The following is a 72,089-nucleotide window of genomic DNA, read 5'->3' as shown; positions in this document are numbered from 1 at the left end:
CGAGTGTTGCTACTGTCTTGTTCATGTTTCAGTTACCAAGACCCGTCACCACCAAACCCCATCTGCAACACCATCAAAAACCATGCGAAAACTATCTGTTTCTCCTTCGGTTTAAGGCCAAAACAATCACCACAAACCATTATTAAACCCCACGATATCACAACTACTGCTACTTAATATTGTTGTTGTTATTCGCTATAAAATCAACAAGGAAAACAACCAGGCTACTCGATATCTTACTCACCACAGCTCTAAGGTTCGATTCATCAAACCCATTTAAAACACCATCTCTCTCTCTTTCTTTTGTTTCTCTCGTTATTACTGTTACTATTCAAACCACCACCCATCACAACCTTAACCGGCTGCTACCTCACCACAAACACCAATCCAAATCACTATCAAACTACTATCGCTTATATTTCTGTTTATATGTTTCCTGTGTAAAACGAAAATCGGCACCCATCACCTCGAACCAACACCTTTAAACACCAAACATGATCAAACCACCACCATAACTAATCTCATCAAACTTGAACTTTTCTGTGGTTGTTTGATAGAAACCCCAAGAACGATACTGTTACTAGCCGTTGCCTTGATTCTATTTTGTTAAAACAGCAAGGAGGACGATTATGAATGAATCAGGATAACACGATGAAACATTGAACAAATTCACAGTTTATTGTTTTGGTAATATTAGATGTATTGAATATTAATATACATCACCTTATTAAAGCATATGTGGGACAATGATAAATTTTTATGGCAGACAAGATTAGGTAGTGAATTGGATTATATTAGTGGGATGACTTGATTGGTAGGGTCTGTATATGAGAAATTGTAATGTGCAACTGTACGTTGATATAATTCGATTAAGCTGAAAACCGAACAGACTAAAATTTATCATGGGCCGCATGAATTAATTAATTTGGGCTCCTTTCTGAATTAATAAATTAATTCTCTTGCTTTGGGCTGAGATCCAAGTGTTCTTTGGGTTTTTAAATTAGGCCGACTATTTGATCTAAATGATGAGTATAGATCATGATGAGTAAAGAATGGGATGGATGAAGATAAAGAAGGATGATTATGATAATGATAATACTCATGATGATAATAATATAAACAATCATGATGTTGTGAAGCAATATGATAATCATAATGGTAATGATTATGAAACAATAGGAAGTACGATATTCGGGTTTAATATAATTCGTATCCAATATAAATCAGGAAATCACATATGGAGTAATGGTTAAAGATATTATTGGGTTAGCGGGACGTCGCGGGTTCAAACCCGGACTTGGACATTTTTTTAAAGGGCTACTTATTTAAGGTAGTTTACTTACTACTCATTATTATTATTATTATTATTATTATTATTATTATTATTATTATTATTATTATTATTATTATTATTATTATTATTATTATTATTATTATTATTATTATCATTAACATTATTTTATCAAATAAATATTAGATACATAAAAATATATATTTGACACATAATATAATTATATTAGTATTACATAAGATTATAGAATGAAAATAATGACATTGATTATATAAATATTACCTATAACAAATTACTGATTTTTGATATAATACTAACTACTTGTATACGTATATTAATATAACTATATGTATAAATATTAATTATTTTACAAAATAAATATATGTAACACATAATTGAAGATATAATATATATCTTAAATAGAATTAAGTATGATTATTATATAATTAAAATACTTAAATAAATAGCACATAATTAATAAATGGAATTAGGTGATTATATATTTTAATATATATTACTGATATAGGTTCGTGAATCCGAGGCCAACCCTGTATTGTTCAGTTGTTCAATGTCGTCATATGTATTTTTACTACAAAATACATTATGGTGAGTTTCATTTGCTCCCTTTTTAATTGCTTTTGCAATATATATTTTTGGGCTGAGAATACATGCGCTGCTTTTATAAATGTTTACGAGATAGACACAAGTACTTAAAATATATTCTACGTTGAGTTGTACCACTGGCATATTTCCCTGTAGCTTGGTAACTACTATTTACATATGTATTGTAAACGCGAATCCTGTTGATAGATCTATCGGGCCTGACAACCCCAACCGGACTGGACGACCAGTATTCAACGGTTGAACAGTACTTCGTTTCAGTGACTACACTTGGTACAGTGTAGTGAGATTTCATAATAAAGGGAATATGCGACGTTGATTAAATGTTAAGTATGGTTACCAAGTGCTCAACCACTTAGAATATTTTTATTAAAACGTTTGTGTATATGAAATTTTGTGGTCTATTAAGATATTGAAATGATTGTTATGATAAACCTATGAACTCACCAACCTTTTGGTTGACACTTTAAAGCATGTTTATTCTCAGGTATGAAAGAAATCTTCCGCTGTGCATTTGCTCATATTACATGGAGTCGTTCATGGCATATAGAGGTCAGAACCTCGCAATGGGACCAACTGTTGAAGACTTCGTCCAGATGGATTAGGACGGGTCACTACAGGTGGTATCAGAGCGGTGGTCTTAGCGAACCAGGTCTTGCATTAGTGTGTCTAACTGATAGTTGTTTAGATGCATTAGTGAGTCTGGACTTCGACCGTGTCTGCATGTCAAAACTTTTGCTTATCATTTAGTGTCGAAAATTATTTGCTTACCATCCTTAAAGTCTAGACATGTCATACTGCCTCTATTGCATAGACAATGTATAGATAAATTCATATCTTAGCGTATCTGTTATTGTTACCTTTACCTGACAGCTTCCATAGATTCCTCCGTAACTTATGGGATTTTAGTATTATATATGCATATGTAAATTATGTATTGCAGGGTACTAATCTACATCCTATAATCTATTTCTTATCGAAAATCCTTCACCTGATTGTACGAGATGAATCCCTCAACCAGTTCGAATTCCTCGGATTCCGACAGCTATTCCGATATGGAGTTTCACCTAAGCTCCGAAAGCAGTGTCACCAGAATAAATCAACCAATCATCTATCCCTAATTCATCTAATGGGTTCGTAGCCTTCTCAATCATTGGAGACAAGAAGAAGGTGATCCTTTCCATCCACCACATTGCCCTCTTGGCGAAGAACCTGAAGCACTTACCGGAGAACCTGTCTGAAACACCATTTTCTCTCTCATTTCCAGAGTATCTCGTCACGACTATATACTATACCAAATTCTAGATCTTATTTATCCACTCGTCCGAACCAACAATCACTCCGGAGTAATAGAAGAAGTTAACGAAATTCGTGCTTGAGTTGTAGCCTTGAAAAATATGGTGCAAAACGTACCAGCTTTAGCAACATCTCATTCTATACCTCGAGTATAATTATCGTTATACAAATCGTTCTACATCAATTATCTTCATTCTACGTGACAATTATATAATTTCTAATATTTTAGAGATTATGTATTCTAATTTTAACGGTAAATCAAATGAGTTTAATATCATATTAACTCATTAAATCCATGATTACATCTGAAGAAAATATATGTATATATATATATATATATATATTTTTATAAAGATTGTAATTAAAAATTATGTCGTACAAACATTTAATGATGAAAATATTTTAACGGGTAGGTAATACCCGAGGAATATTTAGACTTCACATTAATAAGTTACACTGTACATTCTTCGAATCTGATTCAACGGTCATTTACTATCCTATTTACATCCACCGATATACGTATCCGTTCACCACAGAGTAACCATTCTCATTCAATTTCATAATTGGATTTTGACTTATCAGAATTCAACAAGTGGCATAATGAAGAAAATATTGGACAAAATAAAATTTGTTAGAAACCAACAATTTAACTATGAGAAGAATTTTGTTAAGAATTCACGCTAACTGTTCATAGCTAACTGTTCCTAGTTAACTGACTACATTTTATTTATTGCAATTTATATTCTCGCAATTTTAATTATCGTCATTTAATTTCTGTTATTTATTTTACGCACTTTAAATATCGGGACACGTATACAAGGTTTTGACATATCATATCGACGCATATGTATATTATTTGGAATAACCATAGACACTCTATATGCAGTAATACTGGAGTTAGCTATATAAGGTTGAGGTTGATTCTACAATAATATATATACTTTGAGTTGTGATCGAGTCTGAGACATGTACACGGGTCACGATACATATTAATTAATTCGAATATTATATATTAAACTATATATGAATTATTGTACTACTAATTGTGGACTATCAACTGAGGACTACCAATATTGGACAATTAAAATGAATTAAAATATTGATTATAACATATGAAACTAAACAATTCTTCAAGTTTGCCACTTGATTTCATCTTAAACCTCATTTGTATCTTGATAATTACATTATGCGTTCAAATCCTTCGAAATTCTTGAAACACCTCGGATTGATAACCAACGATTCAGTTATGATAACTTTGAATGCTGATGAAGCAACAAAACTGTAGATGTTCTTAATGGCCATAGGTTTGATGATAAAGAATAGAGTATTGGAAACGCTCAATAGAAAATTTAGTACCGAAAAGAGGATTATGCAAAACTATGAAGAAGGCTGTGGACAAATCACCAGAACTAAAACCTGTACTTAATGAATCCAGATGATTCTGTATCTGATGAACTCTTTAGCGAATACCTTGCTCCTACTTATTCTAAATCCTTGCGGACAAATTTCTTCATCATCTTCTGATCTTAAATATATTAAATCCTAATATATCATCATATCTTCCGTTATAAATATCTTCAATATTCTTGAGGATACCTTCACAGCTATTCTTATCCGAAATTATCTATCTCCTCGTGCTATCTATGTTACATCGTAAAAGAAACTGTTTTAGTTTCTTTCCTTCTATAAAATTTGAGATTAAATTATGAATAATTTCTGGAGAAGTGTTGGGAGTTGAAGCATGAGTTAGTATAATATAATGACGCCCGGCCAACGTGATTATATTACAGTAAGTCATGCTGAATTTATAATGGAACGTGATGATGGTTCACAGATCATACCCTCATCATGTGCCATGTTACATAACTCTTTCATTCTAATTAATCTCTATGTATATCACGGAAATATTTCCTTGATATTTCTGTTCTTCCGTAATTCCAACAGTTTGCTAATAAATCGTGCTATTACATTTTCTTCTGATTAGAAGATTTCTTTAAATCCCTTGAATTCCGAAAATCAACCATGTCTACATCAAAATTTAAGACGAATCTTTATTTTCTCATTTCACTCATTTGTGATAGCTTCATTCGTTCTTCGAGTAATCGAATCGTTTTATCAATATTAATCAAAAAATGATAAAACTCTATTTATCAACTCATATTCGTCATGAAAACATTTTTATTGTTAGCCATGATGACCTCACTCAAATTTCGGGACGAAATTTCTTTAACGGGTAGGTACTGTCATGACCCGGAAAATTTTGACTAATTTTGAACCAAACTCACGATACGATTTCATAATTCTGACATGATAAGCAAAGTTCGCTATGTTGCGTCTCAAAATTTTTGAACTGTTTCCTTACATTCATTTAACCTCGACCATTTCTCACGATTCACGAACCATTAATTGTAAATAAATGTGCATATATATATAAATATAAAAATCTGATAAAGGTGCAATCGGTTATATATCTATTTCAGTATCTTTATTTTTTTTCTCTGCTTGTGATCTTCTGTCTTCCACCATCTTACTACAAAACACACCAATCTTTTCTTTTCTCATATTATTAGCTGTAAATGAATTAGATGATTGATAATTAATTACTGTATTTGTATGTTTATATATGGAATGAATCTATCCATCTCTCATTAATATATTATATATACATACATAAGCATTTGATTCAACACCACCACATGTAACATCCCGCGTTTTTTCCGTTAAATTTATTTTTAACACCGTCTTTTTCTTTTAAATAATACCTTTCGTTATTTAAATTCGTAGTTTCCGTTGACTAACGTTCATAATAATTCCGTCATTTAATTATAACATCTCTCGTTAACTTGCGTTTTAAAAATATTCGATCGGTTAAATCCCGCACCCGCTTTGAAACTCGAGGGACCGGAGTTGCCAAATGGGCAAACTAGTTGACTAGGTCAACTAGTCAACCCATTTCATCCATTCCATCATCTTCCTCCTCCCTTTTTCTCTCCATCTCAAGAACACACACAAACCCATTCCATTCATTCATCATCTAAATTCAATCTTGGAAGCTCACAACAAATCCGATTACATATTTGGAATCCTCTCATCATTCTCTACGATTTGATACTAACTTCATCGATTTTGGGTAACATTTCTAAAACTCTAGATTTCTCTAAATTCGTGTTTTTGATTTGAAATGGTGTTAGTTAGTGTCTATGGCTCGAGTCTAACATGAATATATGTTTGGTTTGCTCGATTTGTTGTTTTGAGTAACTAGTTTGAACATTTGAAATGGGTTTGCTTAATCTTGCATTTTGGAAGATTAAATGTTGTTTGATTGTTAAAGTTCATGTTTTAATTGTGTTACTAGTATCACTAGCTTCGTTTTGATGCGTAGGTTGAATTGTAAAACTTCATAAACTTGATTAGTGATTTTGGTGATTTTGGATTAGGGTTGATAAGCTTTATATGAACTTTTGGTGCATCAAATGCTATGAATTGTTGTTGATAAGTGTTTAGTTGCAATGTGTGTTTGATTACTTTCAAAACGGCATATCGTATGTGTAAATTGGATTCCCGAATCATAAAATACGTTTTACGAACTTGAAACTTGAAAATAAACCTTTCGCGATCAATTGACGAGTTTTCGTTTATTGTAAATGATGTTTTTGATTGATGATATGTGGTTAGTTGTATTCCTTGTCGAAATAGCTTTCCGATGATATAAAATACATGTTCTAATTGTTTGCGGATCATAAAATGTGATTGTTTGTGTTTTGGTTCGTGCATACTTTGAAAACTGACCAGAAATCCCTGCACAGAGGGTGGCGCGGCGCGCCCCTACCCCGCGCGGCGCGCCAAATGGCCTGGCCAGAATTCTGTCCAACTTGGTCAATTTTTGAATAATGTTTGGCATGCTACGCACCTCCGATTAACATGTAACTTGGCCAACATGCTCATATATGATTTCTAAGATTAGAAAAATAGTTCGGAACCCGACCCGAACGTGTTGACTTTCGTTGACTTTGACCGACCAAAGTTTGACTTTTTGTCAAACTTAACCAAATGATTATGCAACCTTCCTAACTTATTTATATACTTGTATCTCGCATGAAACTTGGCAATTTGATTTCACATGCTAAATAATCGAGTCGTAACGAGCCATAGGACTAATTGAACATCTTTGACCTATCGTGTTTACCGTTATTGATACAACCTATTTGTTTAGGTCAAGACTAGCATTGTTACTGCACGTTTACTTGTCGAAGTACTTTTTGGTTCGTGCATACAAGGTGAGATCATAGTCCCACCTTTTCAACAACTTTTATACTTTTAAATCGTGGGCTGAGAAAACATATACTTTGTTACATCTTGTACTACTTACTTTTATGTTTTGAACACAAGTGTGAAAACAAACATTCCACGTGCGAGTTTAGAACAAAATGCCTCAATTCGATTATCATTAATTACACTTGCAGGGTGTAAGCGAGAACTTATATTGTGTGGCCATACGGGTTTAACAAACCCTCATTCGGACGGTTCGCTACCGTTATGCGGATGAAATATATTTTTGTGTTTTAGTGTGGGTTCTAGCACTGTGTGATGGGGTAACGTTGGTTAAGTTTTGATAATTGAGTGCTCGCGTATAACAACACTTTTGGAATGCAATTGATTTGGATAATCTACGTTATGGAAATACAAAAATCTTGTGGTTCAAAAACAACGTTTAATACTTACTAAACCTATGATTTCACCAACGTTTTCGTTGACAGATTTCTATGTTTTTCTCAGGTCTTGCACGATATGTGATACATGCTTCCGCTCATTATTTGATACTTGCATTGGATGTCGAGTATACATGCTTTTCGTGGAACGTCTTTTGACTTTACTTTAAACTGTGTCGCCTGGATTTCAATCGTACTTATAACGTTGTAACTTAACTTTTGGTTGAACAATTCTTGTAAACTTTGAAACAATCTTTATTTGAAATGAAGGCGACATATTTTGGTCAAACGTTATCTTAAAGACTTATAATCAGGTAATGGGACCCACGTAGCCGACGCCGTCACTCGACGATTTGTCGGGGTCGCTACAGTTGGTATCAGAGCCTTGGTTGTAGGGATTTAGAGTTCATTTGTGTCCACCCCGAGTCATAGGGTACATAGGTGAATCTAGACTACAACCGGCATATAGACTGAAGTAGGGATTACTTGACTAATTGTGCATTTATACTCGAACTCTTATATCATATCTAACTCGTATTCGATCTTAATCTTAAGTTGATAAATTTTGTTGATGCGCCACTTTGACTTTATGAAGTAATGTTAAATGCACATGAAAATCAGGGTAATATAATTTCCGGGATTATATTACGGTGATTCACATGGACGTTCCGACATTATGACATAAAGAATTTAAGGCGAGTCAAGGAAAATTTTCTCTACATCATCCTTCCCCATCATGATTAGTATTATTGAGAATACTAATCAACGATATTCTTGTATCTTGAAGGAACAATGCTTCCCCGTCGCGGACCACGTAATGAAACTTCCGAACAAGCTTTTCAACGCATGATAGCCACCGCCATAGGTGCGGCTATGGCTAGTATCTCCTCCGACATCAATAACAACCACAACCACAACAACCATGGAACCGGTAATTCAAACGAGGGTTGCTCCTACAAAACTTTCATGGGATGCAAACCTCACACCTTCGATGGGACCGGAGGACCGGTTGTACTCACCCGATGGTTTGAGCAAACAGAAGCCGTTTTTAGCATAAGCGGTTGTCGGGACCAAGACAAAGTCAAATATTCCACCCACACTTTCGCCGGTATCGCCCTCACATGGTGGAATACGTATGTGCTGTCGGTGGGTATCGATGAAGCTCACACTCTCTCATGGGCCGACTTAAAGAAAAAGATGATCACCGAATACTTCCCGCGCGAGGAGACCCGTAAGCTCGAACACGAACTAAGAACTTTAAAAGCGGTCGGGAATGACCTAAAGGCATATAATCAACGATTTTCTGAGCTATCCTTGATGTGCCCAAACCTCGTGACCCCCGAACCTCTAAGGGTTGAACTTTACATGGATGGTCTTCCCAAGAACATCAAACAAGGAGTAATGTCATCCAAACCCGCTAACCACCAAGAGGCTTTGAATATGGCCCGCCAATTGATTGAAACAGTGGACGAGATTGAAGTACCGACACCTAAAGCCGAGGATGAGTCGGGTGACAACAAAAGAAAATGGGAAGCCCCCCAATCGAGTAACTACAACAACAACTTTTCCAAGGAACCTCTCACCCCCGTCGGCAAGAAAAGTTATGCAGGGACACGACCTTTTTGCAACAAATGCCACAAGCATCATTTTGGTGAATGTGGCAAGCTAATTTGCCATCGGTGCCAAGGTAGTGGTCATATTGCCAAGTATTGTGGAAGTACCGCCCCCGTCACTCAAAAGGGGCCCGGCGCACCAAAGCCGAGTATTTGCTACAAATGTGGCCAATCGGGTCATTTTAGGAATGAATGCCCAAAGAATAAAGCAAAAACCAACGCGCGCCGTTGAACTTACAACATCGACACCTAGGATGCCCGAGACGATGATGGACTAGTCACGGGTACGTTTCTTCACAACAAACCGTATATTTCATACTCGTTCGATTCGATTACCGCTAGACGTTTTACAACCAATACTTTGACTTGTACTCATTACCTTCCATCTTTTCCCCTAGATACTATTTAGGCAATTTAAGCGACCAACGGAAAAATATTGTGTGATTTCCCCATCATCTTGTATAGATTATTGTGAACTGAGTAATTTTCGGTTGGAAACCGATACCCTCTCCCTCGCATCCATGACCTCATGATTATTTGCACGAATCCCGTATGTTCCAAATCGACCTCCGTTCCGGTTATCATCAATTGGGGGTTAAGTGAGACGATGTCTCCTAAGCCACTTTCCGAACTCGCAACGTTAGTTGTAAAACTCTCTTAGTACCGTTTGATTTATTTAGGGCTCGCCCGTATCCATAAACCTCTTGAACCGCGTATACAAATTCATATAGACTAATCTGTTATCGTATTTATAGATGACATCTTAACTTATTTAAGTAAAGAAGGAAAACGAACAACATCACCATCTTACGCTCGAACTTTTGAGAAAAGAGCAACTTTATACCAAATTCTCAGAGTGAGAACTTCTGTTGAACGAAGTCCAATTTTCTAGACCATGATGTTAATGGTCAAAGCATTACAATCAATCTCGAAATCAAGCCACATGTAATCGGGAAACTCTCCCAACTCAGACTTATGTTCGTAAAATCTTAGATCTCGTCTATTTTTACCGAAGATTCATTTCTGACTTTTCTCGTGTTACACGACTTTTAAACTCGTTAACTCACTAAGGAAAACTTTAAACCTCTCCGTGTTCGAACCTTGAGCGTGATTCTTCACACCAACATTTCTAGTTAAAATCGTATAGCAACAGATAGAACTCGAACATGGAAATATTTCTATTTGAACACCGAAAGGCATACTCTCTAGACTCAAAAAAAAAAAAAAAAAAAAAAAAAAAAAAAAAAAAAAAAAAAAAAAAAAAAAAAAAAAAAAAAAAACTAAAATTCGTTATTTTACACGAAGAATTCGAATACTAAATTGTGGATCCGATCAATTTTCTCGTCATCCCGTACCACACTACCTACCTCTGTTATTTCACCGTCACCGTCTAATATTACTGGAATTTAAGATAACACACAATCCAACGATACTTCACTCTTCTTTGACTTAACGCCTTGTGTTTCTGATAATCGGTCAACTATTATTCAACCCCGAACTATACAACTACGTGTACTACCTCGTTTCTCTTTCAGGCTTCAACTTTTGACAACTAGAGGCACGTTATGGCAACCTCGAGATGTAAGCTCATTCTATTCAAAGTCCTCATTTCACTCCTATCCTCATCGCTCGCATTTTCCGTTAAGGAAACTCCTTGTAACATTTCTCCATGGATAGAGAAACTCCTCATATTACATTAGTATTCGCCACTAGGGTGAATAGTCCTAACGAACATTTTTCGAACCCTAACTGACTTGTTCAAACATATCTTAAGAAATTCTATTCCAACATGGTGTATCTCCGTCATTTATCCTGTATTGAAATACTCGATTCACCTCTAGCGTTGCAAGAGACCTTGGGAACCCGCTTAGACATATGTACCGCGTATCTCCTACAACCGACGAACCGAGCAAACGTACGATTCAATCTTGGAAAGACATGTTACAGACTGGTATTGTCACCTTTAGTAGTTCCCCTTACTACGACAGCTATCACTCGTATATTAACGCAGCACTTTCCGAAACCCTATATGACCGCTAATGTCATACCCCTGTTCATTTAACCAAAGCATCAAACACCGAATCTTAACTTATCCAAGAAACAACAATTGAGATAATCCAAGTCCGAGTAGGGCTCGAGACGACCCATAGTCACCAAAAGAGTTATACCAAACTTAGATGAAAACCTGACAAAATCCCTGTAACAGTGTAATATTGAGAACCCGCACCTTGGAAAGGTGTAATCCGTTTCGGGAATCAGGAAAAGTTAAACTCGCAACACGTTAACCCTTTTGAAACCTTGGAGCGTATCGGAACCGCTTCCTACCGTTTGGAACTTCTGACTCGATTAAGTTTCCGTTTACCCTACATTTCATGTAACAAACTTAGAAACGTGTCCTGCGGAACAGGAACGTGCAATCCTGCGAGATACACCAACTATCGATGACAAACTACTCTTCATAGGAAAACCAGTTGAAACCGGGGATCGTAAAAACCGAACCTTAATACAACGAAAAACCCTGACTACCCAAATTCATGAGAACCCTCAAGAACGTACTTTCACTTATTCATAGCATTGACAACGTAAAGTCTCGAGTAAGAGATATCGACTACTACTTCCAACTAAATTTCGGGACGAAATTTCTTTTGAGTTGTGGATAATGTAACATCCCGCGTTTTTTCCGTTAAATTTATTTTTAACACCGTCTTTTTCTTTTAAATAATACCTTTCGTTATTTAAATTCGTAGTTTCCGTTGACTAACGTTCATAATAATTCCGTCATTTAATTATAACATCTCTCGTTAACTTGCGTTTTAAAAATATTCGATCGGTTAAATCCCGCACCCGCTTTGAAACTCGAGGGACCGGAGTTGCCAAATGGGCAAACTAGTTGACTAGGTCAACTAGTCAACCCATTTCATCCATTCCATCATCTTCCTCCTCCCTTTTTCTCTCCATCTCAAGAACACACACAAACCCATTCCATTCATTCATCATCTAAATTCAATCTTGGAAGCTCACAACAAATCCGATTACATATTTGGAATCCTCTCATCATTCTCTACGATTTGATACTAACTTCATCGATTTTGGGTAACATTTCTAAAACTCTAGATTTCTCTAAATTCGTGTTTTTGATTTGAAATGGTGTTAGTTAGTGTCTATGGCTCGAGTCTAACATGAATATATGTTTGGTTTGCTCGATTTGTTGTTTTGAGTAACTAGTTTGAACATTTGAAATGGGTTTGCTTAATCTTGCATTTTGGAAGATTAAATGTTGTTTGATTGTTAAAGTTCATGTTTTAATTGTGTTACTAGTATCACTAGCTTCGTTTTGATGCGTAGGTTGAATTGTAAAACTTCATAAACTTGATTAGTGATTTTGGTGATTTTGGATTAGGGTTGATAAGCTTTATATGAACTTTTGGTGCATCAAATGCTATGAATTGTTGTTGATAAGTGTTTAGTTGCAATGTGTGTTTGATTACTTTCAAAACGGCATATCGTATGTGTAAATTGGATTCCCGAATCATAAAATACGTTTTACGAACTTGAAACTTGAAAATAAACCTTTCGCGATCAATTGACGAGTTTTCGTTTATTGTAAATGATGTTTTTGATTGATGATATGTGGTTAGTTGTATTCCTTGTCGAAATAGCTTTCCGATGATATAAAATACATGTTCTAATTGTTTGCGGATCATAAAATGTGATTGTTTGTGTTTTGGTTCGTGCATACTTTGAAAACTGACCAGAAATCCCTGCACAGAGGGTGGCGCGGCGCGCCCCTACCCCGCGCGGCGCGCCAAATGGCCTGGCCAGAATTCTGTCCAACTTGGTCAATTTTTGAATAATGTTTGGCATGCTACGCACCTCCGATTAACATGTAACTTGGCCAACATGCTCATATATGATTTCTAAGATTAGAAAAATAGTTCGGAACCCGACCCGAACGTGTTGACTTTCGTTGACTTTGACCGACCAAAGTTTGACTTTTTGTCAAACTTAACCAAATGATTATGCAACCTTCCTAACTTATTTATATACTTGTATCTCGCATGAAACTTGGCAATTTGATTTCACATGCAAAAATAATCGAGTCGTAACGAGCCATAGGACTAATTGAACATCTTTGACCTATCGTGTTTACCGTTATTGATACAACCTATTTGTTTAGGTCAAGACTAGCATTGTTACTGCACGTTTACTTGTCGAAGTACTTTTTGGTTCGTGCATACAAGGTGAGATCATAGTCCCACCTTTTCAACAACTTTTATACTTTTAAATCGTGGGCTGAGAAAACATATACTTTGTTACATCTTGTACTACTTACTTTTATGTTTTGAACACAAGTGTGAAAACAAACATTCCACGTGCGAGTTTAGAACAAAATGCCTCAATTCGATTATCATTAATTACACTTGCAGGGTGTAAGCGAGAACTTATATTGTGTGGCCATACGGGTTTAACAAACCCTCATTCGGACGGTTCGCTACCGTTATGCGGATGAAATATATTTTTGTGTTTTAGTGTGGGTTCTAGCACTGTGTGATGGGGTAACGTTGGTTAAGTTTTGATAATTGAGTGCTCGCGTATAACAACACTTTTGGAATGCAATTGATTTGGATAATCTACGTTATGGAAATACAAAAATCTTGTGGTTCAAAAACAACGTTTAATACTTACTAAACCTATGATTTCACCAACGTTTTCGTTGACAGATTTCTATGTTTTTCTCAGGTCTTGCACGATATGTGATACATGCTTCCGCTCATTATTTGATACTTGCATTGGATGTCGAGTATACATGCTTTTCGTGGAACGTCTTTTGACTTTACTTTAAACTGTGTCGCCTGGATTTCAATCGTACTTATAACGTTGTAACTTAACTTTTGGTTGAACAATTCTTGTAAACTTTGAAACAATCTTTATTTGAAATGAAGGCGACATATTTTGGTCAAACGTTATCTTAAAGACTTATAATCAGGTAATGGGACCCACGTAGCCGACGCCGTCACTCGACGATTTGTCGGGGTCGCTACACCACATTTCAATCATCACCACCAATTATTCTTTCCTCTTTACTTCTTTCTTTTGTCAAGCAACATCAACCCACCATCCCTAACCATATCCGCCACCTCATCCTCTTATTCAAGCACCATAAACCGCCATCGATGATCACCATGACACCACTTTGCTTCATTTTTTTTATCACTATAAACAACCGCCAATTGATTACTGTAATTGTCGAAACCAACACTTTTAAGCATGCTGCTGTTCGAATTTATTTTGGCTACAGACTGCCGCTATTATTCCATGATTGTTGCAAGTTAATCCACCCAGAACAACTACCATCAACAAACTTTAAACCATCACCTTCATTATTTTGTTGCAGCTGTATGTCATCTTCAACTATCACTTGAAATCACCTCTTTTTATCGTGTTTGTTTTTCTCGAACACCACTTAATTATTACCATCCCTTATATCATAAAACCAACAAACACATGGAGTTTAACAGTTTCTATGATAACATAAAACTTGTCTTAGGACTAAGCCTTAATTCATCAACAACTATGGTTAAACCCACCTCACCATCTTTAATCATGTGAACCACCATCACTACCTTATTTTCTTTTCTTTCTTCTTATTTCTTTCGCCTTCATTTCTATTTCGGTTAAGCTGTACACCACCACCATCGACCCCTACACCATATTTTTCCTGTTTTCTTTCGTGAAACAAACACCGTGACAGCCTAACACCCCATGTCTTACTGCTATTCGCTTGTTTCTGTTTCCATTACCTTCGAAAACCACCTTCATGATACAATCACCCATATGTAACTCGAGTGTTGCTACTGTCTTGTTCATGTTTCGGTTACCAAGACCCATCACCACCAAACCCCACCTGCAACACCATCAAAAACCATGCGAAAACTATCTGTTTCTCCTTCAGTTTAAGGCCAAAACAATCACCACAAACCATTATTAAACCCCACGATATCACAACTACTGCTACTTAATGTTGTTGTTGTTATTTGCTGTAAAATCAACAAGGTAAACAACCAGGCTACTCGATATCTTGCTCACCACAGCTCTAAAGTTCGATTCATCAAACCCATTTAAAACACCATCTCTCTCTCTTTCTTCTGTTTCTCTCGTTATTACTGTTACTATTCGAACCACCACCCACCACAACCTTAACCGGCTGCTACCTCACCATAAACACCAATCCAAATCACTATCAAACTACTATCGCTTATTGATAACGCCAAAATTATACATGTTTATTGTCGTTATTTCGATCCAATGTTGTTCCATTTGTATGTAATTGTTATACGTATGTATTGTAATTCATGTACATTTGTAAAAAGTCCGTTGTGAATGAATAAATGAAGACCAACAGCGATAACAGAGTTAAAACGAAGATCGAATGCGTAAAACAGCCCGAAACCACTGAAACAGGTCCAAATGCGGCGCATCTCTCTTAGATGCGGCGCATCTTTACACCAAATAACTCCCGACAGTTTCAGATGCGGAGCATGAAGACTTCTGGGCCAAAATAGCAACAGATGCGGCGCATCTGAGATGGATGCGGTGCATCCAAGCCAGATGCGGCGCATCTGACCCCCTGCCGACAGTCCTGAGTGCAGAATCGAGCTGGAATCTACTAAATGTAAAGAGATGCGGCGCATCCCAAAGAGATGCGGCGCATCTGGTCACTTTCTGGCCAAAATACCTAACTTTTGAGGCTATTTAATGAAGCAAATGGTTACTTACTTAAACTACCTTCACTACTACGTTCTCCCCCAGTTTTAAGACGATTTTCAAGGTCCAAGGAAGGCTGCAAGTTAATCTCCACTCTTTCAACATCAATATTAAGCTAGGATCGTTTATCGCAATTGGTACTATTGTTCTATATCTTTTTAACATGAATTCAACTTGTATTTACTGTTTCATTAGTTCTACTATGATTATGTTAGGCTAAAAGCCTTGTGTGTTTGCTTCAATGTAAGATTTATGGCTTGGGATTGTTCTATACTTTGATGTTATGCTAGTTATACATATGTTTGATTGATTTAATTATCTAGTTCAACCGTAAGAACCATTGTTATGCATGTTTAGATCATTACTTCAATTATATAGATTGCAACCTATTAATGTGAGTTAACTAGGAAAACAATCTATACTTCAATACATCTAGTAATCTAGACGATTAGATACATACACTTAAGTGATTTTGTTATGTGTTTAATTCGGTAATTGAATAAGTTCCAAAGCAACATAGTTATGAAATTACCTCAAGTGATTTTTGTAATTAAGGTTTCACGTGAGTTTAACCGGGTTGAATCTAGTTAGTTAATCAATCTAAATCACCATGTTCTTTCAAGAAATCCATTGTTGTAACTATCTTTATATTCTAGTTCAATTATACGAGTTATGACTTAATTTATGTGAATTTATCAAAGGCTATAATTTGTACTTCAACACCTAGTGATCTAGACACCTATATGTGAATATAGGATGGTAATTGGATGATATTTAGGTTTTACAATCATGTAGTTTACTTAGAGTGATCTTAGTAAACTAGGTTTTATGTGAATTTAACCAAGAAAGAATCCTGTTGATTAAACATAGTTCTTAAGTTTATAGATATTGTAAAATTGATATAAACTACTCTATTGTAACTATCGCATAACGGTTTTAATTATAAAAGAACAATCCCTGTCATCTATCAAGCAAAGAAGTAAACACCGCATTCTCATTATTGTCATTCATTATATTTATTTACTGTTTCGTTAAACAAAAACACAACTTCAAATATAAACCCCCTTTTTAGAATAATTAATCGTGGTAAAATTATTTAAACAAACTTCTCCCTGTGGATCGAACTGGTCAATTTACTTGCTAGTTACTACATGATCGGGTTTTAGTTGTCTGTATTATGTGTTAATTATTAAGCATATTGTCTACATTTTAAAGGTTACGTCTTGACACATCAACTTTTTGGCGCCGCTGCCGGGGAGCGGTTTTGTTAAAAGATTTTAATAAACTTTGAATTATTCGATCCTTTTGTAGGAATTCAATTCCTAGAAAAGTTACTTTTTATTGTAAGCTTGTATTTTTGAAATTTGTTTGTTTGTAGTGATGTGATTGCAGGATAGGCATTAGTGCATGAATCTACGTTCTTCCAACTCCAATTTAATTCCTTCATATCCTGAACCTGAAAGAGAACTTCACGAATGCTTAAGAGCTCAAGAAGTAGAATCTCTTGCTCAAGGTTTAGAATCACTTTCGTTAGATTCTAACTCTGAACCAATTGTTCAACCAATCATCGAGCCAGTCATTAAAGAAGAGGAAGAGATGACTGCTACAAATCAAATGATGGATGCTTTGATGAAGGCAACAAGGACAGGACAAGGCCACGCAATTGTTCAACCTACGATGACTGATGGTTTTGAAATAAAGGGGCAATTTCTCCACATGGTGACTAATACATGTCAATTCGGTGGAGCCCCAAATGAGGATGCTAACGAGCATCTTCGTAAGTTTGTAAGCATTTGCAAGCTTTTCAAAATCAAAGATGTCTCCGATGAAGTTGCATGTCTAAAAATCTTTCCATGGTCCCTAAAGGATGATGCAAGAGATTGGCTAGACTCATTACCGGAAGGTTATATTGAAAACTGGAATGATATGATGGACAAATTTTTGTCAGAATTCTTCCCCGCTTCGAAAGCAGCAAAATTGAAAAGTGACATAAATCACTTCAAGCAAAAGTCTAACGAGACTCTTTATGAAGCTTGGACCCGATTTAATAAAATGCTTAGGGTATGTCCTCAACACGGGTTGAATACATTCCAAAAAGTCCAAATTTTCTATAAAGGAGTCAATGTGGCTACCCGGAAGGATATAGATGTTGCAGCAGGAGGATCAATCATGAAAAAAATGCCCGAAGACGCTCACACGATAATTGCCGATATAGCAGCCCATTCTCATAATTGGCATCAGGAGATGGAATTCTCTAGATCGTCAACAGTTGCTAATGTCGAAAGCAATGATGAAATCGCTGCATTAAAAGTTCAATTGGCAAATCAAGCAAGGCAAATCGAGAAGGTAACCAAAGAAATGCACACTATCAGGGTAGGGTGCGAGTTGTGCCAAGGTCCCCATCTCACACGAGATTGCGACCAAACAACGATGGAAGAGCAAGCAAATTTCCTAGGTTACATGCGAAAAGGTGAGATGAATTTTGACGACTTTCCGGCGGTTGAAGCAAATAACCGGAAATATCCTCCTGTCAACAGTTATCAAATAGGAGGACCTTCAAGTTCAAATAACAACTACCACGGAGGGAATGCAGGTTACCAAAATAACCGAAATTTCCAGAATCAAAATCAAAGAAATACACCACCGGGTTACAATCATCTAAACAATCGTAATCAACCCCCACGAAATTACCAAAATAATTTCCAACACAATCAACCACAAGCACAACCACAAGCACTTATACAACCACAACCTGAGAAGAAATCCGGTTTAGAAGATCTGTTGAGAGATTTTATGGTTAAACACGAACAAAATGCAGAAATTCAAACTCAGCAAATTCGCAATCAACAAGCTACGATTCAAAACTTAGAAAGGGATGTTGGAAGGATCTCACAGTTACTAGCAGAGAGACCACCTGGTGCTCTCCCCTCAAATACTCAAGTGAATCCTAGTAACAATCAAAAAAGGAATGAGCATGTAAATGCTATAACCACTAGAAGCGGTTTAACTACTAACCCAGAGACCCTTAAGTCCCGAGAAGTTTCCTTGTCTCCTTCTGTTTTGCAGGTGCCTGTTGATATAGATGAGCATGTTGAAAAAGAGCAAGAGAAAGGTGATCCACCGAAGGTCATATCGAAGAAAAGTGAAGAACCACCAGTGAAGGTGTACAAGGCACCTATTCCATACCCAAAAGCATTGAAGAAAGACAGACTCGCGATCCAATATCAGAAATTTGCGGATATGATCAAGCAAATCAGCATTAACATGCCACTCGCAGAGGTTCTTAAGGGTATGTCCCATTACGGGAAGTTTTTGAAAGATCTCATATCCTCGAAAGGAAAATACCAAGAAGTATCTGCCACATTCCTCCATGAGGAGTGTTCGGCCATCTTGAAAAAGCAAAATGTACCTCCAAAATTGGGAGATCCGGGTAGTTTTATCATACCATGTATGATGGGTGATTCGGTAGTGTATGATGTGCTAGCCGACCTAGGTGCAAGTGTTAACCTAATGCCTTACTCGTTATACTTGAAACTTGACTTAGGAGATTTGAAACCAACCCGGATGGGTATTCGATTAGCAAACCAATCGTTTGATACTCCCATAGGTATAGCCGAGGATATTCTTGTAAAAGTTGGCTCACTTGTCTTTCCCGTCGACTTTGTTATTCTAGAAATGCAAGAGGACACAAAAGTTCCTATCATTTTAGGATGTCCTTTCCTTAACACTGCAGATGCTATCATTAATGTCCAAAAAGAACAATTAAGTCTAGGTGTGGGAGACGAGAGAATAGTTTGTAATATTGACAAAGCCATGAAAAGACTCACTTCCACCGATGACTCTTGTTTTCAAATTGATGTTATAAACTTTTGTGTTGAGAATGAATTACAGGAGCTACTTGAAATTGATACCTCGGGGTTTGTCCCGGTGAGTGAAAGTGAATATTTCAATATTGATGAGGATTTTGATGAGTTGATGAAAGCGGTCACGGATGATGAGACCATGAAAGAAGAATTTCCTAAGGAAGAAGAATCATTTGAAGATATCGGAAATAAAGATAGATTCCGAATAAAGAATTCCTTGGAAGAACCACCCGTACTAGAGCTTAAGGAGCTACCCAAACACTTGGAGTATGCTTACCTCGAAGGTACATCTCAATTTCCAGTAATTATTGCTTCACATCTTTCCGGTAACGAGAAGAAAAGGTTAATCTCTGTTTTGAAAACCCATAAAAAGGCTATAGCCTGGAAAACGACCGACATTCCAGGGATAAACCCGTCTTATTGTACTCATAAAATTCTCCTTGAAAATGACTTCAAACCAGTAGTACAAAGACAACGCAGGCTAAATCCCAACATGAAAGAGGTTGTTAAAAAGGAGGTAGTCAAGCTTCTTGACGCCGGGTTAATCTACCCCATCTCCGATAGTCCTTGGGTTAGTCCAGTACAAGTAGTACCCAAAAATGGGGGTACAACCGTTATTGTAAATAAAAAAGACGAACTCGTTCCAACTAGAACGGTTACCGGCTGGAGAGTCTGTATTGATTACAGGCGTCTCAATGATGCCACTAGAAAAGATCATTTCCCGTTACCTTTTATTGATCAAATGATTGAACGATTAGCGGGGAAAGAATACTATTGCTTTCTAGATGGTTTCTCCGGTTACTTCCAAATTCCAATTGATCCCAACGACCAAGAAAAGACCACATTCACTTGTCCTTTTGGGACCTTTGCCTATCGCCGCATGCCATTTGGTTTATGCAATGCACCCGGAACCTTTCAAAGGTGCATGATGGCAATTTTTGATGATATGGTAGAGGATTGTATGGAAGTCTTCATGGATGACTTTTCCGTGTTTGGAGACTCCTTTGAATCGTGTCTTTTTAACCTTGAACGTATGCTTATCCGACGTGAGAAAGCAAATTTGGTCATGAATTGGGAAAAATGCCACTTCATGGTGAAGGAGGGCATTGTACTTGGTCACAAAATATCTCGTGCGGGAATAGAGGTAGATAAAGCTAAAATTGAAGTTATCTCTAAGCTACCTATACCAACGAATGTCAAGGCAATTAGAAGCTTTCTTGGTCACGCGGGATTCTATAGGCGATTTATCAAAGATTTTTCTAAAATCGCCCGCCCATTGACCAAGCTTCTTGAAAAGGATGCTCCATTTGACTTTGATTCTAATTGCGAAAATGCATTCTCGATTCTAAAGTCAAAACTCACACAAGCTCCCATTATCGTATCTCCGGATTGGAGTATGCCATTTGAGCTAATGTGTGACGCAAGCGACTATGCCTTAGGTGCTGTCTTAGGACAACGACCCGATAATCATTTTTTCCAATTTATTATGCAAGCAAAACGCTAACGGGGGCTCAAATTAATTACACCACCACGGAAAAAGAGCTCCTAGCGGTTGTTTATGCGTTTGATAAATTTTGGTCATATTTGGTGTTGTCCAAAACCATTGTTTACACGGATCATTCGGCTCTTAGGTACTTATTCTCGAAACTAGATGCAAAACATCGTCTCATACGTTGGGTTCTTCTACTTCAAGAGTTTGACATTGAGATACGTGATAAGAAAGGAGCCGAGAATCTAGCCGCTGATCATTTATCCCGACTTGAAAACCCCGAATTAGAACAACTTGATGATACAATCATCAATGACACATTTCCTGATGAATCTCTAATGAGGGTTGACAAGGAATCTGAAATCCCATGGTTTGCCCATTTTGCAAACTATCTTGCTTCAAGCATTCTTCAAAAAGGACTTTCTTATCAACAAAAGAAGAAATTCTTTGCGGATTTGATGTCCTATTTCTGGGAACATCCCGACCTATTCCGTGTTGGTGCAGATCAAATGATTCGCCGTTGTGTGTACGAAAAAGAGGCTCAACAAATTCTCGAGCATTGCCATCAAGGGCCCACCGGCGGTCATTTCGGACCAAACCACACCGCAAGAAAAATCCTTGACTCGGGCTTTTATTGGCCCACGATCTTTAAATATGCCCATAATTTTGTTCGGACTTGCAATGCATGCCAACAAACGGGTAACATCACGAAAAAGGATGAGATGCCTCAAATCGGCATCCAAGTTTGTGAAATCTTTGATATTTGGGGAATCGATTTCATGGGACCATTTCCAAGTTCCCATAAGTGCAAATACATCCTAGTAGCCGTTGACTATGTATCTAAGTGGGCTGAAGCAAAAGCTTTACCTACCAATGATGCTAGGGTGGTGGTGAACTTCTTGAAAAATCTCTTCTCGCGCTTTGGAATCCCAAAAGCGCTCATATCCGATCGAGGAACTCATTTTGCCAACAACCTTCTTGAAAAGGTGTTGAAGAAGTATGGCGTAACTCATCGTTTCTCTACTCCGTACCACCCGCAAACGAGTGGTCAAGTGGAGAACACAAATCGTGCCTTGAAACGCATACTTGAGAAGACGGTTGATAACAACCCTAAGATTTGGCAACGCAAGTTAGATGATGCGTTGTGGGCCTTTAGGACTGCTTTTAAAACACCAATCGGTACCACACCATTTAGAATTGTATACGGTAAAGCATGCCATCTTCCGGTTGAAGTGGAACATAGAGCGTACTGGGCATTAAAACTTTGTAATTTAGACATGGAAAAGGCTGGTGAAAACCGATTCATGCAATTGCATGAATTGGAAGAGTTGAGGTTAGAAGCGTACGAGAATTCGAGCTCGTATAAGGAGAAAACAAAAAGGTGGCATGATGCCCGATTGAAAGAAGTGAAAGAATTTAAAACCGGTGATAAGGTTTTGGTTTTTAACTCACGGTTTAAATTTTCTCCCGGAAAGTTGAAGTCCCGATGGACGGGACCTTATTTGGTGAAACAAGCATTCCCATCGGGATATGTTGAGTTGTTTGGAAACGGAAATACCTTCAAGGTGAATGCTCATCGCTTGAAACTCTATTTCGATGGAGTGGACACCACGGTTCGAGATAACATCACCCTATTCCCCAACGCTAATTAGCTTGGGACGGAGTCGCGTGAACGACTCGTTAAACTTCACAACATGTATATAGTCCCACTCGTGTACGTATTTTAATATATTTGAGTGTTTTGAGTGATTTCTAAGTTATTATATGAACCAATTTGTTTAGGGACCTTCCGAAATGTTTAAAACGCGAAAAAAACCGTCAAAAGCTGGTGCAACAGGGGCAGATGCGCCGCATCTGTGATGGATGCGCCGCATCTGCAGACAAGAAAAATCCCGTGAATTTTGAATGCGCCGAGAAAGGGTCATGCGCCGCGTTTGGACCATCTGATGCGCCGCATCTGAGCCAGATGCGCCGCATCTGCTTCAGATGCGCCGCATCTGTGTCTGTATGTTGGATTCTGCCCAATTTTTTTTGCACAAATACGGGAGTTTATCATTTTTTCTCATTTTTTCACCTACTACTCCGAATCCCATCTCATTCTCTCTCAAAATTTCAATCTCTACTCACTAATTGAACCGATTAATCCCATCTTTGAGCATCAAATCTGAATATCAACATGAGAAAGGTAAGATTAATCCTAAACACTTCATGATTCTTGTGTTCTTCAATCTAAAAATCAGATTTAGCTTGTTCTTAGTGTGAGGATGTTTGAATGTTCATGTTTTGGTCATTATATGCTTAAATTGTTGCTACTAATCCTTATTCATGCTCTAATTTCATGATTATTTGCTTCAATCTTTACTTTAGAAATTAGGGTTCTTCATGAATTTAGGGGTTTCGGACTTTTGGCCATTAAATTATTCAATTGAGATATTTTGAAGTTTGATTACTAGTATACATTAACAAAATCGCATGAACCTTTGTTGAATTACACGAATACACAAATTATTGAATTTTAGGGTTCTTGAATTAGGGATTTTGACTTTTGTTAACTAGTAAGTGTTCTAAGTTGAAGTTATGCAAATCATTACTTATGGTAAACACATGTGAACCTTAACTTGGTGTTATTTCGATTTGAAAGTAATTATTATATAAGTTAAGGATTATATAATTAAGCATTTTGATGAAGTTGTTGACTTGAGATGAATTTAATGTTCTAAATGTATGAAAACCATTGATTGCATATTGTTTAACATGCTTTTTGATGAATGCCTATGGTTCCATATGTTATGACATTGCAAGTGTTTGGTGAAATGAAGCATGCTATGTATGATTATACTTATAAAGTGATTTGAATCAATTGGCATACTAGTTCATGTTTGTTAAGAGTGAAAATAGTTCATACCATGTTAAGATATTGGTTAACATAAACATTGAGATTTAATTGGAACTTAACATATCCACATGGTTTTCGCTAGGTACAATATGAAAGATGTTTTGAAATTCTTTAACGCTAATCAACTTGGTTTGTTATTTTGTTTGTTTAATTTTGTTGTGTTTTTGTAGACTAGAGCATCATCATCAAACCCAAAATCAAAGAAGCAAAAAGCCCCAGCAATTGTAGATGAGGATACAAGTGAAGAAGAACATGCTGCTGAAGAGGAAGAAATGGATATTGACAACTGGCAGTTAAATGTCTGTGGATTAACCACTCCGGATCCATGGATCAATGCAGTTTTGAGGCATCCGGAATACCATGAACGGATGAAGGCACTTCTACACAAAGACGTATATCCGGGGAAATATATCGATTGGACACCATTAGAGGAAGCCGGCGAATATCAAAATTTTCGCAACCTTTTCCGAGTAACGTATCACGGCCATCGAATATATGCTTGGGAAAACCTGTTCAGAATGCAAGAAAAAGTGTATCCACTTTTAGTCAAAGAATTCGTTGGTTCACTTAGGGTTGATTACACGTCACCAACATCGGGTACATTTATGAGATTTCGTCTTGGAGGGCAAGACAGGACATTAACGCTGCTGCAATTTGTGAAGGCGTTGGATATTTATGAAGGGTTGCCACATCAACTGATGCAAAATTACTTTAATCAATGTATATACTATGTTTCTTCTTTTAATCATTCAGAAGCATGGGTGGACATGAGCAATATCGCATATAGTGCAAGCAAGCAGACTTGTAGCAAGCTACATACCTACGAGCACCGATGCGACCAACGATTCATTTCAAGTACCATAAACTGTCAAAAAGACAGTAGTGAAAAAGTCACCAACTTGGATATATGGTACATTCACGCGATAATGGATCACTCCCATGTTCATATCCCACGAATGATTCTCACTTTCCTCCTCGAAGAAAGGAAAAAGATTACACCAATCATGGGCGGCCATTTTGTAACCAGGATTGCCGAACATTTTCGAATCAACACAAGTGGGTTAGAGGAGAAACATATGATTGCCTTTGATAGAGTGAGTTATACAAGGATGAACATTTTGATGAGGGGGTCGAACGGCCTTCTAACTAGGTATGAGGATCCAGTGAACAGGCAACCAGAACAACCCCAACAGCAACCAGATCCACAGCCGAATGTTGGAAGTAGTTCAGGTCTGGGAAATGATTGGGAGGCTTACATGGCGTGCCAGTTTTCAGATATGCGACTCCATAGTGATCAAAACACCCAAAAGGTAATTGATCACTACGATGCAGGTAACAGGGAGATGCAACATTACATTGATGTTGGGAATGATCGAACATGGTATACTCAAGCGGGGCAGCAAAATCAGCTTAATTGGATACATGAACAGACAGTGTCATACGCTACAGATCCCGCTAACTATACCCCCTCTCCTTGGCCTGCATACGATCCTTGGGTTCGAATGGGTGATCCATATCCTGTGCCTTATCCTCCTCCTCCTAACCCGCCTACTGAAGACACTGCGGTCGTCCCTGCTCAAGGAACTTATCAGGGGTACAACCCCTCAATATTTCAGGACGACGACGCGGGAAATCAAAGCGAAGGTGGAGCTGGCCCAAGTAACTCATTTTGGGGATTTTTCTAAAGATGACGTAATTTTTCCTGATGTGTGACAGGTTTGGTTGATGTTGGTTTATTTCAAAAACAATTTCTTTTCAAGTTTGGTGTGTAATAACTAGATAATATTTTGGATAATTGTGATTTGAATAATTTAGATAATTGAAAGTGGGGTTTTTAGTACATGGAGTACACCCCCATTTATTTGTGTGAATCGTATGGTACCTTTGTTTGAATTGCTACAGGTGAGCATTGTGCTATATGCTGCATTTTTACAAAGACTGGCAGTAAGTTCAGCACATACTTGATTGGTGATTGTTTTGTGGTTGCAAGAAGCGGATGATGTTCTTATGCTGGCATTCAGTTCAGCGCCATCATCCCGTGAACTTCGGTTTTAAACCTTGAAAGTAATAAACTCTCTTACACTCTTTGACCCTCTTGAATTTAAATTTTTCTGATTTCATGTAACGAGGACGATACATGAACTCAAGTGTGGGGAGGAAGTTATAAATTCTTTCGGGTTTTTGATTTTAGTTAAAAAGGCTTAAAATGGTGAAAATTTTTAAACTTTTATCTTCATAAATTCAAATTTTGTTTAAAATTTGTAGATTTTAAAACTAGGTGTATACACCGAAATTATTATCACAAAACAAATTAAGAAACAACCAAATGATTGAGTTTGTCATATAAAAGACATAATCATCATGCTATACCACATTCTGGATGAAATGAAAGTCATCAAGTAATTTGTTGTTCTAAACAATCTAATCCAATGCTCATCCATGTAATGATTGTGATGGAAGTCAAGTCTTCCAATATGACACACTTGCTAACTTATGTTAGAAGTCGTAGTCCAGAACAGCTGTAGGTTGACGAAAAATCTTGAAAAGTCATCTCTATCATCGGCTGGAAATCCACCTCACCTCAGCATCAAACAGGATTTTTGGTGGTCAGACTTATCCTAACCATGAGATGGATCTGTCTCGTACAATGGGGGGCACAGTGCAAATTAGCTTTTAAGACTAATGAATCTAATCCCCATATGGATGATCTCCGTAAAGATCAACCGCATCTATGTTGATCGCGGTTAACATACATATGCCATAACAAATTGAGGTGTGCAAACTCATGGTTCACCGATGATATTTGGACATGATATAGTTTCTTCTAAAACTTATGCTATTTTATGAACTATATTGTGTAAAACCATTTTTAGGACATCCGGTTTCAAGTTCCATGATACTTCAATCATAGGGGCGAGTAGCTTGCTAAGCGCCGACTGAGGCTTCGGTTTTCAGTTACCCTCAACCGGACTTTGAGGTTAAAACCGGAAAACTTGATTAGTGTAAAAACTAACATGAATAATTTTCAAAACATAAAAGGTTTTTAGCAAAGGTCCTAATTTCCCTAAGGATCCAAATTTTCAAGAAATGTTGTCATAACCCGTCCTTAACCATAAGAACGTGTTAGATAACGTATGATTTCATTGCGAGGTATTGACCTCTATATGCGACATTTTTAAAAAGGAAAACTGCATATATTATACATTACAAACCAAACCATTATTTTTGTTACAAGCTTTAGACAATAAAAAGATGATTATCGTTTAACGATAATCTTTGACTTACAAACTTTACAAATGATAATAACAACACGATTTCTAGCATATTTTACAACACACGTCCTCGGATATGCAGTTTTATTTTTGACACAAATATGAGTACGCATGATCCTGCTTAGATTCAACATAATGCAGCGGAAGCTTTAATTATCACCTGAGAATAAACATGTTTAAAAAAACGTCAACATAAAGTTGGTGAGATATAGGTTTAGTGCGCAGCAATATATATATATAGACCACAAGATTTCGTATATAAACATTTCAATAAAAATATTCTAAGTGGTTGAGCACTTGGTAACCATACTTAACATTTTCACGTCGCATATTCCCTTTAATATGAAATCTTACTACACCGTACCAAGTGTAGTCACAAAACGAAGTACTGTGCAACCGTTGAATACTGGTCGTCCAGTCCGGTTGGGGTTGTCAGGCCCGATAGATCTATCAACAGGATTCGCGTTTACATTACCGCTGTAAATATTAGTTACCAAGCTACAGGGAAGTATGCCAGTGGTACAACTCAACGTAGAATATATTTTTCAGTTACTTGTGTCCATAATGTAAAACATAAAATACATGTATTCTCATCCCGAAATATTTAGAGTTTAAAAGTGGGACTATATACTCACTCTTGTCTTGATGATATAAATAATTTGACTCGGTCTTCCGGTTGATATCACGAACCTATCCATATAATATATCAATATGTTTTCATTTTTAAACAAACGTTATAAATATATACTTGTTATACTTTTAATACTTTGAATAATTCCTTAGTCCGTAGTTAGCAGTCCGAGGTTAGCAATTCAATTTTAATGGTTCATTTTTAGATGTTTAATATACCCGCAATGAATAAATATAACCCCCAACGAAATAAATAAAACTCCCGTAAAACCCCATCATAAATGTATTGGTCGAGATTAATCTTGACCCATGGTACCGGTGTTGTCAAATGACGTGTTGCGTACATAAAGTACCGGTGTTGTCAAATGACGTGTTGCGTACAATCATGGGATCTTATGATTAATCTTCTCGTGTTGTTTACGGGTGATCCTGAACCATATAAAATTGAATTATAAGTACATATATATAAAATATCATGTTATCTTAGAAATATGTGATTTATATCATTTTTTCCAATTGATCCCGTAGTTGAAATGATCTAGGATAACCAATTTTGTTTCGGTCATAGTTTCTTCGTTACAAATCCGTTTTCGTTGATTCAAATTGCCATCTTCTTGGATCGAGTTCTTCTTTAAGACTATGAACTGTAAATACCTTGGTTTGTATTCAAAATCATACGGCATAAGTGAAACATTAGTGAAACATATGAAGTTAAACATTTTTGTTACAACAAAATCATTTAATGACCATTTTTCTAAAAATACTTATACTTTGAAAAACCAAGTTTTACCTTGTTAAATTAGCATATACATAAGTTATATTACAGGTCTTGAAGTATTTTAAAAGTTAAGTTAGAAGGATCTATTTAGTTTGCAAACAAGTTTGAAAACATTCAAACTATGTTCTTGTTGTTAAACTTTTGTACCACAAAATAAGATAGCTATATATATATGAATCGAATAAGGTTATGAACATAGATTCTACCTCAAGTTCCTTGGATAAGTTTGCTGTAAAAGAGGAGTAAGAAGCTAGAATCAAAAGGGTGATAGAAGTGGATGAAAGTTTGGAAGTAAGTTGGTGTTCTTGGAGGGTTTTCTTGAAGTGTTTTTGTATGGTTTTCTTATGGTGTTTTAGTATGGTTTTTGAAGCTAGATCTTTATGGAACTTTGCTGGATTGTTATGGAGTTTAGAGAGTAAGAAAGAGTGTGTGTTTTTAGTTAAGAGATTGAAGTAAAAATGAATCAAAAATGATGATACATATATACTCCTAAAAATGTGATCTTTAAGGATAACATGACAAAATTTTAGTTTGTATTTTTGTAATTAGTCTTGCAATGATTCAAAAGTAATTACCTTATACATAAGGCATGAATAAGGGCTGGTTAGGTGGTGATTTGATGTGTATATACCAATAGTAAATACGTATAGAAGCTTGGTATGATACGAGTACAAATACTCTAGGTATACGTATAGAAATTTTGTGAAAAATGGAATGAGGATTCAAATATAGCTATCTTTTGTGAATACACTTATATGATTTTATGTATTTAAGTCTTTAAAAGTGATTAAATACATTACTTATACAATATATGTATAAACATTATATGTCTTAAGTATTTATGTCAAATAACGTTACGTATAGTTATCGTTTTGAAAACTTAAGTTAGTAGTTTCAAAATACACATATAACTTGTTGTTATTAATATAAAATGAGGTATTAAAACATTCTTTAATCATGTTAAATATGTATATATACATATATATACACAAACGTATAATTATCATATATTGTATAGTTCGTGATATCATCGGTCAAACTAGACGGTCAAACGTTGTGTAAAACTCTTTTCGGAAATATAAGTCTCGACAATTTGGATTGCTTATCATGTTGGCAAGGTTTAATTTATGTAAATATTAATCTTATAAGTATAGTATGATCGAAAAAGTGCGGGTCGTTACATTACCTCCCCGTTAAATAAATTTCGTCCCGAAATTTTAAAATTGTACCTATTTTGCGTCATCGAGAAACAAGTGTGGATACTTTTGCTTCATCTGATCCTCTCGTTCCCAAGTAAACTCGGGACCTCTTCTAGCATTCCAACGAACCTTAACAATCGGTATATTACTCTTTTTGAGCTGTTTAACTTCACGGTCCATGATTTCGATTGGTTCTTCGACGAATTGTAGTTTCTCGTCGACATGAATTTCTTCAAGAGGAATGGTGAGGTCTTCCTTTGCAAGACACTTCTTAAGGTTTGAGACGTGAAAGGTATTATGTACTCCGGCGAGTTGTTGCGGTAACTCGAGTCGATAAGCTACCGGTCCAATGCGTTCGATGATCTTAAACGGGCCTACGTACCTTGGGTTCAGTTTACCCCTTTTTCCAAAACGTATCACACCTTTCCAAGGTGACACATTTAGCATAACCATGTCCCCGACCTGAAACTCTAATGGTTTCCTTCGGACATCGGCGTAGCTCTTTTGGCGACTGCGGGCTGTTTTTAATCTCTCCTTGATTTGCACTATCTTCTCAGTCGTTTCATGTATGATCTCGGGACCAGTTAATTGTCGATCTCCTACTTCATTCCAAAAGATAGGAGATCTACACTTCCTTCCATACAATGCTTCAAATGGCGCAGCTCCAATGCTCGCATGATAACTATTATTATACGAAAATTCTGCTAACGGTAGATATTTATCCCATCCGTTTCCAAAATCGATCACACATGCCCTGAGCATGTCTTCGAGAGTCTGAATCGTTCTCTCACTCTGTCCATCGGTTTGTGGATGATATGCGGTACTCATATCCAAACGAGTTCCTAGTGCCTCCTGTAGTGATTGCCAAAACTTTGAGGTAAATCTACTATCACGATCGGATATAATGGAAATAGGTATTCCATGCCTTGAAACAACTTCCTTTATATACAATCGTAATAGTTTCTCCATTCTATCCGTTTCCTTTATAGGCAAGAAATGTGCAGACTTGGTGAGACGATCGACAATCACCCAAATAGTGTCGTATCCCCAGGCAGTCTTTGGTAACTTCGTGATAAAATCCATGGTAATACCATCCCACTTCCATTCTGGGATTTCTGGTTGTTGAAGTAACCCTGACGGCTTCTGGTGTTCTGCTTTGACCTTACAACAAGTTAAACACTCCTCAACATATGTTGCAACGTCGGTCTTTAAATTAGGCCACCAATAACGTATCTTAAGATCTTGATACATCTTTCCAACTCCAGGATGTATCGAGTATCTTGTCTTATGTGCCTCGTTCAATATCAACTTCCTTAATCCACCCAACTTCGGTACCCAAATACGATTTGCAAAATATCGAATTCCATCTTCCCGCATAACGAGTTGCTTCTCATACTTCTTCATTATTTCATTTCCTATATTTTCTTTAGTAAGTGCTTCTCGTTGAACTTCTTTGATTTGTGAGTTGAGATTCATGCGAATTTTTATGTTCATCGCTCGTACTCGAATTGGTTCTCGTTCCTTTCTGCTTAGAGCGTCGGCCACCACGTTCGCTTTCCCGGGATGATAACGAATTTCACAATCATAGTCATTTATTAACTCAACCCACCTACGTTGCCTCATGTTCAGCTGTTTTTGATCGAAAATATGTTGAAGGCTTTTATGATCAGTAAACACAGTGAATTTAACCCCATACAAGTAATGTCTCCACATCTTCAATGCAAACACGACTGCTCCCAGTTCTAGATCATGCGTCGTATAATTCCGCTCGTGAATCTTCAATTGTCGGGATGCAAATGCAATTACTTTCTTTCGTTGCATAAGAACACAACCAAAACCTTGTCGCGAAGCGTCACAATATATTTCAAAATCATCGTTCCCTTCAGGTAACGATAAAATAGGCGCCGTAGTTAACTTCTTCTTCAATAATTGAAATGCGTTCTCCTGCTCCGAGGTCCATTCGTATTTCTTCCCTTTTTGCGTTAATGCTGTCAACGGCTTAGCTATTCGAGAAAAATCTTGAATAAACCTTCTATAATAACCGGCTAAACCCAAAAATTGGCGTATCTGTGTTGGTGTCTTAGGAGTCTCCCATTTTTCAATAGCTTCAGTTTTTGCTGGATCAACCTGAATTCCTTCGCTATTAACAACGTGACCAAGAAATTGCACTTCTTTCAACCAGAAAGCACACTTAGAAAATTTAGCATAAAGTTGTTCTTTTCTTAACAACTCTAATATCAACCTTACATGCTGCTCATGCTCTTGCTCACTCTTGGAATAGATAAGAATATCATCAATGAAAACGATAACAAACTTATCTAAATACGGACTACAAACTCGATTCATGAGGTCCATGAATACAGCTGGCGCATTCGTCAATCCAAACGGCATAACCAAAAATTCGTAATGACCATAACGTGTCCGAAAAGCAGTTTTCGGAATGTCCTCTTCTTTGACGCGTAGTTGATAATAGCCCGATCTTAAGTCGATTTTCGAATAAACACATGATCCTTGCAATTGATCAAATAAGTCATCAATTCTCGGTAGTGGATACCGATTCTTGATAGTTAACTTATTTAATTCACGATAGTCTATACACATCCTAAAAGATCCATCTTTCTTCTTAACAAACAAAATTGGAGCTCCCCACGGTGAAGTACTCGGTCGTATGAATCCACGGTCCAGTAATTCTTTTAACTGACTTTGAAGTTCTTTTAACTCAGACGGTGCAAGTCTATATGGAGCACGAGCCACTGGTGCAGCTCCTGGTACTAAATCTATTTGAAATTCTACCGATCTAAATGGAGGTAATCCCGGCAATTCTTCCGGAAAAACTTCGGGAAAATCTCTTGCCACAGGCACGTCATTGATGCACTTCTCTTCCTTTTCGACTTTATTAACATGTGCTAAAATAGCGTAACATCCCTTTTCTAAACACTTTTTGGCTTTCAAACAGCTAATGAGTTTTAGCTTTGAATCACCCTTCTCTCCGTAAATCATCACCGGCATTTTATCCTTACCAGGAATACGAATTGCCTTCTTGGCACAAACAATTTCCGCTCCTACTTTGGACATCCAGTCCATGCCGACTATTACATCAAAACTTCCTAATTCTACGGGTATCAAATCAATCTTAAATGTTTCTCCGGCTAAATTTATCTTACAATCACGACAAATTTTATCGGCTTTAATTAGTTTACCATTAGCTAACTCAATCATGTACTTAGCATCTAGAGGTAATGATGAACAATTCAATTTAGTGTAAAAATTTATACACACGTAATTTCTATCGGCGCCAGTATCAAATAAAATAGATGCTGATAAGTTATTAATGGTAAACGTACCCGTAACAAGCTCCGGGTCTTCTCGTGCCTCTCTAGCATTAATAACAAACGCTCTTCCACGTGCAGGTCCGCCATTCTGATTCGGGCACTGACTCTTATAGTGACCTTGTTTTCCACAACCAAAACAAGTAATGGTAGCCAAAGCAGTTCTATTTGCGTTGGTGGCAGGAGTCTTGTTGCCATTTGTAACGAGAGCCTTACAATCTTCCGCAAGATGACCTTGTCGATTACACTTGGTGCATAACACACTACAGTAACCAAAGTGATGTTTGTGGCAACGGTTGCATAAAGGATTTTGTCCTTTATAACCAAAGCTTAAACCACTACCCGCACCTTGCGTGTTTTCTTGTTTCTTAAAAGATTGTTGTTGGTTACCTCGATCATAATTTCCATTCCACTTTCTTTTGTTACCTGATACCTTCACATCAGTATTGGATACTTTCTTATCCATGATGACCTGATCCATTAGCTCGTTTGCCATGGTTATAGCTTCATGAATTGTCTTAGGTTTCGATGCTGTAACATTTGCCTTGACCTTTTTGGGCAAACCAGCTTTGTACATTTCAATCTTCCGTTCTTCGGTTGGAACCAATTCAGGGCATAGCAAAACTAATTCCATGAATCGCTGGTTGTAGTTGGTGATTTCAGTACCAACCACCTTCAAACTTCGTAACTCATCTTCTAACTTAATAACCTCATTCCTTGGACAATACTCGGTGATTATCATTGCTTTGAATTCTTCCCATGGAGTATCATAAGCTACATCTCCTCCTACCGCCTTCACATAATTCTTCCACCATGTGAGTGCACTATCTTGTAAAGTGCACGATGCAAACTTGGTCATGTCTTTTTCATCACAACCGCTGATTTTGAACACCGTCTCCATCTTTTCTATCCATCGGGTTAAACCGATAGGTCCTTCCGTTCCACTGAATGATGATGGCTTGCAAGCTTGGAACGTCTTGTAGGAGCATCCTACACGAGGATTTGGATTAACTGCAGCAGCTCTTGCAGCCTCAACCCATAACATTCTGTCGTTCACTCGCTGGTTGATGAGTTCCTCGAGTTCTTGTTCCGTCATTCGATTCAATCGCGCCATTTCCTAATGAAAGAAAATAATTATTCACATGGATTATTATAGATGTAGTGTGTATTTATAGTACATTATAGCTTATTAATAATATGAACTAGGTATTATTATAAAAGCCTTTTCTTCTTATTAGCGTTTTATAATTATATCTTGGGTAGTACCTACCCGTTAATGTTCATACTTAATAGCTTAGTACAGAATCAATTACTACAATCTAAATAATACTTAACCATGGAAAATTATTGCATTTCATACTTCAATATTTTACATATGCTTATCTTACATCGAACATTAAGCAAACCACACTATTAATATTATACAAAACATTATTCGGTTCCATGGTTTGACACAGCAGCGCATCGTTTGATCTATTTTCTAGGACGTTTAGACACAAAGATTTGCTTAACGCTTATCCTAACTGTCTGCCTATATTTTGGCTGTGGGACTGAAGAACTGGATGCCGGGACAGAACGAATAGGAATAGCGGGGATAGGGGTGGTAGTGTTGAGTGGAATTGGTGCCACATCATTCTCATTAAACTCGGGATTTGGATTTTCTAATTCATTAGCCTTTCGTTTCTTTCCTAGTTCGAACTCGTCTTTTGTAATTTCCTGTATTTCTTCCTCGGGTTCACTTTCCTCCTTGGGTTCACTTTCCTCCTCGGGTTCACTTTCCTCCTCGGGTTCACTTTCCTCCTCGGGTTCACTTTCCTCCTCGGGTTCACTTTCCGGGTTCTCTATAGTTGGTTCATCCGGAATTTGTGAGTCTTCCCCAAGGATATCATTTTCGTCATCGGACAGGTTAATGACTGGAACGCCATCTGAAGATTCTGATTCGGAGTCGTTGATTATGATAACAATTTTTGAGCTCGACATCTATCACACAACAACTAACCCATTAGTACTTATATAATATTTACATATAAATTTTAACCAACAGTGATAAGCAATGGTTTTTTTTTTTTTTTTTTTTTTTAAATCAGACCCGGTCAAAGTCCAGACTTACTAATGTATCCTAACGGCTTCTCGGTTAGACACACTAATGCAGACCTGGTTCGCTAAGACCAACGCTCTGATACCACATGTCATAACCCGTCCTTAACCATAAGAACGTGTTAGATAACGTATGATTTCATTGCGAGGTATTGACCTCTATATGCGACATTTTTAAAAAGGAAAACTGCATATATTATACATTACAAACCAAACCATTATTTTTGTTACAAGCTTTAGACAATAAAAAGATGATTATCGTTTAACGATAATCTTTGACTTACAAACTTTACAAATGATAATAACAACACGATTTCTAGCATATTTTACAACACACGTCCTCGGATATGCAGTTTTATTTTTGACACAAATATGAGTACGCATGATCCTGCTTAGATTCAACATAATGCAGCGGAAGCTTTAATTATCACCTGAGAATAAACATGTTTAAAAAAACGTCAACATAAAGTTGGTGAGATATAGGTTTAGTGCGCAGCAATATATATATATAGACCACAAGATTTCGTATATAAACATTTCAATAAAAATATTCTAAGTGGTTGAGCACTTGGTAACCATACTTAACATTTTCACGTTGCATATTCCCTTTAATATGAAATCTTACTACACCGTACCAAGTGTAGTCACAAAACGAAGTACTGTGCAACCGTTGAATACTGGTCGTCCAGTCCGGTTGGGGTTGTCAGGCCCGATAGATCTATCAACAGGATTCGCGTTTACATTACCGCTGTAAATATTAGTTACCAAGCTACAGGGAAGTATGCCAGTGGTACAACTCAACGTAGAATATATTTTTCAGTTACTTGTGTCCATAATGTAAAACATAAAATACATGTATTCTCATCCCGAAATATTTAGAGTTTAAAAGTGGGACTATATACTCACTCTTGTCTTGATGATATAAATAATTTGACTCGGTCTTCCGGTTGATATCACGAACCTATCCATATAATATATCAATATGTTTTCATTTTTAAACAAACGTTATAAATATATACTTGTTATACTTTTAATACTTTGAATAATTCCTTAGTCCGTAGTTAGCAGTCCGAGGTTAGCAATTCAATTTTAATGGTTCATTTTTAGATGTTTAATATACCCGCAATGAATAAATATAACCCCCAACGAAATAAATAAAACTCCCGTAAAACCCCATCATAAATGTATTGGTCGAGATTAATCTTGACCCATGGTACCGGTGTTGTCAAATGACGTGTTGCGTACATAAAGTACCGGTGTTGTCAAATGACGTGTTGCGTACAATCATGGGATCTTATGATTAATCTTCTCGTGTTGTTTACGGGTGATCCTGAACCATATAAAATTGAATTATAAGTACATATATATAAAATATCATGTTATCTTAGAAATATGTGATTTATATCATTTTTTCCAATTGATCCCGTAGTTGAAATGATCTAGGATAACCAATTTTGTTTCGGTCATAGTTTCTTCGTTACAAATCCGTTTTCGTTGATTCAAATTGCCATCTTCTTGGATCGAGTTCTTCTTTAAGACTATGAACTGTAAATACCTTGGTTTGTATTCAAAATCATACGGCATAAGTGAAACATTAGTGAAACATATGAAGTTAAACATTTTTGTTACAACAAAATCATTTAATGACCATTTTTCTAAAAATACTTATACTTTGAAAAACCAAGTTTTACCTTGTTAAATTAGCATATACATAAGTTATATTACAGGTCTTGAAGTATTTTAAAAGTTAAGTTAGAAGGATCTATTTAGTTTGCAAACAAGTTTGAAAACATTCAAACTATGTTCTTGTTGTTAAACTTTTGTACCACAAAATAAGATAGCTATATATATATGAATCGAATAAGGTTATGAACATAGATTCTACCTCAAGTTCCTTGGATAAGTTTGCTGTAAAAGAGGAGTAAGAAGCTAGAATCAAAAGGGTGATAGAAGTGGATGAAAGTTTGGAAGTAAGTTGGTGTTCTTGGAGGGTTTTCTTGAAGTGTTTTTGTATGGTTTTCTTATGGTGTTTTAGTATGGTTTTTGAAGCTAGATCTTTATGGAACTTTGCTGGATTGTTATGGAGTTTAGAGAGTAAGAAAGAGTGTGTGTTTTTAGTTAAGAGATTGAAGTAAAAATGAATCAAAAATGATGATACATATATACTCCTAAAAATGTGATCTTTAAGGATAACATGACAAAATTTTAGTTTGTATTTTTGTAATTAGTCTTGCAATGATTCAAAAGTAATTACCTTATACATAAGGCATGAATAAGGGCTGGTTAGGTGGTGATTTGATGTGTATATACCAATAGTAAATACGTATAGAAGCTTGGTATGATACGAGTACAAATACTCTAGGTATACGTATAGAAATTTTGTGAAAAATGGAATGAGGATTCAAATATAGCTATCTTTTGTGAATACACTTATATGATTTTATGTATTTAAGTCTTTAAAAGTGATTAAATACATTACTTATACAATATATGTATAAACATTATATGTCTTAAGTATTTATGTCAAATAACGTTACGTATAGTTATCGTTTTGAAAACTTAAGTTAGTAGTTTCAAAATACACATATAACTTGTTGTTATTAATATAAAATGAGGTATTAAAACATTCTTTAATCATGTTAAATATGTATATATACATATATATACACAAACGTATAATTATCATATATTGTATAGTTCGTGATATCATCGGTCAAACTAGACGGTCAAACGTTGTGTAAAACTCTTTTCGGAAATATAAGTCTCGACAATTTGGATTGCTTATCATGTTGGCAAGGTTTAATTTATGTAAATATTAATCTTATAAGTATAGTATGATCGAAAAAGTGCGGGTCGTTACAAATGTGGACTTTAAAACCCACCTTTCGACTTTGGCGTGATTTCATTTCGCGTGTGTACTCCAAAGGTGTGTGTACTCAAAACGCGTGAGTTTGATTCGTGTGTGAAATAAGTGTGAGTGTGTATATATTGTGACCCGAGTGTGATTTCCATATAGCGTGAGTTATTGTGTTACTAAATAACTTGTGTGTCTTGTGTATTATATGGAGAGAGTGTGAGTCCCATTTTTTTTTTGTGTTCTCATTTAAATAAGTGTGTTTACTGTAGTAAATTTCGATTTCTTGTAAGTCTTGCTTGAGGACAAGCAAGGTTTAAGTGTGGGGATTTTGATAACGCCAAAATTATACATGTTTATTGTCGTTATTTCGATCCAATGTTGTTCCATTTGTATGTAATTGTTATACGTATGTATTGTAATTCATGTACATTTGTGAAAAGTCCATTGTGAATGAATAAATGAAGACCAACAGCGAAAACAGAGTTAAAACGAAGATCGAATGCGTAAAACTGCCCGAAACCACTGAAACAGGTCCAAATGCGGCGCATCTCTCTTAGATGGGGCGCATCTTTACACCAAATAACTCCCGACAGTTTCAGATGCGGAGCATGAAGACTTCTGGGCCAAAATAGCAATAGATGTGGCGCATCTGAGATGGATGCGGTGCATCCAAGCCAGATGCGGCGCATCTGTCCCAGATGCGGTGCATCTGACCCCCTGCCGACAGTCCTGAGTGCAGAATCGAGCTGGAATCTACTAAACGTAAAGAGATGCGGCGCATCTGGTCACTTTCTGGCCAAAATACCTAACTTTTGAGGCTATTTAATGAAGCAAATGGTTACTTACTTAAACTACCTTCACTACTATGTTCTCCCCCAGTTTTAAGACAATTTTCAAGGTCCAAGGAAGGCTGCAAGTTAATCTCCACTCTTTCAACATCAATATTAAGCTAGGATCGTTTATCGCAATTGGTACTATTGTTCTATATCTTTTTAACATGAATTCAACTTGTATTTACTGTTTCATTAGTTCTACTATGATTATGTTAGGCTAAAAGCCTTGTGTGTTTGCTTCAATGTAAGATTTATGGCTTGAGATTGTTCTATACTTTGATGTTATGCTAGTTATACATATGTTTGATTGATTTAATTATCTAGTTCAACCGTAAGAACCATTGTTATGCATGTTTAGATCATTACTTCAATTATATAGATTGCAACCTATTAATGTGAGTTAACTAGGAAAACAATCTATACTTCAATACATCTAGTAATCTAGACGATTAGATATATACACTTAAGTGATTTTGTTATGTGTTTAATTCGGTAATTGAATAAGTTCCAAAGCAACATAGTTATGAAATTACCTCAAGTGATTGTTGTAATTAAGGTTTCACGTGAGTTTAACCGGGTTGAATCTAGTTAGTTAATCAATCTAAATCACCATGTTCTTTCAAGAAATCCATTGTTGTAACTATCTTTATATTCTAGTTCAATTATACGAGTTATGACTTGATTTATGTGAATTTATCAAAGGCTATAATTTGTACTTCAACACCTAGTGATCTAGACACCTATATGTGAATATAGGATGGTAATTGGATGATATTTAGGTTTTACAATCATGTAGTTTACTTAGAGTGATCTTAGTAAACTAGGTTTTATGTGAATTTAACCAAGAAAGAATCCTGTTGATTGAACATAGTTCTTAAGTTTATAGATATTGTAAAATTGATATAAACTACTCTATTGTAACTATCGCATAACGGTTTTAATTATAAAAGAACAATCCCTGTCATCTATCAAGCATAGAAGTAAACACCGCATTCTCATTATTGTCATTAATTATATTTATTTACTGTTTCTTTAAACAAAAACACCACTTTAAATATAAACCCCTTTTTAGAATAATTAATCGTGGTAAAATCATTTAAACAAACTTCTCCCTGTGGATCGAACTGGTCAATTTACTTGCTAGTTACTACATGATCGCGTTTTAGTTGCCTGTAATATGTGTTAATTATTAAGCATATTGTCTACATTTTAAAGGTTACGTCTTGACACATCACTTATATTTCTGTTTATCTGTTTCCTGTGTAAAACGAAAACCGGCACCCATCACCTTGAACCAACACCTTTTAACACCAAACATGATCAAACCACCACCATAACTAATCTCATCAAACTTGAACTTTTCTGTGGTTGTTTGATAGAAACCCCAAGAACGATACTGTTACTAGCCGTTGCCTTGATTCTATTTTGTTAAAACAGCAAGGAGGACGATTATGAATGAATCAGGATAACACGATGAAACATTGAACAAATTCACAGTTTATTGTTTTGGTAATATTAGATGTATTGAATATTAATATACATCACCTTATTAAAGCATATGTGGGACAATGATAAATTTTTATGGCAGACAAGATTAGGTAGTGAATTGGATTATATTAGTGGGATGACTTGATTGGTAGGGTCTGTATATGAGAAATTGTAATGTGCAACTGTACGTTGATATAATTCGATTAAGCTGAAAACCGAACAGACTAAAATTTATCATGGGCCGCATGAATTAATTAATTTGGTCTCCTTTCTGAATTAATAAATTAATTCTCTTGCTTTGGGCTGAGATCCAAGTGTTCTTTGGGTTTTTAAATTAGGCCGACTGTTTGATCTAAATGATGAGTATAGATCATGATGAGTAAAGAATGGGATGGATGAAGATAATGAAGGATGATTATGATAATGATAATACTCATGATGATAATAATATAAACAATCATGATGTTGTGAAGCAATATGATAATCATAATGGTAATGATTATGAAATAATAGGAAGTATGATATTCGGGTTTAATATAATTCGTATCCAATATAAATTAGGAAATCACAAATGGAGTAATGGTTAAAGATATTATTGGGTTAGCGGGACGTCGCGGGTTCAAACCCGGACTTGGACATTTTTTTAAAGGGCTACTTCTTTAAGGTAGTTTACTTACGACTCATTATTATTATTATTATTATTATTATTATTATTATTATTATTATTATTATTATTATTATTATTATTATTATTATTATTATTATTATTATTATTATTATCATCATCGTTAACATTATTTTATCAAATAAATATTAGATACATAAAAATATATATTTGACACATAATATAATTATATTAGTATTACATAAGATTATAGAATGAAAATAATGACATTGATTATATAAATATTACCTATAACAAATTACTGATTTTTGATATAATACTAACTACTTGTATACGTATATTAATATAACTATATGTATAAATATTAATTATTTTACAAAATAAATATATGTAACACATAATTGAAGATATAATATATATCTTAAATAGAATTAAGTATGATTATTATATAATTAAAATACTTAAATAAATAGCACATAATTAATAAATGGAATTAGGTGATTATATATTTTAATATATATTACTGATATAGGTTCGTGAATCCGAGGCCAACCCTGTATTGTTCAGTTGTTCAATGTCGTCATATGTATTTTTACTACAAAATACATTATGGTGAGTTTCATTTGCTCCCTTTTTAATTGCTTTTGCAATATATATTTTTAGGCTGAGAATACATGCGCTGCTTTTATAAATGTTTACGAGATAGACACAAGTACTTAAAATATATTCTACGTTGAGTTGTACCACTGGCATATTTCCCTGTAGCTTGGTAACTACTATTTACATATGTATTGTAAACGCGAATCCTGTTGATAGATCTATCGGGCCTGACAACCCCAACCGGACTGGACGACCAGTATTCAACGGTTGCACAGTACTTCGTTTCAGTGACTACACTTGGTACAGTGTAGTGAGATTTCATAATAAAGGGAATATGCGACGTTGATTAAATGTTAAGTATGGTTACCAAGTGCTCAACCACTTAGAATATTTTTATTAAAACGTTTGTGTATATGAAATCTTGTGGTCTATTAAGATATTGAAATGATTGTTATGATAAACCTATGAACTCACCAACCTTTTGGTTGACACTTTAAAGCATATTTATTCTCAGGTATGAAAGAAATCTTCCGCTGTGCATTTGCTCATATTACATGGAGTCGTTCATGGCATATAGAGGTCAGAACCTCGCAATGGGACCAACTGTTGAAGACTTCTGTAATAACCCGATTTTTTTCGTCAACTTTTCGTTGAAAACTTAACAACCGGTACTTAAAATCTACAATTTTGTATGTTTTTTTTTTAAATATACTATTATTAATATTGATTAGATTTTTTTTTTTTTTTAAAAACACTAAGGTTAGTGAAAACGAGAAAAATATATTTTAAGACAACAAAAAGTATGATTATTAATTTTAATAATTATTATGTTATATAATAATTGAGTTTTGAAAAATCAATTTTATTAATTAGGATATTCTTAAACTAAACTCGAGAAAATTAGTTTAAACATTCATGTTTTCAGTATCAAATTTAAAAATATAATAAATAAGTATTTTATGAAACACACAAACCAAGTATGACGTCAAGAGTTTAAAAGGTTTCAAATAATATAGATATATATATATATATATATAATTTTTTTATAAATATAAAATTAACCAGTCATTGAATCATATTAAGATAAAATACATTGGATCTTAGCTAAAGGATAAAAATTTAATTATAACATGTGACTATACAGTAATACCCGTGTTTACCTAATTATTATACCCGTGATATATCTATTTACCTGTGACTACACATTAATACCAGTGTATATTAATTATTACATCTGTGATATCTATTATTGAGATAGAAATATACGCGTGACATATCTATCTATTTATAACCCTAATTCATTTCATCAAACACACACATACGTACATATTCTTCCCCTCCTCAAGAACACCCACTACTATTCATCATCATCATCAATCTTTCATCCTCAAGAACACCTTCAATAATCACTTGATCATAAAATCGTTTACATATTCGGACTCCTCTCGAAGAGCTCTACACATCTATACCAACAATTTCTTGATTAGGGTAAGTTTTAAAAACTCTAATTTTTGGGTTTTCATATTTTTGTTACATTTTAGGTTAGATATAGTGTCTAGTGCTCAAGTCCTTGTATGTATGCATGATAGTATTCGTTAATTTGATCGTTTGATGACTTTTTGATGAATCACGAATTTGTTTTGTGAGAGGTCATAAACTTGAACTTGTTGAATATATAATATTATGAGATAATCAGAATCCTCTTGAAAAACTAATAAGTTTGGGCTTTGGAATTTCGAATTTTCGTTACCGTATGCTCATGTTATGCTTAATTGAAGTTTTAACTCGTTTTTATGAATGATCACGTTTTTTATTAATATGATACTGATATGAACATGATATTTTTAGTTTATGAAATGTTTATATATGAAATCCTTGTGAAAAATTAATAAGTTTGCTCGAAAGAATCATCGAATTTCGTTAAGAATTGCTCTCGTTATGTTTATTTGAAGTTTTAACTTGTTTATGTTTAAATCCGAATTTTCTGGGCAAAATCCTTTATGATTTGGAATTTTATTTATTTACCATCTGTTAGAAAATTAAAAATCACTCAAGTTAGGCTAGGATATCATGTGAAACGGATACGTATTGCTCATGTTATGATTTATTGATTTCGGTTTAAAAATTCGTAATTGAAACTGAGAATCTGGAAAAGTATACTATATATTCAGGTCTTGAGAGGTATATAATTGTATTCCTTGCGAAAAAATATTTGGTTTTCATTTAGATATTGTCAAATTCTGATAAACGAGTCAAAATCTATCGTCAAATCAAAGTTACAATTTTATATTATTTAAAACCGAACAGAGCAGTTGTCTCGGGATGCGTCCGACCTGATCTCAGATTTCTGGGTTCACGGTTGCGTGGGTATCGAAAAATTAATAAGTTTGGACTCCAGAAACGCGTCATTTGGATACCTTTTGGATTTGATATGATTTTTCAAAGTTTATACATGTTATGTAAAAGTGCTGAAACGTTTCAGCATTATAGTCTGGTACGTTTTCAGTCACTGCGATCTTTTTGTTTATAGTTAGAGGCTGTGCTTCGAATATATTATAGTGTACTAAATTGCGGAGATTTTGGCATGTATTTCAAGTCAAACGGAGTTGAACTTATTTTTATAAAAATTCCAGAAGTTGACTGCATTGTTTAAACTAAATATTACGTGCAGTTGACTTTGTTTGACCAAATGAGTTTAACGGGTCAAAATGGGTAACGATCAGTGTAGACAAGTCCCATACGTCGATTTAAGTAAGTTTGAAGGTTGTAGTGTTTTAAAAATAAGTTTTGGCACGTTTTGGTTAAATTGGGTGTTTATGACTCATTTGGGTCATAAGGACCTATTTTGACCCATACACATAATTTCGGGAATTCGAGTTTACAAACACGTCAATAATGTCATTTTAAACTTGTGTTATGATAATGAAACATTCAGGTCTCCCGGATTGAATTTTGAGTCGTCAACACAAAATATTATTAGTTTTTGTAAAGTGACAAAAATGACTCTTGGACATACTTTGCGGACTCGTAAGTTGAAATCGGTTAAGTTTGGATAAAAAATATTATTTGTTATTGAAAGTATTCACGACAGGCTTTAAAACAATATATTATCTGTATGATATTGTCGAGCCTAAACTAGTCTAAAACGAGTACGAAAACTGGGCGCCGCTGCTGATCCATGCTATTAACAGCACCAAATTTCAGCATTTTATGTTTTGAGGGGCTGTTTTCGCAAGGTCATAACTTTCAAACCGTAACTCCGTTTTTGTCAAATAAACTGGCTATAGAAAGATGGTATGATATACTTTCCAATGGTCACGACCAAAGGTACTACATCAAAATTGATGGGACCAGAAATCAGCTGCAAAATACCAAAATATACATATATGTAAATAATAATTTTTGCTAAGTAAAAATGTATTACTTAAGATTGACCTATGTTTGACTATTTGACCCAACTTGAGTAATATTATGAGATTGTTGACTTGTGTTAACCATGTTGACTATGTTCGACTACGTTTGACTTACATTTGACTTACATTTGACTTACATTTGACTTACTTTGACTTGTGTTGACTTTTGTTGACTTTTGCTAAATTTTGCTAAATTTATGAGTCGGACTTGAGCAATAGGACTATACTTACCCTATGGACCGACCTAGCTTATTAGACACTTATTGACCAACATATATTCTCTAGGTTGAGGTCTACGGTTACTTGCATTCCGATTTTCGGTCACACCTCTGTGATTTATTTCTGAAGTTGTCAGGTGAGTTTCATTTGCTCCTTTTTATATATATTTTTGGGACTGAGAATACATGCGCTGTTTTTATAAATGTTTTACGAAATAGGCACAAGTACTAAAACTAATTCTACGTGGGTTTAAACCAGAAATATACCCTTAGCTTGGTAACATTAAACTACTTGTCTATGTACGGTAGGCGCGAATCCTAAAGATAGATCTATTGGGCCTGACAAACCCCATCCTGACTATGGGATGCTTTAGTACTTCGAGGTTATTTTAAACACACCTGATCTGGTGTACTTCAGAGGGTAAAACATGAACGTTAAGGCTTGTTACCGGGTGCCTACAACTTATAGAATACTTTTATACACTTGCGAGTGTACATATATTTATAGACGGAAATCTTGTGGTCTATTAAAATAATGAAAATGATTGTTTATGATAAACTAATGAACTCACCAACCTTTTGGTTGACACTTTTAGCATGTTTATTCTCAGGTTTTTCAAAAGTGCTTCCGCTGTCTGCTTGCTATTTGCTCAAGGTGCTGCATGGAGTCTTTTATGCCATATTTTCAAAAAGACATTGCATTCAAATATTATTGTTATAATCTGTTATTAAATAAATTGATGATTTAGTCATTTTGTATAAGTTGTCATATATATTTGGGATATGTCTATATTTTGGTAAACTTTCTATGTATAGAAAGTATTTAAAAAAAAAAAAATGAAAGCAATATTTTATCAAAACGTATCATATAGAGGTCGAAACCTCGCTGTGGGACCGTAGATAACGTACCGCGTCAATAGCGATTTTGGCGGGTCGTTACAAGTGGTATCAGAGCGTTGGTTCTAGGGAATTAGGTGCATTAATGTGTCTGACCTGGACCGTTAGGATACATTAGTGATCTAGTCTAGAACCGTGTCGTTACACTTATATGTGATTATGTGCATATTCTGATATTAATATAATATTATTATTACTATCGGTGAGAAAGTATTTCTCCCTTTGATTACAAGCCTTCTCATGCTCAAACGAGTTCATTTTCAACACCCGGTCATTGAAAAACCAGGAAGCGTCATTCAGGACTTTCGAAATTTCCGACATTCCTACGTGAGTTATTACTTATATATTTTTATAGATATCATATGTGTTATATTATGTGCTTATATGCTTCGATTCAGAAACTCCTGACATCTCGAATTGTAAATCGGAAGAAGTCTTATCCGACTCACGAAGATTCTCAATAGTTCCAAAGACATTCTTACGTCATTACCCTTTCAATATTATTAATTAAAATAAATATTATATTCTCGTACTATTTTTAGTACACCCCTTTTTGAAATCATTTTGATTTATAAATTCTGGAAAACGACACTTGTTTTATATCCATAAATATTTTAGAGTAATGTTGGAACGGAAGTATGAGTTAGTGTAATATAATTATGCTTGATCAACGTGGTTATATTACGGTAAGTCATGCAGAAGTTCTAATGGAACGTGATGGTGGTAATGCTTGATCAACCTTATCTTCACCACGTACCATGTTACATGACTCTGTTTTCTGTGCTGATATCTGAATATACCAAGACTCTATATGTGACATCATTTGAGTCACGTGTGGTTCCTTCTCATCTTTGTCATATCACACTTGCACTCCGAGCAGTTTATTCAAAGGTATTCGTATCAAAGGACTATGATCTCGTTTTACCTAACTTTCATATTTAACTACAAGATGCTCGATCTTTCTACGTCAAAACGAACATTCTATCCTCACTTGTTTCTTAAACGCCGTTTAATCACACCAACCAAAATTTCGGGACGAAATTTTCTTTAAGGGGTAGGTAATGTAATAACCCGATTTTTTTCGTCAACTTTTCGTTGAAAACTTAACAACCGGTACTTAAAATCTACAATTTTGTATGTTTTTTTTTTTAAATATACTATTATTAATATTGATTAGATTTTTTTTTTTTTTAAAAACACTAAGGTTAGTGAAAATGAGAAAAATATATTTTAAGACAACAAAAAGTATGATTATTAATTTTAATAATTATTATGTTATATAATAATTGAGTTTTGAAAAATCAATTTTATTAATTAGGATATTCTTAAACTAAACTCGAGAAAATTAGTTTAAACATTCATGTTTTCAGTATCAAATTTAAAAATATAATAAATAAGTATTTTATGAAACACACAAACCAGGTATGACGTCAAGAGTTTAAAAGGTTTCAAATAATATATATATATATATATATATATATATATATATATATATATATAATTTTTTTATAAATATAAAATTAACCAGTCATTGAATCATATTAAGATAAAATACATTGGATCTTAGCTAAAGGATAAAAATTTAATTATAACATGTGACTATACAGTAATACCCGTGTTTACCTAATTATTATACCCGTGATATATCTATTTACCTTTGACTACACATTAATACCCGTGTATATTAATTATTACATCTGTGATATCTATTATTGAGATAGAAATATACCCGTGACATATCTATCTATTTATAACCCTAATTCATTTCATCAAACACACACATACGTACATATTCTTCCCCTCCTCAAGAACACCCACTACTATTCATCATCATCATCAATCTTTCATCCTCAAGAACACCTTCAATAATCACTTGATCATAAAATCGTTTACATATTCGGACTCCTCTCGAAGAGCTCTACACATCTATACCAACAATTTCTTGATTAGGGTAAGTTTTAAAAACTCTAATTTTTGGGTTTTCATGTTTTTGTTACATTTTAGGTTAGATATAGTGTCTAGTGCTCAAGTCCTTGTATGTATGCATGATAGTATTCGTTAATTTGATCGTTTGATGACTTTTTGATGAATCACGAATTTGTTTTGTGAGAGGTCATAAACTTGAACTTGTTAAATATATAATATTATGAGATAATCAGAATCCTCTTGAAAAACTAATAAGTTTGGGCTTTGGAATTTCGAATTTTCGTTACCGTATGCTCATGTTATGCTTAATTGAAGTTTTAACTCGTTTTTATGAATGATCACGTTTTTTATTAATATGATACTGATATGAACATGATATTTTTAGTTTATGAAATGTTTATATATGAAATCCTTGTGAAAAATTAATAAGTTTGCTCGAAAGAATCATCGAATTTCGTTAAGAATTGCTCTCGTTATGTTTATTTGAAGTTTTAACTTGTTTATGTTTAAATCCGAATTTTCTGGGCAAAATCCTTTATGATTTGGAATTTTATTTATTTACCATCTGTTAGAAAATTAAAAATCACTCAAGTTAGGCTAGGATATCATGTGAAACGGATACGTATTGCTCATGTTATGATTTATTGATTTCGGTTTAAAAATTCGTAATTGAAACTGAGAATCTGGAAAAGTATACTATATATTCAGGTCTTGAGAGGTATATAATTGTATTCCTTGCGAAAAAATATTTGGTTTTCATTTAGATATTGTCAAATTCTGATAAACGAGTCAAAATCTATCGTCAAATCAAAGTTACAATTTTATATTATTTAAAACCAAACAGAGCAGTTGTCTCGGGATGCGTGCGACCTGATCTCAGATTTCTGGGTTCACGGTTGCGTGTGTATCGAAAAATTAATAAGTTTGGACTCCAGAAACGCGTCATTTGGATACCTTTTGGATTTGATATGATTTTTCAAAGTTTATACATGTTATGTAAAAGTGCTGAAACGTTTCAGCATTATAGTCTGGTACGTTTTCAGTCACTGCGATCTTTTTGTTTATAGTTAGAGGCTGTGCTTCGAATATATTATAGTGTACTAAATTGCGGAGATTTTGGCATGTATTTCAAGTCAAACGGAGTTGAACTTATTTTTATAAAAATTCCAGAAGTTGACTGCATTGTTTAAACTAAATATTACGTGCAGTTGACTTTGTTTGACCAAATGAGTTTAACGGGTCAAAATGGGTAACGATCAGTGTAGACAAGTCCCATACGTCGATTTAAGTAAGTTTGAAGGTTGTAGTGTTTTAAAAATAAGTTTTGGCACGTTTTGGTTAAATTGGGTGTTTATGACTCATTTGGGTCATAAGGACCTATTTTGACCCATACACATAATTTCGGGAATTCGAGTTTACAAACACGTCAATAATGTCATTTTAAACTTGTGTTATGATAATGAAACATTCAGGTCTCCCGGATTGAATTTTGAGTCGTCAACACAAAATATTATTAGTTTTTGTAAAGTGACAAAAATGACTCTTGGACATACTTTGCGGACTCGTAAGTTGAAATCGGTTAAGTTTGGATAAAAAAATATTATTTGTTATTGAAAGGATTCACGACAGGCTTTAAAACAATATATTATCTGTATGATATTGTCGAGCCTAAACTAGTCTAAAACGAGTACGAAAACTGGGCGCCGCTGCTGATCCATGCTATTAACAGCACCAAATTTCAGCATTTTATGTTTTGAGGGGCTGTTTTCGCAAGGTCATAACTTTCAAACCGTAACTCCGTTTTTGTCAAATAAACTGGCTATAGAAAGATGGTATGATATACTTTCCAATGGTCACGACCAAAGGTACTACATCAAAATTGATGGGACCAGAAATCAGCTGCAAAATACCAAAATATACATATATGTAAATAATAATTTTTGCTAAGTAAAAATGTATTACTTAAGATTGACCTATGTTTGACTATTTGACCCAACTTGAGTAATATTATGAGATTGTTGACTTGTGTTAACCATGTTGACTATGTTCGACTACGTTTGACTTACATTTGACTTACATTTGACTTACATTTGACTTACATTTGACTTACTTTGACTTGTGTTGACTTTTGTTGACTTTTGCTAAATTTTGCTAAATTTATGAGTCGGACTTGAGCAATAGGACTATACTTACCCTATGGACCGACCTAGCTTATTAGACACTTATTGACCAACATATATTCTCTAGGTTGAGGTCTACGGTTACTTGCATTCCGATTTTCGGTCACACCTCTGTGATTTATTTCTGAAGTTGTCAGGTGAGTTTCATTTGCTCCTTTTTATATATATTTTTGGGACTGAGAATACATGCGCTGTTTTTATAAATGTTTTACGAAATAGGCACAAGTACTAAAACTAATTCTACGTGGGTTTAAACCAGAAATATACCCTTAGCTTGGTAACATTAAACTACTTGTCTATGTACGGTAGGCGCGAATCCTAAAGATAGATCTATTGGGCCTGACAAACCCCATCCTGACTATGGGATGCTTTAGTACTTCGAGGTTATTTTAAACACACCTGATCTGGTGTACTTCAGAGGGTAAAACATGAACGTTAAGGCTTGTTACCGGGTGCCTACAACTTATAGAATACTTTTATACACTTGCGAGTGTACATATATTTATAGACGGAAATCTTGTGGTCTATTAAAATAATGAAAATGATTGTTTATGATAAACTAATGAACTCACCAACCTTTTGGTTGACACTTTTAGCATGTTTATTCTCAGGTTTTTCAAAAGTGCTTCCGCTGTCTGCTTGCTATTTGCTCAAGGTGCTGCATGGAGTCTTTTATGCCATATTTTCAAAAAGACATTGCATTCAAATATTATTGTTATAATCTGTTATTAAATAAATTGATGATTTAGTCATTTTGTATAAGTTGTCATATATATTTGGGATATGTCTATATTTTGGTAAACTTTCTATGTATAGAAAGTATTTAAAAAAAAAAAAATGAAAGCAATATTTTATCAAAACGTATCATATAGAGGTCGAAACCTCGCTGTGGGACCGTAGATAACGTACCGCGTCAATAGCGATTTTGGCGGGTCGTTACAACTTCGTCCAGATGGATTAGGACGGGTCACTACATATTATTACAATAACTATTATTTTGCAAACGAAAGAAATTTATATACAAATATACTGTTACATAATTATACTAATATCACTTAATATCATGATATAATATTATTGATATTGATATAACGTTAACTAAATTATATATAAAATAAGCATAATAATATATTATAAGTATTAATAAAAGTATATATAAATATTGATCTTAATACATAACTAAATATATATAAAGTTGCTCGATTACGATTATATGTTTTAATATATATATACAAATGATATAGGTTCGTGAATCCGAGGCCAACCCTGCATTGTTCAGTATCGTCGTATGCATATTTTTACTACAAAATATCGTATTGTGAGTTTCATTTGCTCCCTTTTTAAATGCTTTTACAATATATATTTTTGGGACTGAGAATACATGCGCTGCTTTTATAAATGTTTTACGAAATAGACACAAGTAATCGAAACTACATTCTATGGTTGGATTATCGAAATCGAATATGCCCCTTTTTAGCTTGGTAGCCTAAGAATTGGTGTTTATGATAATTGCCACCAATTGACGCGAATCCTAAAGATAGATCTATCGGGCCCAACGAGCCCCATCCGGGTTACGGATGCTTTAGTACTTCAAATTTATCATATCCGATGTGAGTCCCGGAATGATGGGGATATTCTATATGCATCTTGTTAAGGTCGGTTACCAGGTGTTCACCATATGAATGAATTTTAATTCGCGAGTTACGCTTGTCAATATATGAAATCTTGTGGTATATTAAAATGATGGAAATGAATGATTATGATAAACTAATGAACTCACCAACCTTTGGTTGACACTTGAAAGCATGTTTATTCTCAGGTTTGAAAGAAATCTTCCGCTGTGCATTTGCTCATTTTAGAGATATTACTTGAAGTCATTCATGGCATATTTCAAAAGACGTTCCATTCGAGTCGTTGATTTCAACAAGATTATTATGAAGTCATTGATAGTTTGATATATTATGAAATGGTATGCATGCCTGTCAACTTTCGATGTAAATAAAGTTTGTCTTTTAAAAATGAATGCAATGTTTGTAAAATGTATCATTTAGAGGTCAAATACCTCGCGATGTAATCATATGTTATTGTATTCGTCCTTATGGATTAGGACGGGTCGCTTCACTTATTGGCCATTTTCACGGCGTCTCTCACTTTTTTTTTTTAACCTACTTATTGGTCGGAGGTCCATTTGGAAGCAATCTCTCTGTTCATAGAATATTGAGAGGGCGTGTTTCACTATGAGTGGAAAAATGAGTTCTCTTTATTCTATGAGAGCACTCCCAACGGTTAGTCCTGGAGACCCGCCCAAACTCACCCAGGCTGGGCGCCGATGGCACCAAACCCGCCCAGGGTTCGCCCAGCACTCGCCCAGGCCCGATCGTCCAGCTCCATTACTATTCTGAGCATATTTGTGGGTGAAAAAAATGGGTGTTTTTGCCCGGTATTTGCCTCCAACGGCTCTTTTGCCTCTAACGGATCTCCAACGGCTACTTTCCCTTTTTTTTCTTCCTTTTTTAACTCTATTTAAATTCCATATCTCAACCCCATTTTACACACAACTTTCATATTACTTATCCATTTTTATTCATTTTTCTCACATCTTTCATAAAAAAATGAGTTCCAAAAAAACACCAAACAAAGGAAAAACGAAACAACGTCCGGTAGTTCAAGATCCAAATTCGGTTAGTCGAGATATGATGCAAATGTTACTCGATAACTCGCAACAAACTACCGGGTTTTCTCGTTTTGCAAATACTAATGCATTTGTGGGTATGTTCGAAAATGTCCATCAACAACAATCTCAAAATGTTCCGATCTACAATAACCAACAATCTCAAAATGTTCCACTCTTCCCGAACCAACTATCTCAAAATGTTCCAATCTACCCGAACCAACTATCTCAAAATATTCAAATCTACCCGAACCAACAACAAACGAAACAAACACCTTATTATCCAAGTCTCCGTGACGAATCGTCCGACGAAGAAGTTCCCGAAACACCACTCCAAAATGAACCCGAATCCGAACCCGAGCTCGATCCCGAAGCCGAACCCGAACGTGATCCGAAAGGAAAAGTGGTAGCAAAGAAAGTAAGGTGTCCGAAGACCGCGTGGACCGACTTGGAGACAAAAATTTTAGCCGAGCGTTTTGTATATGTTTTCGAACATTCGAGTGTCGAAAACGACCAAAGTTATACTTTATTTTGGGGAGAAGTCCGAAGACAATATAATTCGATTGTCCCGGTGAAAAGACGTCCGGATCAAATAAGTGGAAAATGGTCGAAAATGCAAAGGGATGTCAAGATATGGATCGGTATTTACAACAAATACGAGAGAATGTGGGAAAGTGGTTGTAATAATGACGACATTATGTCCGCGGCACGAATGGCTTTCAGAGCGCAAACAAAGGGACGACACTTTGCGTTTGAGGATGCGTGGCGAGTGTTAAGGAATTGCCCGAAGTTTTTAGAAGGCGAAAGTATTTCGAGTAGCAACAAACGAAAAGAACCCGATCATATACCAATTAATGATCAAACCGAGGGAAGTTCCAACCCAAACACAAGCATGCACCCCGACCCAACCCAAATGGAAAATTTGTTAAAGGATACCGACCCAATCCGACGCCCTCCAAGTCGAGCTAAAAGTCAAAGGGACTCTTACTCATCCGATGCCGCGAGTCGTATGTCTTCCGATGAAGTTCGCTTTAAAATTGCTCAATCGGTCCAAGCTTCACAAGATGTGGCGAATCAAACCATGAAAAAGCTACAAAATGATAGCAGCATGCGGACTATGTTTAAAGGGTTGAAGCTTCTTTCCAAACCGGTGTCACGAGATTTGCCTCCCGATGAATACGATATGCTAATGCTTGCTCGAGACAAAATTAAGAAAAAATATGCGAAGAAATTGCAAAACTTGGACGACGACGACGAGGAGTAGTTTGATTATTTAGCTTTCTAGTATTTTTTTTAATTGTCGTAATCTTTTAATTTTAAATTGTCGTAATGTTTTAAATTTTAATTATTGTATTTTTTTAAATTTTATTGAAATGGTAGTTTTATGTTTTTTATTTTAAATTTATCATATAAATATTAATAATGATTTGATAATATAAAATAATTCAAAAAGGAAATAAAAAAATGGAAGGAGGAGTGTCTTTGTTGGGAGTGTTTAGTCCTGGGAATGAAGTGAGATGGAGGTGCTGATGTGGCGCTGAATGGTTGGTTAGTCCTGGAAGACATCATGTCACCATTGGGAGCACTCTGATAGGAGAAGGATTATCTACATCTTACCTCCCTCGTACCCTACTTATATGAGATTGTGTTTTGTTGTTGTTGTGTAACAATTCTTCTTTAGTGTTTTTAAAACACTATATATTCTTATTTTATAAATATTACAGTTGCTTTTTATACTCTTAAAAGGTGTTTTTATTTAAGCCTTTGAGATGACCTTTTAATAGTTAATAGTACATGTCTTCACTTGTGACGTAAAACTGCCAACAAAATGAAACAAAGAGATATGGGTAAGAGAAGTATATGGATATGAAACTTGATGAGTATGAAGAAAATTGTTTAGGAGTGTGTTTCGTGATGAGTTTATGAGCGATTATAGAAATTTGTACGAGTTTAAAGCATGAGATGTCGTGATAGTTTATTTCAGTGTCCACTCAATATCTAAAAAGAATTTTGAAATTAACATTGATGAGAAAAGTTGAGATTTTGCTTGGTATCCATTTAATTATTTTATTCATTTTTAATACTATTATTATTATTTAATTAATTTACGATAAAAAAAATTAAAATCATTTTGTTTTATAAATAATTCAAATTACTATTTTATTTTATAATTAAGATAAATTAAATAAAAAAATAAATTACGTTTTGGCCCAGATAATTTAACTCATTTTATAAGTCCATTTTATTTTAATCAAACCCTAAGTATTTAACTCTTTTTGGTGACACTTTCTTTGTGTTCATCCCGTCTTCTTCCTTAAACTTGCAATTTGAAAAGTTTTGCACACACAAAATCACCACATAAAAAACATAAAATGAGAGAAAAAAGGAAGAAAATAAAAAAAGAGAAGAAATCAATGTCGATTTTGGTTGGGGGATGCTGGAGCGGTGTCGATTTGATCGTCGATTTCGGCGTCGGTTTTGATTGTGAAATCGACAATCGACGCCTCGTGTTCTTATAGGAATTTGAACTTATAATTTTGATAAGTTTTTATCATAAGCGTTATTAGGTAGTAGATAGAAATTAAAACTTATTGAAACAATAAGCTTTTGAAAAATAAATTGGCGCAATTATCTTAGAAAAATATTAGAACTAATGAAATGTAAAATTACGAAAAGAAAAAAAAACTATTCATTTTACATAATATTATTGTTGTTCTTTTAGTCAACTTAAATTTATAAACACGGTTCTAGCTCCAGTTACTTTATTAAATACGTTGTAAATAATAATAAGCTACAACCACAATCATAACCAAAAAAACAACTCCAACTCCAGCTATATGCTACAACTTGGTTCGCCCAAACGCACGTTATGTATGGAATTACATGGATAGAGTAAATTTCAACAAAAAATACAATACCATTTTTGTTTTGCCATCATACTATTTATTTATTTTTTCCACAATGACAAATTAACGTATAACCTATCATAATTGGCTACTAGGCAGTTAATACAATACAAATACAAATATAGTATACACAAAAATTGATATTGATAAATAGACAAAATTGCTGAAATGGTCCCTGTAGTTTGTACTAAAATGCTGATTTAGTCTCTGTGCTTTTTTTTGACGGATTTTATCCCAGTGGATTTAGTCCCTCTGACCGACGGCCGTCAAAAAAGGCCGTTAACTCCAATCATGTGCCAGACATGTGAGGGTATTTTTGTCAGTTTCTTTCCTTTATTAGCAAAATTGCTGAAATGGTCCCTGTGGTTTGTACCAAAATTGTTGAATTGATCCTTGTGGTTTGTTCGAAAATGCTGGTTTCATCCCTACATCCATTTTATCGTTTCCAATCATATTTGTGATCATAAACATAAGCCATACGAATCAGTGATTTCGACATTTTATCGTTTCCAATCATATTTGTGATCATAAACATAAGCCATACGAATCAGTGATTTCGACATTTTATCGTTTCCAGTCATATTTGACATTCAACTTAATTAATCAACAACTTAAAATTCAGTGATTTCCTGATCGAGTTCATCGCTAATCGAAAAGAAGAACGACTTGGTCTGCGGAACAATTAAGTGTATTTCAGACCAAATTCAACTCATTTTCTGGATATCTATCAATCATTGAAGCTTCGTGATGCTTCAAATCATGTTAAATTGATTGTCGAGTACTCGAATGATGATTCTAAGCAACTTTGTTTCAGATATCTTCACCTGAAAACATTCATATTTTAAATTTGGATTTTGTATTCATATGAAGCTTTTCGAGATATTCAATCAATGGATGTAGGGATGAAACCAGCATTTTTGAACAAACCACAGGGACCATTTCAGCAATTTTGGTACAAACCACAGGGACCATTTCAGCAATTTTGTCAATAAAGGAAAGGAACTGACGAAAATACCCTCACATGTCTGGCACATTACTGGAGTTAACGGCCTTTTTTGACGGCCGTCAGTCAGGGGGACTAAATTAGCAACTTTTACAAACCACTGGGACCAAATCCATAAAAAAAAACACATGGATTAAATCAGCATTTTAGTACAAATCACAAAGACCATTTCAGCAATTTTGTCTGATAAATAACATAAAATTTGTGAGCTTTGAACAGACCAAGTTGTTTGTTCAATACATACAGATTTTAAACTGCAAAACTTAATTGAGTCCAAATCCATGACCTTTTTGGGTCAATTACCTTTCATCTTCAGTTGTTTTGCATCCCTAATATCAGTCTCTGTATGAATCTCATAAAAGCTACTAAAAACTTGATAAAATAAATAATATTAAACATTCTCAACAAGTCCAGAAGACTGTACAAAGACAGACCTGAATCTTAAAATAAAAGAAATGAAAACACAAGTTTTGTTCCACTTGTTATTCATACACAACCACAAAAGAATACTAGTTCACAACAACATCAACTAACCCAAACTTCTTTAATCAATGTTTTACTTTCAATAGGCACAAAAACATCTATTTCTCTCTTATCATTCACAAATAAGACTACCGCAAGGGCTAATGAGTAATTCAACACTAGTATATATAGTCGGTATCTCCTCTTTTCAACGCTTTTTTTAATAAATCTTGTCATACGAAGAATTCTACCTTCTGGCTTCGTTCAAAGTCTTACCCTCAAAAAACTCTCCAAGCATCCGGTCAAGATCCTCAGCTGTATACCTGATGTACTTGTGAGGATTCTTCCCATTCTCAACAAGCGCCCTGTAACACAACACCGTAAACAACTTATCGCTATCCACCTACAAATACATTTTTATCTACACTCCCAACGTAAGCAATACAAAGTGCCAAAATCTCCGTAAGTGGTAATAACCTAGGTATGGGATGAATGGGTCCACCATTCCAGTTGGAATAAAACTTGTCAAAAATATTGATTTTTTCATATATAAATAGCGTTTTTAATATATTAACCATGTATTATATCAATAATAATACTAGGAGTAAAATTTTTTTAATAGAATGACCTAAGAGATTTTATGCATCAAAAATACACTTTGTTTGACTTTTTTTCCAATTCTCTTTCTTCTTAGCTATTGTATTAGTTTAGGCAAAAATTACACGGCGCGTCCCTGTGGTTTGTATGAAATTGCACTCCGAGTCCGCGAACTTTTTTTGGCACTCCGAGTCCTGATGGTTTCATTTTTTGCAAGGTTAGTCCCTCTCTTCGTAAATTTTAGGGTCTCGGAGTGCCAAAAAACTGAAACCACAGGGACTCGGAATGCAATTTCATACAAATCTCAGGGATGGGCCGTGAAAAAAATTATACCATGAGGACTAGGAGTGCAAAAAAAAAAGTTCAAGGACTCGGAATGCAATTTCATGAAAACCACAGGGAGGACGGGCTGTGTAGTTTTGTCTTTAGATTAAAAATAATGTTGCCTGTTTGAATATAACATAACCCAAAACACCCCATTCATTAAGTAAATTTTAGGTAAACAAAAATAATAAGGAAAGCATACCCAAAACGTTTGATGAAGGATCTGTAAGCAGGCAACAAGACTTCAGCAACTGCAAGCCTTAATGATTCTCTTAGCTCCGTATCAGGAACAGTCCACTGAGATTGCCTTTGATGAAGCTCCTCAAACTGCCCATTGAAGATCTTCAACCTAATACCACATATCAACTCAAATTATTAAGATCCTTTATATAAATGTATTTATATATACATACATTCTGATAGATACTCCGTATAATTTAATTTGTGCAGTGAAATAACAAACCTATCTTTTACAAGTGCTCGAGAGGCTCCACTACTATTTCCTCCATCACCACCCCCAACTGAACCACCACCAGATGAAGACAAACCTTGTATTGACAAACATTGCAGAATCTGTTCAAGAAAACAACACAAACCATTCAATTTTTTTGCTTATATACAATACGCTAAATTACACCAAAACAAAGTTCTACTGTATGTACTAACTTCTCAAAACATGAGAGTCTATGGCATCACATTGGAAGCCACATTGTTATATTTTCATCGGTTAATAAACAATTTATTAGAGAGTATAATATATCCAATAGAGATATATTTTTTAGTTTAATATATACAATAGCAACAATGATAATGACTTGGTGCAGCTTACTCTTTACCCTATATAATAAAAATGTTAAACATACCTAATTAAATGTTTGAAAATTATTATACCTTTGCCCAAGCTATCCTCTTGTACTGATTAGCATGTTGTTGCACAACCCTTCTGTGTCTTTGCACCCAATCATCCCCTAACAAATCTTTCGCTTCAGACCTATGCCAAAAATAAAAATAAAACATAATTATTATATAAACACCGCATGATTTGCTTATTCAAGGCAAGGTATTTAAATTCAGACCTGCGTACGGATCTGACCATATAATGAATATTATTCATAAGAAACAAGTTGGTTAACGCAGGGTCTTTGTACTGCTTTGATTTTCCTTCCAAATTGATCTGAAGGGCTTGCATGATTCGCATTGTTACCGATGCTAGCTGCGAATTTGAGTCCTCCCCATTTTCAAATTCTTGAAATAACTGCTTGAGGGTTGTTTGGTAACTGTATTATATACAAAGAGGTCAGATTTAAAAACTCAATAGTTTAATGTAGTGGATATTATAAAGAGTGTACATATACATAATATATAGTGTTTGGTTAACTTACTCGAACAGAAATTTTACGTAGTTGATGACATAGCTTGTGAGTGGATGAACAGTTCCGTCTGACACGGCTGTTTTTGTTGCGTCTTTTTCTACAGCTTCTTCAAAGTCCCCGAATGTTTCTTGAGCCGTTTGGGCAAGTCGTTTTGTTAAGCCAAGAGCAGACTCTCTAATATCTTTGCAAGCTTTACCTCTGAAAATTGATTCAATCTGCAATAATTAATGTGTAAGAGCTAATTGGAACATTTATTGGATGTGACACAATCATTCACATTCAATTATGTACAGAGTAGTAGCTAATGAGGTACAAATTAAGTTAGATTCATAACTAAAATTTAAAGTATCAATGTTTCTAGTCATTCATCCATAAAATATTTAACAATCTGAAGTTTTAGTAAAGTAATTTGGGTCTACCTGATCTATTTAGATATATTATTTCCTTAAACGACAATTTATCCCGCATATAAGCAGAGTAATGAACCTACCATAAAAAATAAATAAATAAAAAAAAAACAGATATAAATAAGTTGATCTATTTGACAATTTTTCACTGGTTGTCATCTAATAGATAACCTTAAAGTCTTTATAAAAAAAGTATCTCGAACATGACTGTCAGTTACTTATAATCCACGTATCAAATTAAAAAAACCAAATTAGTGAACACCATTAACAGTTTATACCAATATATACAGATAATATATAACCTTCGAGAAACGGAAATATACAAAATTATGTTTTAAAATTCATCATTTCCTTCCTAAGAGGTTTCTAATATCATCAGTGTTGCAAAAGTCGGCCGTCTCGGCCGACTAGTCGTTTTGGTGACTAGTCCGTCCGGTTTAACCCAAAAACGTCTAATTAGTCGGTCAACTCTAAAAGGTCGGGTCAAAGCTTGTCCAACTCGGGCTGAGTGAGGTGTAGTCGGTCAAAGACAATATTGGTCAAAGTTGGGCTAAAATTATAATGTTTTTTAAGTTTAAAGTTTGTGCCCTATATTTATGTTTGAAATATTTATATTTGATATATTTATATGTAATATATAAGTTTGATATATTTATCACGAAACGTCAACGTTGGTCAACGTCCGACTCATCCCGACTCAATCACATGACTCGTCTACGTCTTGAGACTTTTCCAACCTTGAATATCATACAGTTAACATGAAATGAACTGAGAAGATAAGTACTTATTTCAGATCATGAAATTACAACTGTTAGTTCAAATCATCAACATTTGCTTCAATTCTCGTATTTATATTTTCTATTCAACAAGCCATTTGGTTTGATAACCAATCTAGTCCACATAACATCATTATAATAATTTTTTATCGTAAAGTACGAAAATAATAATTATACCTCAGAATGCAGTTCACGCATTATCTCATACATGTCCAGAAGCACGAATAACTTCTCAGGTGATCTTTTGCTTTTAGCAATTGCATCTCCAAAACTAAGCAGCATCGCAACACTGCCAGCTGTAACTTCAGCGAAACATTGATCTTTGAGGGACTCGATGCCTTCAAACATCTGATCACAAACCTTTCTTTCCGCAGTAAATAGTAACTTCACCTGTTTTAACCGATATACTTAGATCCTTCCTAAACCACGTTACAGATAATTCCTTACTAAAATTAACAAAATAGGTAACACTTTAAACCAGTAGTCTCTGATTATTTAAGTTTTGTAAATAACTGAAGTTTTGGCTATGATTACACTATTACCATATGGTTAAACTAACGAACATCCGAATACACTTACGAAGACTATCTAGCCATTTGACATTCATAATTAATAGTGTTGCAGAACTCGGAATTACGCGGCTAGCACTCGGTTTTTGCAACTCGGGGAGTATTCGGCGAAAATCGGTCAAAGCTCGGTCAAAATCGGTCAAACCCGGCCAAAACTCGGGATTACTCGGAAAATCAGTCAAAATTTGGGGAAAATTCGGGATTACTCGAAAAATCGGTCAAAAATTCGTCAAAATAGGTCAAAACTAGGTCAAAATCGGTCAAAGTCAAACTTGGTCAACATCCGAGTGCTCCACGACGAGTTGCCGAGGTACTCCCTAAAAAGTCCTGACCGAGTACTCCTCGAGTAGCGATTTTTGCAACCTTGATATATATAGTTTAACAAGATGGTATGTTACCATGAAACCTAACCTAAATCAGCCTATTTAGTATTTACACCTAAATTGGTCAAAATTAACGCCTATTATTAGTCAACTTACTGCGATACGCATGAAATGAATCCAAGTTCCGATTTTTAGTTCCAACACCTCCCACTGCATCTTTTGGACATCATCTTTGCTAAGCTTCTCCACTCCCAATTTTTGAAGGGTTTCTTCTAAAACTGTACACCGTGTATCCCTAATTAATAAAAAAGTCAGAAATAACTTTATTTTCTTATATACAAATGATCAATCGGCTACTTTTTATTAATAACTAGAATATCAATTGCAACACGAAAATATGTGTTTTGATGAATTATATAAAAAATAACACTATAATAAGTATTTTACCTGTAAATAACGAGGCATTGTTGTGTGTGACCAGCTTGCACCATGTGTTGGGCTAAATCATGAAGCAACGGGAGAACACGTGGCGGTATGAGTATCAACGGCGCGAAAACGGCATTTTCGGCAGTGATGTGACCCGTATGATTACTGGACGGATTCTTTGAATCTGGTGACCCGGATGATGGCCTTAGTGAATTCGGGAGGCATTCATACAGCCGATCGGGCTCCACAGATTTACTAAATGTTATGCAAATGAAATATATTTATACAAACTACCAAAAATGTTTTGCAAGAGCTCGCAAGCTTGTATGAAAGGGTGAAGATAAATTAGAAAGAACCTGTATGATGATAAAAGTTGCTTAAACTCCTGTTCGAGCTTTGATATAGCCTTAGAAAGTAAGTTACTTGCATGGTTGATAACTCCATCACTACTTCTAAAACTTTTATTGTTGGTGAAAAACACGATATTGCTTCTTAGTTGCTCGATAGCTTCCAGATAACTTTCGAGGTCCTCATGTGGCCCTTTAAGTATTTTAGCCTCGGCCTATATATATACATTCAAGACCATGAACGTTCAATCAACTACATAAAGTACGATTTACAAACAAATGGTAACATTAAAAGCCAAGTAAATTTTATAAGATTCTTTCAGCATGAGTATATGCATCCAGAAAAAAAGAACGGAAGCAAACTGAAACGTCAAATTCTAATAATTAATAAGCAACACATTCTCGACGCGTTCAACTAAATGTACATAGCAGCACTTCTAGGTAACTAATCAATACATATGACTTGTGTTAACTTCCAAAAGTTGCATTGTATAAAATATAAAATTCCATGAAAACATAAAATCATTCTCAACGAGTTCATAAGGAGTGATCCAAATTTTTTTTCATCAGGTCGGGGTAGACAATGTTCATGTTTTTAAAGCATACTCCCCTTCTATAAGATATTAGATATAGAAAGATGACCAAGATTTCATGATCCGCTGCCGAATTTATTCCAAGAGAGCTCGGATTGAATAAAGCTCATTTTGACTAGTCTAAAAAAAGCATAATGACTACTTCGTAAATAATAGTAAGAACTAACCTCACGAGAAAGATCAAATCTGTCCAATATAACATCAGCAGCCTTTAAAGTACGGTCGATGTTCTCATGAGCTCGGCGTATAGCATGTGTCCTAATCTAAAAGAAAATCCACACAAGTTGAGTAAGTTACCATAAACTGCATATCCAACTACTCCCTCTGTCACATGATAATCGCCATGTTTAACCCCAAATACGTTCCATAGAATTAAACCGGTTATCTAACTACTAGTCAAATTTCTTAACTAACCTTAAAAAAAATGGCGAAAACCTAACAGCCCAAATAAGTAGCATAAGCTAAATTGTAATTATGCAAATAAACAAATAAGTTACTTATGAAAATTTTATCAATAAAGAAAGTGTAGCACAACAATTACATTTATTTGTACTCCAAATTGATCAAGTAACCATATATAAGTTCCTAATTTTCCGATACCAACAACAATCATGAAATTCCATATCTTACAGTTAACTTTCAAAAAACTAACATATGCTATAATGTACAAAACAACTTAAAATCACAAGATCAAAATAAATTGTCAATAAAAGTAAGCAGATCCGTACACTAACTGAAAAACCTATATCCAAAATTCCAACACTAGAGATTTTAAATTTCCTAACTTTTAACAAAACCCATAACAATCAACGCAAGTAGGCACCGACCCAGATCAAAGTAAATAAATAAATAAATAAATAAATAAATAAATAAATAACCTGAGTAGGGCGCATGGCGGTTTCAAGGGCAGAAAGACGGTGGTCAAAAGAACCCAAAATAGAAACCATATTGTCTGTAATTGATTGACTCTTTTGTAATGATTCTCTCATTTTTGCTGCTTTTTCACTCAGATTATCGATACCCATAAGCGCTGTTGTTCGAACTGGAACCCCCATCTGTATCTATTTTTCAAGAATCGGTGAATTTTGACAAGGAAATTGTTCAGAGGGTTTGAAGGTTAGTTGACTATTATTGATCTGTTGAATGATTGATTGATTAATTCTCTATTTGACAGGGTGTGTATGGAAAATGTGAATTTTCGGTGTTTATCGTTGTATTGAATTTGTTAGAGTTGGACATTTATTTTATTTTTCATTATCAATTATCAAATTCTATATGTCATTGTTATTATGCACTTTTTTTTTCTTTCTTTTTTCCCTTTTTTTTGAAATATCTAATAGTTACCCCGTCCCATATTAATTGTCTACAGATAAAATACATAATTTAAAGAAATTTCATAAAAGTACTGTACTGTATTTTCTGTTTACTTTTCAGTTATACCCTTACATTTTCTTTCTCCTTTAATCATAACCACATACATTAAGAGCATAAATTAACTTATGCTTCTTATTCTTATATATTTATTGAAGTGAACAACTAATTTGGTACCTCACAAAATAAAATATTGAACAATAAATTAGGGACGAGAGAGTAATAACTTTAAGAGTACGAAAATGTAAATGAAAGGGCTGTCGTTATGATGCATTAATAACTTGGTTACGTTTGATTTTAATGTGACAGTTATTTAATTGTATAAATTTTTTATGCACTTTAACAACAGCTCTAAATGCTGTCAATATGATCTTAGAATAAGAACTATACTTAAATAGATTATTTCAAGTATTAATAATGGTACATATAGAGGTTAATAAGATAGTTATCTTAAGTAGTAGATAATAATGTACAAATAAAAATTGGATTTCCTAAAATCTTAACCATAGTTCTCATGACTTCATGACTTGCATGGAACTCGAAATTACAAATGATTTAGAGTTCAAGAATTCTAACTAATTACAATCTTGTCTCTATGATTAAGCCAAGAAAATGAAAGTAATTTAATAAAATCGAAAAAGATTATCCATTGTATTTATTGTATGTTGTATTGTACCCTTTTTAATGTATAAAAGAAAAGAATGTTGATGGGAATGTTTTCTTTTACGTAGTACTAGCCAATATATAGAGACCTCTTTGCACAATAAATACTTAGGCACTTGGTCTAACAAATATAGACATCCTGATTATTATCATTCGAACTAATGACAGCTCTAAGGGATATCAATAAGAAAATCGGGCATGTTTTTGTTACTTGTACATTATATTCAGTCAACTTTATCCTGAAAAAAAAAAAATTTGTCAAGTAAACGTCTGAATGTACAATTAATTTTTACATATTTTTATTTTTAATTAGAAAACTTCTTTTCTTTATAACATCTTCAGTTCCATATAAATGCTCAACCATCGGATTTAGACTAAACACATCCAAAACTGTTATTTTCTTTCCTCAAAGACACGTACCTTTGTTATGCATTTGTTTTGAGTTGTATAACGTACCTTCAATGTTAGCACTCACACTAGTGAAATTGTCACTAATGAAGTTCAAAAAACCTCTGCATTTGTTCTTCATGAGACACTGAACATGTACATTGGTTAGATCACAAAACCCAAAATATCTACCAAATTACTGTCATTTTAAACCTAATAAATTTTTGTCAATTTAAATTTGGATTTGAACCCGAAAGTTAGACCTTTTATTAATGTTAGCTTGAACAAGTCAGCAAAAGCTTACCAAATCAGCGATTCTTCCCTTAATACTATAGTCTATAGCCAGTGCAATTTTAACATGAGAAAGAAGTTCAGTCATTAACACATTACTTCTTATTTGCATATAGACATCATCTAAACCGATGCGCAATACACCAATTATAAAGTGCAAGGTGACAGTTTTACTATTGATCATATTGTTTCTACATAGAGTACACATAAAATCTTGCATCAACGTGTTTAATGACCTGAATTGGGAATTATCTTTTTCTTAATACAATAACAAATGGCTGTAAAACTTAACACTGCCACGACTTTTGTACCAAAACTGTAACCTAATAACAAGCTGACTACAACAATACTTGACAATAACAAGACCAACTAAAATATAAAGGAAAAAAAAAAAAAAAAAACAAATAGTAAAAGACTCTTGGTTTACTTGCTGCACAATGAACTCTGAAGAAAGTTACCATTTTGAACAATCATTTCAGAAACGCTTATTGAAGGTATCATTTTCGTCTGTTCTGTTTTTTAACTCTTACTATCCTCCGCCCAGCTTTATCACCTCCAGACCCTAACGAAAAACTTCCACCGCCATTAAACTCCGCACTAGACGACTGAAAAGGATTCTGAGGCGGCACTTGGTTCGGCTGGCCACCAAATTGGTAAGGAGCCGCTGGTTGGGTTGGAGTTGGGGTGGCTGAACCAAACATAAAACCTGGTGCAGCTGCCGGAGGTTGACCAAACGGAGAAGCTGCCGGAGTTTGACCAAACGGATTAGCTGCCGGAGATTGACCAAACGGAGAAGCCGCCGGAGATTGACCAAACGGAGAAGCTGCCGGAGTTTGACCAAAAGGAGAAGCTGCCGGAGATTGCATTGAATCCTCAGCCATAGTGTCTTCCATACTCATCTGATCATTTTTATTTGGAGAGACAGTTGCAGAACCAAAAACAGGAGTTGAGTTTCCAAAAATAGGTTGACTTTGGGAAGGTGTTGTAAAAGATGAATTGGTAGCACCAACTGTCGCGAAAAATCCATTTGAAGCACCTGTTGAAGCAAATACGACAGGTGAAGCAGTAGCAGAAGTTGCGGGTGTAGATGATGCACCAAAAGAGAACGTTGGAGTTGATGCAGAAGAACTAAATGTGGACCCGAATCCAGAAGACTGTGGGACCTGCCAAGTAGACCCAAATAGACTATTAGTGGACCCACTAACAGACTTGGTTTCTGATGATGCAGCCACAGAACTCACACCGAAACTAGACGATGAACCGAACACAGGAGCAGATGAACCAAAAAGAGTCGTGTTGCCTGAGGTAGAAGATGGGGTTACAATAGACCCAGAGCCAAACTGAAAAGACACCGCCTTTGTAACGGGGGTAGATGTTTGTGTATGTGTGTTTGACTGAGATCCATTGGCGAGGTTAAAGAAAGATCCCTGTGACTGATTACTGGCGGCGGTTGATGCGGGTGCCGGAGAACTGAAACCAGAGAGGCTAGTTCCAGTGGTGGTTGTAGTTGTGGCAAAAGATGTAGAAAAAGTGGAACTTGTCGTGATAGAATTCGGCATGTTGTTTGTAATATTGGTCTTTGCTGTTTCAGCCCCTGAAGTTGTCGATGGTGCCGTAATAGACCCAAACCCAAAAACTGGTGCAGGCACAGATGTAGACAAGATACTACTGGCACCGGTAGTTGTGCTGGTGGTATTAGTGAAAGTAACTGGCGGAGTACTGGCGGAAGCGACTGCCGGAGTACTGGCGGAAGTGACTGTCGGAGTACTGGTGGAAGTGGCGGTAACATTAGACGGTGGAGAAAGAGAGAATGAAGGAAAAGCAGGAGGGCTTGAAATAGGTGTTGCGTTTGGAGTACTTGAGTCCTTTGTTGAGGAGCTAAACAGAAAACTACCAGTTGAAGTAGGTGCCGGAAAATCGGGAGTTGAAGACGTATTCCCAAATATAAATGCTGGTTTCTGATCATTCCCATTTTGATCCTTTTTGGATAAATCTTCTACATGATCATTCTTTGGGACTGAAGTAAGCACACTGCGCAAACACAGGAGATGTGAGAATCCATATATAGCAAGTAAATGTATACATAAGAAAATTCCACTAGAAGTGATTTAAGGTCAACCCAGCCCGACTCGGTTATTGTAACTACAACATAGCATACCGGCTTTCTCACTAGAACACCACACACATCGTCCCAACTCTAGAATTCCCCATTAAGAATTAATCACACATAATTAAGTAAACAGAAAGTATTCAAACCTGGTCGAATCAAGTGCTTTCGTATCTGAATTAGAATTCGGTTTAAATTCTGTGGGCGCATTAACAGAAAACACAAATGGAGATGAGTTTTCAGTGATTGTACTAGATGAAGAGAAACTCGAATCCTTTACTGAAGCCACTGTCTCCTTTTGTAACGTTGATTGTGAAAACAAACTCGTTTGTCCGGTTGTAGTAATTGGAGAAGATGTAGACATCTTAAACCCAAATCCTTGCTCACTTGCAGAATCATGATTAAATCCAACATCAGTTTTTGGAGAAGATTCATTATCTTCATCATTTTTCAACTTGGTTTGTTCTGGAATTTTAGCAAGTTCAGGGACTACTGGTTTATTATTTTCGACCATCGAAGGACTTTTAGCAACCTCAGATAACACTGGTGTATCATTTTTGACCAATGCAGAACTTTTGGATCCTTCTTGAACAACCGGGATTTCAATAATAGGCTTGTTTGCTGTTGAAGAAGTCTCGGGTTTATTATGATCAACCAATGAAGAGGACACGTGTCCATTAACATAAACTTCATCATCCATCTCATATGAATCCTCAGGTGCACTCATCTGAAAAGAACATTTCGTCTGAGGTGGTTCAAGTGGAAGCTTCGGGGGTAAATCGGTAATTCTGACAATTGGCGGAGCATTATCTTGTAACGTATATGGAGATGGAGAATCACCGTTGACTGAAGTCAACTTGTTACGAGGAGGAATCGGGAACTCTTGTGTTGTTCCATTTTCATCAACCTTTTCTTTGCCTTTACTGGACAACTGTTGACTCTTGTCTAACACATGACGGGACTGAACATCTGATTTCTGTCTATCATCGTGACTATCATGAGGGTAAGAAGGTAATTTTGGTGACTCCACTTTCTCTAAGCTTTTAAGAGCCTTCCCATGAAGCATATCTAATGTCAGTTTAGTAGCTGATTTACTTGATCCTGAATGCCTTTCTTTTGGGGTAGGTGTTTCGAGGTGCTGCAATATTCTTGTGGCCGTTTGAGAGGACTTCGTTGGAACAACACCATAGCCTAAGCGTGGGGCTGAGTCATGCATGATGTCACCATTTCCTTCATAACCATTCGTTAACAGTAGCTTCTGACTGGATGAGTCTAGTTGTTGATTAGCAGTGTATCCAAGCTCTTTTTTATCTCTCTGTGATATGAGATTAGCTTTAAGTCGAGTTCTGCGCAGTGAGCCGCCAGTTCCAAGATCATCATCTAGTACCGAACTTCTACGTTTAAGAGCCTGAGACAACATTTAATTACAGTTAGAAATAAACAAAGGTAGAAACTTTGCCCTAAAAAATGGTTGGTCTGAGTGAATTTTTTTAAACGGGTAAAATAGTTAGAATAATATATAATATACTAAATGGGAAACGGGTTAAATGGTTCAAGTAGAATGTGTAACAAGTGTTTAATGCACAGAACTATTTAAATAGCTTCATTTAGTGAAATCGTATTAATATGAATATCATTATCATTATAATACAGTTACCACTCATATATGCAACCTTAAATCTTTTCATAATGCTTAGAATGAATGATAAGTGTTTGTGCATTTGCGATTCCACACAAGCTATCCAACCCATTTGACCCAGCTAAATTCAACATGTCACCCAACTCCACTGACCAGCCCATATAACACATTAGAAACAAAGAAGCCATATTCCATGATGTATAAAATTTAAGACAAATATTCAAAAAATACCATTGTCCTCTCATGCCCAAAAGCAGAATAAGGTGTCAATGCTGTATCACGACCATGATTTGACCCGGATGCCTGAAATGTAAAGATACATAAATTCTAATTCAGCAATATTGCAAAGTACGTCCAATTAAGACGTGTAAATGAGCCAGACCTTTTGGGTAGAAGATGATGGAGATCTGGCATATGATGTGCGTGCCATGCTGTACATAGCCGATCTGCCTCTAGATCTTGGTGTCACAAACCCATTTTCAGGACCCCTAAATGTGTTTGCAGATATTCGAGCCAGTGATGTGTTAGGTGTTTTTGGAAGGCCTAACGTTGAGTCTTGTCTCAGTGCTAATGGTGCTTCCTTAATAGGTCTGGATCCCATGTATGACCTTGCCAGCTCAGCAGGTGTAGCAGTCTCCTCAAAAACCTATAATAATATGAATCGTGCATGAATAAACCATAAATGCTTGAGTAATATCAAAACCAAACACACACCATTTTGGCAAAGTGTGACAAATCAGATTGTGATTAAGAAAACAGCATATGCTGAAAAATAATCTATCAGAGCTTTAATGAAAGTAGCCATTGGACAACTTTCAAACTGTTCGGCCACAATTTGACCCATTTACTTTAAGACATCTATTTTTTCATCAAATTAACAGATTTATAAGTTAATGGGTCAAAATTTGGACCTGAAATAAAAATAGAAGAGCAAAAGACACCTAGACACAAGAATATGGAGGAAAATGGTCCATACTTTTGAGCTGACAATGGGACTTGAAATAGCATCATGAAAATTATCCCTCTCATCTCCATATTTTTTCAGTGAAGCACTCGTTGAAGCTTCAAGCCTTAAATTAGAAGATGGTGAACTAAAAGGCTTTGCTCCATTTCTTTCAACGCCATCTGAAGGTAACTCACTGGTTTTTGAATGCAACAATGCTGTCAACCGTTGGATTTCAGACCTGTAACAGTATACAATATGAGCCACAGTAGTCAGTTCACAACATTTCATCTCAAAAGCAAGTTGGTACAACAAATTGCAGATATTGAAAAACAAGTGCACCATTTATACTAAAAAGGTGATATAAACTAAAAATAAAAGTCAGCAGCTAAAGTGCGAATCAAAACAACAAAGGACAGTATAAGAAAGAACAACCTAGAAAAAGTCTTTTGCTGCAACAACTGTTCGAGATCGGATATTCCAGTGGCAGCAGAAGTCCCACTTTGCACTGCCTCCTGAGGCATATTCTGGGGTTCATCATGGACCTCTGTCACATAGAAGCTTGTAAGGGAATGTAATAATGAAAAGCGTAAAATAGATATTCAAGTGAAACGATAGAACGGATTTTAAGGAAAATAAACTAAAGGCTCACGCAACAATAACATTTACACCAAACGGTTTCATCATAACTGATCACTTGTTACCATATATATAATGACTTAAAGTCATGGTAGTTTGACACAGATGAATATGCTAAAGTTTCTAACCTGAAACAGAGATAAAGATTAATGGTACAGACTAATGAATACTACACATATGTAATATACTGATTATAAATTTCAAGAATCATTTATTTCTGATGGAAACTACACACAACTTATCTATTTCAGATATTGCGCAAAATAGTGTCATATTTTTATCTCCATTCATATACTGTAATCTCAAATGATTTCATCTGTAAGATATTTCTACAAGTAAGAAAGCACATACACATATTTTGATGATCTTGTATGATCAAAGATAACA

The 72,089-nt window shown here is 35.1% G+C and overlaps 2 protein-coding genes across 2 annotated transcripts in view; both read right to left on the bottom strand.

Moving 5' to 3' along the window:
• Window positions 1-57,911: 57,911 nt before the first annotated feature.
• On the bottom strand, window positions 57,912-64,870 carry LOC139893723 (exocyst complex component EXO70A1-like). The gene is made up of 12 exons (XM_071876899.1): window positions 64,541-64,870; window positions 63,830-63,925; window positions 63,079-63,284; window positions 62,744-62,977; window positions 62,453-62,591; window positions 61,582-61,794; window positions 60,231-60,436; window positions 59,925-60,125; window positions 59,740-59,839; window positions 59,312-59,421; window positions 59,051-59,197; window positions 57,912-58,292 (listed from the first exon to the last, which is right to left on the bottom strand). The coding sequence occupies exons 1-12, from the start codon at window positions 64,715-64,717 to the stop codon at window positions 58,175-58,177; spliced, it is 1,947 nt and encodes a 648-aa protein (XP_071733000.1). The 5' UTR covers window positions 64,718-64,870; the 3' UTR covers window positions 57,912-58,174.
• Window positions 64,871-66,536: 1,666 nt separating this feature from the next.
• Window positions 66,537-72,089, bottom strand: part of LOC139893722 (nuclear pore complex protein NUP1-like) — a 6,429-nt gene continuing 876 nt past the window's right edge. The window contains exons 2-7 of the mRNA XM_071876898.1: window positions 71,499-71,610; window positions 71,097-71,304; window positions 70,503-70,766; window positions 70,352-70,423; window positions 68,631-69,889; window positions 66,537-68,405 (exon numbers count right to left, since the gene is read on the bottom strand). Of these exons, the coding sequence (XP_071732999.1) occupies window positions 66,872-68,405; window positions 68,631-69,889; window positions 70,352-70,423; window positions 70,503-70,766; window positions 71,097-71,304; window positions 71,499-71,610 (3,449 nt within the window). The 3' untranslated portion in view covers window positions 66,537-66,871. The remainder of the gene's footprint in view (window positions 68,406-68,630; window positions 69,890-70,351; window positions 70,424-70,502; window positions 70,767-71,096; window positions 71,305-71,498; window positions 71,611-72,089) is intronic.

The sequence above is a fragment of the Rutidosis leptorrhynchoides genome, chromosome 2 (genome assembly GCF_046630445.1).
Source record: "Rutidosis leptorrhynchoides isolate AG116_Rl617_1_P2 chromosome 2, CSIRO_AGI_Rlap_v1, whole genome shotgun sequence".
NCBI classification, from domain to species: Eukaryota; Viridiplantae; Streptophyta; class Magnoliopsida; order Asterales; family Asteraceae; genus Rutidosis; species Rutidosis leptorrhynchoides.
This window is presented reverse-complemented; position numbering and strand designations above follow the sequence as displayed.

Coding starts and splice junctions, on each gene's coding strand:
- LOC139893723 (XM_071876899.1), bottom strand. CDS start 64,717: ATGGGGGTTCCAGTTCGAACAACAGCGCTTATGGGTATCGATAATCTG. Junction 62,978..63,078: donor CAACTTTTATCATCATACAG/GTTCTTTCTAAT, acceptor CATAACATTTAG/TAAATCTGTGGAGCCCGATC. Junction 59,422..59,739: donor AGAGGATAGCTTGGGCAAAG/GTATAATAATTT, acceptor TTTCTTGAACAG/ATTCTGCAATGTTTGTCAAT.